Here is a 72,089-nt window from a genome sequence, read left to right as displayed (position 1 = left end):
TCACTAGTGGACATTTTGCTTGAAAAGAACAAGCATGTTTAAGCCTACATTGATGGTGGTGCCCAAGTCTATGTGATCACAGAGTCTTCTATGAGGGATATTGGTATTAAAGATGTTGTCAGATCCAATGTGCAAATGAGGATGGCCAACTATGCCAAAGCGCGGTGTTTAGGAGTGGCACAGGATGTGAAGGTAAAGGTTATGGGAGTTGAATGATTAACACTGGGTTGGTAACCTAACAGGACATAAAAGTGTCCTTTCAGGGTTTTGAAAAAAACCTCCAAAACCATAGTAGATCCACTCATTTTGTAAAATCCTTTCATGAGGTTATTGTTCAAGCCCTACTACACATGGAAAAAATAAGAAACTTGTAAAATTTCTCATCTTTTGGTCACACCAAGCCTCCAAAGTTGATGGACCAGTACATTTTCATCAAAACAATCATTTCTTACGTTTTGTTGCATAAAAATAAGATTAGGGATTTTTGTAGGACTTGAGATAAATTCTCTAGTTAACTCCAATGGGTTGGTGATCGGAACATATGATTGCTTCTCACTCACTATTTTTTGTTGTGCCAAAAGCAATAGGTACAAAAAAGTTGAATTTTTACCATTCTGCAAACCTATCATCAAAGTTTCTATAGCCACACTCAATACAAATAATATATGCATGTTTTCTTAGTTCCCTATTGTCCTTAAGGTTCATAAGGAGCCATGGAGCATGTCAAAATAATAATACAGCTCTTACCAAGGGGAATCTTGGGGACAAAGATGAAGTGCTAAATACAGCAAACATGAAAAAATTGGGTTCAACATTATGAGTTGTAGAATGCCATAGAAACTATTCAATATCTAGCCAAATTTGATCCTTATGACTAGATATAGTACCTACAAAATGCATGTAGGTCTCATAAGAAACTAACAATATTGAAAACGCTATACTTGATATACTAGAATGTTTCGTTTTCTTCTATAATTGAAAAAATCAACCATCGTTGTCTACTATGCAAAATAGGGTATTAGGTGCCCAAAAACTCAAGGAATATTAGCTTTATGTTACAATATGCGACATAGAAAATCAAAACTGCATTTGGATATCATGAAAGCCACCAAAAAAATCATAGAAGAGCTAAAATTGGCTAAGAAACAGGATTTGACAATTCTTGTAATTTGGTCATTGCTTACAACTCTAACATTTATTTCTCCCTAGGAGCATCAGGACATGTTGAGGACTATTGAAGATAGTTCTCTAGCATTATAGACCTCACAAACAGGAATTCTAGAGTGGTATAGTTGCAAAAAGTTGAAAAACAGTCAAAAACAGGACCCGTTTTTTCACGCAGTTTAGGTTGTGAAATGTTGTGCAAGGACAAGGTTAAAGATGGAATTGATATTCCAAAAAAATGTCGAGTTTTTTTCAGCTCATGAGACAACTTTCTAGACAGATAGCACCTCAAAATCCATTTTGAAACTCTTGACATAATTCAAGGAAAATGGTCACTTAACAGGACATAAAAGTGTCCCATTACCTAGTGTTAATTGATTTTTTTTGTCATGAAAGCAAGAGAAAATGCTTATCCAACTATATTGGGGAGGCCATGGTTGTTGGCAATTGGGACCAAGAAAGATTGGGATGAGGAAGACACCAGCACACCACTTGAGAAAATAAAGAGGGAAAGAAGTACAATGCCGCAGTCCGACCTTCAAAAAGCATATGTAGAGGCCCAACAAAGAGTTGAGGAAAGAAGGACCAAGTTGCGGGCTGACAAAAAAGCGATAGCTGCTGCACCACAACAAACAGAAAACGAATATTTGAGAGGGAAAGACATGCAAGAATAGAAGAGGCAGCTCAAATACAGGCTGAAAAACAAAGGATAGCCGTGGAACAAAAGGCTGCAGAAGTGGACGTATCTTCTCAGTCCACTGAAGGAACAAAGGAGAAAGAAGCGGTCAGTTGATGATACGAACCAAGCATAGGAGCTAAAGAAAGCTCAAAGAGAGAGAAATGTGGAAGCACGACGGGTGGCGGATTTGACTCACCAAAGAATCATAAAGATTTTAAAGAAAAGAAAAGCAGACACATCTGCTTCAAAGCCAAGGAAAGATGCATCGAAAAAGAGGCATGTAGAAGAAGCGGAGAAATCACCACCTCCTCCCTCGCCAAAATATCCTCCTCCTCCTCCTCCTCCATCAACCCAAAAACCACCACCTCCTCCTCCTTCATCCTCACAAAAAGAGTCTATGCCTCCTACGGAAGCAATAGGATACCAAGAAGCCTGTCAGGCTATTGTTGATTTTGACTACAGGAAAACCTTACAGGAATTGGAAAGACAATTCCAATGCCAGCACGTGGTGCTCAGAGAAAAAGAAAAGCAGGTATAGGAGGCTCAACAAAAGCAAGCATCTGGGCAAGAGGAGTTAGAGAGCCTATGGGCACAATTGGAGATCACAACAAAGGAAAGAGACATTGAGCGATAGCAGGCTCAGTCTCTGATCAAAGATCTGGTGGACGTCAGGACAGAGTTGACCACCAAGGAAAACAAATGCCAAAAATTGACAGCAAAGGTACAAAAAGCAACGGAGCAGCTTGCTTACGAAAGCGCAAGGTTTCAGAGAGTTAACAGTTCATACCTCACTGTCAAAAGTACTCTGACAACCTTGATGGCAAGCCAGGAACCTGCTGGAGCATTGGTCTCCACAACAGACAATGCCACAGCAGTGAACACCCTAGTGGCACTGAAAGGGGAGTAGATCAAGAAAGACTTCAGAGGTAGTTGCTCTTATCGGGAATGATGGCCCAGACGACAGCCAACGAGCAAAAGGTAAAAGAGCTAGAGCAGCAACTCACACATGCAAGCGCCGAGTTAGAGACTCAGAAACAGAGCAGCAACACATTGCTGAAAGAAAAAGAAGCATTAAGTTCTCAACCGCAAATCAGAACAGTGGAAGCCCAAGTGCAACTGCAACTGCTGTCAGGACAAGAAATGCCTAATTTGCCTGAAACTTCACATGAAGGAGAACAAGGACAGGGATCGACCGAGGCAGGCCTAGATATTAGAGATGAGCTCACTGAAAGCATCAAGGACATGCCAGAGGGACCATCAAATGATTACATGATATACGAAAAGAAGATAAGGGAGTCAGCGGCCCTGGCATTCTTAGAGCCAGAAGAACAGGTAGAGGGGTTTGGTCATGAGTACCTACCTTTTCCCTTGATATGCCACGAAGCAATCCTATGGAAGGAGAAGATGCGGCAGACCCTGCCACGAAACAAAGATCGGGGTTACGGAGGTGTTGCACTGACAGATGAAGAAGCACAGGTACTCGTCAATGACCACCCAAAGTGGAGGCAGAAGTGGTTGGACAAGCGGCCACAAGGATCTAACCAACTACCACAACGCTCCTAAGCACATTCAAATAGATCCTACTTTTTGCCCAGTCCCTAGAAGACGCACATGGAAGGAGTTTGCCACATGGAAAGGCTCAAGGCAGAAAAAGGTGAACTACCTAGTCTTGACAGCACAAAATCCTCCTACAGTAGCCTATGTAGTCAACACCCTGAATTCGACAATCACCTTGCTGCGGGATGTCCCCGACGTGGCCTGTCAGATGCTGGTAAAGATAGCATGGATGATCATCACCTACATCCAGGTGTTCAAAGACACTGAAGGTGACGATCATCCATGGAATCTGTTCTTAGAATCGAGGGATCTGCTAGAATCTCCAAGATTCACTGCCACGACATATTCTGATGGCAATGTACTCAACTCTAATGTACCTACCTTCACATTACTTGCAGACGTTTGAAGAGGCCTTCGTCACAGGTTTCTTCGAAATCGACTCAAGGATCTTCCATCCTATGGCGAAGGACCTCAAGGCACGGTACGTAGCATACCGGCACAAATTAAGTGAAAATCCTTTCAGAGAGCATCAAGAAGCCTTGGAAGCTGTCCTTCGAACACGGAGCTTTTCAGCAACACTTGCTTCCTTGGAGCCCCATCAACGACCAAAGCTTTGAACATGCACGACGGCATGCAAGGATAAGAAAGGGGGGAGTGTTTGGCGGACGAAGCGATGAAGCTGCGGTTTCCAAAGAAGGAGTCACATTTTAGTGGGAAACCCTTGTAAAATTGTTTTGTACGAGAGCATCTCTAAGCCGAGAACTTGTAAAAGAATTTATGATTATTTTTCTGGGAGCAATTGTATTTAGAGAGCCAGTTAAAAGCTTAGGAGCTTTTGGCCGGACAAGCTATTTGTAAAGACCTAAACTATAAAGGTCAAGTTTTGTAAGTTTGAACATTATCTTTTTTATGAGAATCGGAGAAGACAATGTACGTTTGAGAGCTTTTTCTTGCTCCAACTTGTAATTTTTGCTACTGTGGCTACAGTAATCCAAATTCAAATTCGTTTATTGCATTGTGTTCCTCTTACTTTGCTCTTCCATTCAAGTATAATCATTCAAGATTCGGAGTAGGTTTTCGACTACGAGTTTGAGACCTTAAATCGCTGTTTTGAGTGTTTAAAAGCATATTTTATGTTGTTTTGACCCTAGGAGAGGCTTTAGGGACCCTAAAACGACCCTTTAGGATCACCTGTTCATTATTTTTGCTAACTTTGGGACGAACGATCACGATCTTTGTACCTCTCTTGAATGATGTGACAGTGATAGGATATGTTCCTGATAGTCCCCTATAGCTTCCCTTCAAGTTTCGTGCGAATCCGATATGATTTTCATGGTAAACGGGTGTGATGATGACTGTAGAGTTGTGTAGAAGGACATAGGTAGATTTCTTGGCTTTAGTGCATATAATTTGCTAGCAGAGTTAGTAGTTGCGTCTCATCGAGTTTACTTCATTAGGAATGACACCCTAGTGAGTGGGCCATGCCTCATCCTGGTCGCGTCCCTTGTATTGATATTTTATGTTGATGCATGAGAGCTATGCTATGGACATCCATCGCCGCGCGGCAACCCGCAAACAAGGACTAAAAATGGAAAATTGTATATCTTGGTGGCCATAGACTACATGACTAGGTGGGTAGAAGCTCAAAGTGTGGCAAGAGTAAATGAGAGGACAGTTAGCAAGTTTGTGTACACTCACATTTGTTGCAGATTTGTCACAACATTGGAGATTGTTTGTGATAATGGTCCAGGATTTAGGAAGGGCTTGCTCACAGAAGTTTGTGATGAGCTTCACATTCTACATCTACATAGCACACCCTACTATCCTCAGTCAAATGGTTTGGTAGAGAAGGCTCATGGCATCATTGCAGGAATCATCTGAAAGATGGTAAAGAACAAGAAAAATCTATGGGATGACTTCTTGGATGGAGCATTGTGGGCCCATTGAACTACCTACAAGGAAGCAACACAGTTCACTCCCTTTCGCCTAGTCTATGATCAATAAGCTTTGCAACCCATCGAGCTCAACATTCCAACGATGCGACTTCATGGATAGGTGGCACAAGGAGAAGAAGCAGCATGGGAAGATCGCCCCCTCACCCTAGCAGAACTAGAATGGAAACAGGAGGCGGCTTATGAGTGCTATAAAAGAAAGGCTACACAAATAAAGGACAAGCTCGACAAAAAGGTCAAAGACAAAGATGGCAAGGACCATACATTGTCAAGAAGATCTTCAACTCTAGCTACTATCAGCTCATGGATTTGGATGGGAAGGAGCATGCTAAGAAGGTAAATGGCTACCGACTAAAGCCATATTTAAGCCGCCTCCTTCCAAAGGACTTAAAGAACCAACAATGCAAGGAGAAGTCTAGGGAGGTATGCTGCTACTATCGCTCTCTCTCCCATCAAGAAAAATCATGATGTTCACATGTGAAACATCAGAATGAAAAAATAATAAGGGACAAAGGAATGATGGATGAAGCACTACATAACCACCCGCAATTAGCATTCCAATGTGCACCAAATGATGGTACATGAGTATACCATCATCCAGTGGGAGGGCTGAATGATAGCCGTTTTTTGTCTCTCAAAAATTTTGTTTAATGAGCCACTTCACACAATAAAAACACCTTAGCACGATGGCTAAGCTTTCTCTTGCATTGTACATAGGCGTGTGTGTGTTAGGACTCTTTTTCATATTTTCTAAAAAATCTTCATGGAGCTAGTCATCAGGTTAGGTTAAAAGAATAAAAATAAATAAATATAGACATATTATGGTCCTATTTGTGTATGATATATTTGTTATAAAGGACCTAAGCATAGCATTATTTTCTCAATTTATTCAGTAATTGTGTAAATATGTAGACCTAAGTGTGCATTTTTTCTAAATCTCTTTGCATCCTTTCATGGCATGAAATATTTCTATGTTAGTGTGTACATACCCCATAATATTTATTTTTACAAAATAAATACATGCATTTCATCCCGCATCCTTGTGGAAGTCGAAATTTGTTTCTACACTGTCACTCACTTTCACTAGATATTTTCTCGCTTGCATATTTTCCTCTTTCACCCAAATACAAAATAAAATACTCCTATCGCCGATATTCCTTCATGGGTCCTGCACATATTTTTTTCCATACACCGTGTGCTCATAAAGACAAGGGCTAGAAAAAATCCAAGCACTAGGTCTATCATGTGCAAATTTTTTTTATTCTTCAAAATTCATCATCCATGCATGTCGCAAGGGCCATTTGGATTCCTTAGGTCATGGCATGGCTCACCTTTGGATGCATAAGGAGACAACAACCAAAAAGGGTCCCACATAAGCACCTTTGCAATCCCACAATACATAGCTTTTTGGGCGAATTTTGGCACCCTTCTACAATCCAAATCAGCAAAAGTTGTGAACATACAAAATATAGCTCATGAGCTGAATTATTTTACATAAATATTTCAGCAGTTTTGGACAAAAGCACTAATTCTAGTGAATTGTTTGGTGCGACCAAGTCTGCCCATTCTATGCACACAAGGATCCTCTCACACTTCTCTCACATTTTCACACTCCCACCCACATACACACTCATCCCTCTCCATCATCCTTTCAAATGTACAGATGGGTGAAGGCTTGGTTTGGTGGTACAAAAAAGGACCTATTTTACTTCTACCAATGAAAAAGTGGGGACTGGTAAAATTTTTGTATTTTAGGTCAAAAAAAATTGGACCGTGTATTTTTAGATTCTCCTTTTGAAGATCTATCCACTGATATACAGTATGATAGGTAGTTTTTCATGTGACATGTAGAAATTGTAGCCCAAAGATTTGTCAAAGGTGCTGTCAAGGACAGTCCTTTTTGTACCACCAAAGCATGATTTTAGCCAGATTTCCACGCCCCTCTCACCTTCTTCACCATCTCTCCTTCCCCTCTTACCACCATAGCCTTCTACATACACATATGCTCCCAAATTACAATTTCATGTTAATTCCTCTAAAAGGCATGAGTTTTTAGTACTTTATCCTTGCATATCCTCTGCAAATCAGAGGTTTTTCATCAATAATCCTCATCTTCATCGTGGAGATCAACCATGAAGGTGCCGCAAGAAGCAGAAGTAGAAGAAGAAGAAGAAGAACCGGCGGTCATTTTCATAAGGGTGAGTCCATAATTCTTGGAGGTTTCATCAATCTCAACAACTCATCCACCTCATTCACCCTTGGTTCCTCGACAATCAAGTCATCATCACTTTTGTAAATATGCCACTAACATTTTCTAGTGATCACTAACAACTAACCCTTCTTGTAAATTGCACCCTCTACTATCTACTAGAGTAGGAACCTCCAAGTTACTCACCTCTCTCTCCCTTGAGCCCACATCTATGTGGCTTAAGGGATAAGGAAGACCCACTCCCATTTAAAAAATCAAAATATTTCCTAATCTCTTGTTTTGTCAATAAAATTGATTAGAGCTAATCCTAATCAAAGCTTCCAAAAACCTATAAATAGAACCCATCTCTCCTTGTAAAAGGCATATCTACACCATTGCACACAAGATTGAGCATAGCACACGCCAGTTCTATCTTGGTTGTAAGAAGAGAGAAAGCTTTTTATACACCATCACTTTGGTGCATAGAAAAGCTTGAGCTAGTTGAGTGAGTGAGAGTAGAAGATATCTTTCTACCATTGTTGTATCTACCCCAACATCAATGAATTGATAGTTTTGGGTGCAATTTCATGTCCAAACGCTCACGCTCCTCCTCCAATTTGGTTTGGAAAACTCATTCAGCTTCATAAGGTGACTTGTTTCATTAAAGGTTGTTGTTTTGTTGCTTGTCCTTGTGATTCATTGGCTATTGTTTGTTGGCTACCATTGTAAAAGGGTGGATGGTGAGAGGGCTCCCATAACCCTAAGACAATGTGCTAGTGATGCTATAACTAAATCATGTCACTTGAATCCGCAAGCTCTAGGTACCTTCTTGGGCAAATCATAAGGTTGAAGCTAAGTTGTACACCATCTCTCTCTCTCTCTCTCTCTCTCTCTCTCTCTCTCTCTTTTGTTTTAGTGTGTGAGAGTGTTCCATTGGTGTCAGGGTTAGTGTAAAGTCCTTACTTGATGTTGGGTTGCTCTAACGATTCACCGTTTTTTTTTTGTCCTAGTTCGCTTTTAAACTAGGTGGTGCCCCTTGTGTAGTTGGGTTTTGGCTCTGAGTTTTTTATTTTGTTGTACTTGTGGTTGCCCCAGCCCCAACTAAGCAGCACGGGAGCCTTGAGGGGTGTTTAGAGGTCGCCTCTCTTGTTGCCCGCCCCGGACCGCCTCAGTACCAAGAAAAGCCAATTTGGGCTCCAAACATGGATTGCGATCCATGTACCCATAGTGATTGTTTGACCTAAAACTCTCTAGATTAGAAATTCATACACAAGGAAACATGTCCTTAGGCCTATTTGTGAAAAAAATTGAGCAAATTTGGGTCAAAAGGGAGCAAAGCAGGTGACAAACTGAAAACTATAATCCAAACCTAGTGTTGGCTATGTGATCTATCAAACCAAGTCCAAACCCAAAAAGATGTATGATTTAGCTTGTGGACATAGTCAAGAACAAGTTGCCAAGAGATCAAGTCCATTAGGAGAAATATGAACCTTGCATGGGCCTTGTAAGGAATCCTAATTTTTAGGGATTAAGGCTAATGGTGTGTAGGGTCAAGGGGACAAGGGCATTCAAGAAGCTAGTTTTGAGTAGTCTTTTCTAGCCTTTTTTTTAGACACATGTAGGATGTGGACCTAGGAGGTCACCTTCTCTCTCTAGATTTTTGAAAGTGAAGGGAGTAAAGAGGTGTGGCCACATCATCAAAAACGTGGATCACTAAGAGCCAAAATTTGACTTTTTTTTAAAAAAAGTTATTTTTACTTATTTTTGACTTAAAACTCCCCCCCCAACATATATCCATATCAAAAAAGTATTTTTTGATATTTTTTTAAACTTACAAGCACTAACAGTCCAATTTTTCAAAAAAAAACTCCCCAAAAAAAAAAAAAAAACTTTCTTCTCTCTTCCTCCTCCCTCCTTTCTCCCTCCCTGCCCCTTCTCTTCTCCTCCTCCCCTCTCTCCCTCTCCCCCACTGTCCCCTTCTCTCCTCCCATGTTCCTCTCTCTCCCTCCCTGCCCCCTTCTCTCCTCCTTCTCCACTCTCTCTCTCTCTCACCCACTACCCCCTTGTCTTCTCCCATTTTCCTCTCTCTCCCTCCCCCCTCTCTCTTTTCATCCTTTGCTTCCTCATGCAACAGCTACCATGGTGCTCAAGGACATCACAAATCGTATGCATACATATTTGCTTGTTCGCAACATTTGCACCGAAGGCCGCACGTGAGGGTGAGCAGAGGTCATCCCAGGAACGTCGTACCATCGGTGAGATGAATGTTGACGATTCTTCAATATCTTGCCAATACCATCATATATTTGAATAAAACACCCCTTTATGCAAGGTAACAATATACTTCTTACTTTTGATTGTGTTCTTCTTATCATAAACTTTGAAGTCTAAGGTGTTGCCTCTACTTGTTTTGTAGTGCTTGGCACAAAGGTTGCTTTTATGCACAAATAGTGAAAGGTTGCAGGTTAGAGAGGCCAAGTGTCACCACTTTTCCTCTAAAATAGTCTTCTTTGTTACATCTTGCAGGTAGGTGCTTCAAATCCATGCTTATTAGGGGTGGTAGTCTCATCCTAATGTATATTTTTGTATTGTTTATTCCCAGCTAGATAGAAATACTTGCAAATTTGTACACCATATACTTAACAAGTGTCTTCATTGTATAGCTTGCAAATGTTGAATTCATACATGTTTTTGTTACAAGGTGACCTCTTTCTATGCTAGTTGAGTGGCATTGTTTGCAAGAATGGCTCAAGGAACTTGCATAATATGAAGCTTTTATGGTGGCACAAAGCTCTCCTCAGCGGCAATGTGGCTCCCACTACACCAAAAATCATTATGCTGACATGAAGAGATCCCTAGTAGGACAATGCAAAAACTTTTCATCAGCAGCAACACACTCTTTCCTAACATGAGGGCACTCCTACCAAAGATATTTTTATGTTGATAGGTCACCCCAGGAGCATTCCATGTCATGGAATGGATGTAAGAACTATGACCGCACTACTCCTTGGAAAGTGTTCACAGATGTATGTTTATCAAAGTTAATGAGAAGAAATTTGGACTTTTTGTTTGTTGATGTGTAAGAGCACTCTAGGTCTACCATATTTTAGATTGTTTGATAAGTTAAATAAAATTTGTGGTCATTTCAAGTGTAAGTTTGTTTTTGTTTGGTAAGATTGTACATGAGAAGAAATAATAAAGTATAAGAGATCTTGACGGAATAAGCCTCGATTAGATTCCTACCATGCACTTGTGACACCAGACCTCTCCTTGAACCTTTTGATTTCTATCATTGTGGGAAGTCTAAGGGTGGTCTATTTTCAAATTTTTAGCAATAACTTTCTTTTAAAGGAAATTTTGGTTATTTTAAAGTTTGTACACAATCTAGGAGTTCATTCTGATTGTTTTCCTTCAGTTTCAATTTTTATCGAGGGCACTCCTTGGAAGCCACTTTTGAAGGTGTTAGGGTGAGATTTTGAGAAAGTTTTGTATGTAGGAAATGCACTCCTTAACACAATAGAAAACATTGGTTCTCTGAGTATTTTCAGATTCCATGGTTTTAATGCCCGTTCGAGCCCGTAGATTAAGGAAAAAGTAAGAAATGTCTGTTTTACATCATTTTTTAAGAAATTGCCAACTTGCACGTTGATTTTTGGAAAATCCGAGTAGGATATGATTTTTTTGCATTACACGATGGTCAAAGAGCGCGACGAGATGAACAAATTTATGTGAGCCAAGCCCAGACAGATTCGGAGCCAATTGAACACTAGAAGCTCTTCAAAACAGCCTAAAAGTTCAACACTTATTTTTTTTTTAAAAAAAAACTTACTACTTGAATTATGACCATGCATAAAAATAAATCTTGTACTTGTCATTTTAGGGCCCCAGGGACCCTCAACATGAGGGGCCACAAGGGCGCGCAAATCGACCATCCAAAATTTTTGGATGGTCGATTTGCGCACCCTTGTGGCCCCTCATGTTGAGGGTCCCTGGGGCCCTAAAATGACAAGTATAGGCTAAATTTTTTGATGCCTAGCCATGAGATAGAATTGGGCAAATTAATGTGCTCATAGCAAACTCCCCCCCCCCCCCAATGGCAAATAGCTAAACATTGTATCATGCCATGCATTAACAAAAAGCTTGTACTTGTCATTTTAGGGCCCCAGGGACCCTCAACAAGAGGGGCCACAAGGGCGTGCAAATCGGCCATCCAAAATTTTTGGATGGCCGATTTGCACGCCCTTGTGGCCCCTCTTGTTGAGGGTCCCTGGGGCCCTAAAATGACAAGTACAAGATTTTTTTAATGCATGGCCATGAGATAGAACTGGGCAGTTTAATGTGTTCATAGCAACCCCTCCCCCCCCCCCCCCCCCAAATGGCAGATACCTAAACCTTGTATCATGCTTATCAACCATTTTTTACTTCCTTGTGTCCATCCCCTGTTCTTGGAAATATCTTGGTCCCTATATGTGCCTGGATGGGTATTCAACGCGCCGTTGTGGTCCCTCTTGTTGAGGGTCCCTAAGGCTTCAAAATGACAAATAGGGGCTTTGTTTTAATGTATGGCCATGAGATAGAGTTGTAGTGTTTGATGTCCGGAGTATTCACTATGTCAAATTTTCCTATATCATGTGCGTTCACCACAATGGATTGAAAGTAGCCCTTATAGGCCTTACCTACACATGTTTCTGTAACTTTACAAGAATATAAATTCCCTTCTGTTGAACACATGTGCTATGTTACATATACTTTAGTGAACTCCCAAGGTCAAAGGCCTCACAAATTTTGTGCACTCAGAACATTTAGCATTAGAAATCAACCAAACAAGGAGCCAATTTTTACTTCCTTGTGTTCACCTCTTGTTCTTGGGAATGTTTTGGTTAAGCCATAAACCACATTTGACCCCTATTGTTATAGTATCCGACCAAAGTTTTCTTGATTAGCAGTTATACAGGTTCGAGTGATACATATCTTCTATGTTAACAATGCATGTATCTATAATTTATGTTTACACTTTCTCTATCCAAATGAGCTACATAGTAAAAATCAAATCCGCAATTCAACAATTAAGTTCACAAGGTGATAGCTATTGGTATGATCTTTAGCAATGCCAAATAAATAGCTACCAATAGCGAATGAATAGGGATATTTAAGAAGGTTTGATACCAAAAACTTGTCAACACTACTCAAAAAGGTGGAAACTCAAAGGCTTTATAATATATATGATTAAACAAGAATCAATAATAAGTCACCCCTACATATCTACACCTCCGTCTCAAGTTGTCATTTCTCTAAGTCAAGCTTGGCATAGGCATAGTATGGAAACAATAACATTTTGGAAATCAAGAATTTAGCTTTCTCAACTTTTGAAATGTTGCTATTGATATATATTCAATATCCCCAAATGAGGACATCTTGACAAAGGTTATGATCCACTTAATAAGAATAACCATTAGTGATTAAACTGAAATCAAAATATTGCATGAATTTCTTCATGGTGGAATGATTAAGACTTGAAACTTCAAACATCTTACAAGAAAATCAGAATATCCAAAAAACTCAACAATATTTCTCAAATCTGTATGAAACTCCAGTAATCTAAATAAAATACTCTCACTCACTGCGACACCATTTAACAAAAAGAAATATTTATATTGCATTTATAGAGGAATCAAGCCTCATAAAGATAATTACAAATGGAGACAATGTTGTTGCTGTTAGGCTTCTCTTACAAGTATTTGTCTTTCTCATCTAGAGATTCATATACACGAGTATTTGTGTGTGTATGACACTAGGGAAGATAGTAGTACTATAGGGATGGCTTTTCTAAGAGCTCCTAGAGAGTACCTATTGGTTCAAGATTCTACAAAAATCCTACTATTCTTATTAAAATCTTTTAACACGGTAGTGAAAGGTTCCTCACGGAACAAAAATAGGGTGATTTCCATCTCTGCACATGGTTGCTTGCTCATGCCCTCTCAAAACAAGTTGACTCTGTAAGTAAACAACAGATTATGTAAGCACAAAGTTATAAAGTACAAAATGATATCATTCTAATAATCCAATGACAACTATACAAAGAATAAATTATAAGAAAAATCTTTGATGACTCTCCATAGATAACACAACTTACTTACATTGTGAGACTCAATCACATGCTACAAAACTATAGATGGCGCACCAAAGCCATCAACAAAATAGCACCACCCAATGTTATGAGGTGTGAAACCTAAACATTGAAATCCATAAAGAGGTTAATTCCCTCCAGCATGATAAACTTAACGATGGAGATGATCTTAAGCTCTGAATGTAAGCTACAAGGGTAGTTTTCTCACCATTCTATCTTTATGTTGGAGATGAATCCTTGCAATGCCCATGCACTATTCACACCTCTTGTTCTTGTGGTATGCAAGTCATGTGAGTTGATGCCTTTTCCACCTTCGGGAGTAGAGGTTTCCATGTAGTGCGAGTGAATGAAAGTAGAAGGAGGAGAATCTTGTTTCATGCTGTAATGGAGGTGAGAGAAGGGAGAGGAGCTAGCTTGGTGTGGAACTATGTGGTGGGCAAGGGGAAGAGATGGGGGAGAAGCTTGCTTGGTGCTACAATGGAGATGGGAGAAAGCTAGTAGAGAGATAATGTTGGACTATAGGGGGTGCATGTGGTTGTTGCAGCCATGGAGAGCTTGGAAAAGGGTTTGTAGAGAGAGAAAATCACTTTTAGCTATAGAATAGGTTTGAAAAGACTTTGGAGGGTGGAAAATGATGTTTTGAATTTTTTTGAAAAATTTTAATTTTTTGGAATTTTTTAGTGCACGTTTTTTACTTTTGGAGGTCAAAAATACTTTTTTGACCATGAAATAGGTTAGAGGACCTTTTAAGGAGGGAAAACTTGAAATTTGAAATTTTTTGAAAATTTAAAATTTTTAGTGTATTTTTAAATCCAGGCCAAAAAGTGGGGGAAAAAAGGTCAAAGTGGTCCCCCCCCCCTCCCTTTCCCCTAGCCACCTCCCTTACCTTCTCACTAGGTAAGAGGCCATTAAGAGGTGTAAGGCTACCTTGTCCTCCTACTTTTTTGAGGGTATAGAGTGTGTCCACCACCCTCTTCTTATTGGCTGGCCTCTAATTAACCTTAATCCCAAACGGCCCCTAGAGGGTTCATATTTTTCCTAATGCCAAATGTGGTTGATCATGGATCACGATCCATGTACCTCAACCTCAAAATTTGATGAAAATTGGTCTAGAGCCTGCATATGACATTGCCTACATACTTTCAAAATTTGGGGAAATTTGGAAAAACGAAAATGACAAGGGAACATGGATCGCAATCCATGTACCTCAGCAAGTGGGGGTATCTGACTTGATGATCTTATAGAAATACTTGATTACATCGCAAATCGCAAATTTGAGCTAAAAATACCTTTTGTAGACAAAGATACAATCCAAAGTTTCTATGTTCTGGTCTTGAAACTATTTTGAGTGTTGTTTCAAGTGCAGCTCATCAAAATTGCTCTAGCTTTTAAAAGACAACTTTAAATTGAGTTAGGTATAGACAAGAAGAAAGGTTGCGAGCAATAGGGCTGAAATTTTCAAGGTTTTCTAATTCCAGACTTTAAGGGTACCTAGAACTAGTTTTCAAAAACCAAAAGAGTCACAAATTCTTGACTTCTGAGAGACATGATCAGGGAAAAAAATGGATAAGTTGCACTAAGCCAAAGTGGGCTTGTCAACAAGGACTACCTTGAGAGTTTTGAGTGCGCCTTAGCCATGACAAATCATTCACCACCAGGGTTTTTACCTCACTCAGAGACATGAAAAATGCAAGAGACACTACAATCCCTTCAACATTGGCATTGGGAGAATACCTAGAGGAGAGGAATCCTCCGATCAACAAACCAAATGTGAGATTCATTAGAGCCAATGAATCCATGCAAGTTCTTATGGATTACATTTATGACGGCTTATAAAGATTCACAAGTGGGGATCCATATATCTTCTACAAGTTTGTAGAGCCCAATGCTAGAGAGTTGACCACCCATAAGAATCCCTATGCGTTCGCGTATACAGATCACACGGATTGCAAGTTTTGATGGTAGATAAGTATGGCAGAGAGTACAAGCTTATTGATCAATTGACCTAGAATGGTATACATACAAGAGTACTCCGATCTCTACTTACTTTCAGCAAGAAACAATGCCAACGTTAGGAAAGATATGAACCCTGAAGGGGCCTTGTAAGAGCAACCAATCAGATTTCAATCAAGAATAGTACATAAAAGGGGGGCATGGATAGCCCATATCTACGTACCTCACAACTATATAATGTAAAATATCTATGGAAAGAGCTTGGAAATATGATCCAAATACACTATTGTCCAACAAATTTGAACGTAAAATGCTCAAGTTATGACCATTTAGAAAAAAACAAAAACTGGCAGGACCGTGGCCACAAGCCCAATCTCATTAGTATAGAAAGTATATTCCAAAAACATCTTTGATCCTAAAGGACCCTTCTGGGGCTCATATTTTCCCTAGTGAAGTGCAATTTTGAGAGGATTCCATTTGAATATTCTCCAAGGTGAGAGGAGAGAGCGAGAGAGACATCTTTCCTAGAGACCACGAGTTGGTTAGATTAGTGACTGGACCAGAACGATTAAGACCATATCAAGTGGCCCAATGTGTTAAAACAAAGTAAAATGGGTTAGGAGATCCATATGCCATGTCTCACTCTTCAAACAAGTTTTGAGAGCTGAACAGATTGCAGATTTTCATGCTTAGTATGAGGGATTTGGGTTGACATTGGAAAGAACAACCTTGACTTGGTTCCAACCATTGAATAAAGATGATCTTTCCAACATAGCACAACTCTTACAAGAGTTTTTAGAGGAGTTCTCAAAAAGGGGAATCAAACACAACACATTGTCTAAAATCTACACTTTCAAACAGAAAAAGGACAAAATAGTGAATGAAACTCTACTTCGCTTCAAACAATACATAGAGAGGTGTCATGTGAGAGAGTTACCACAAGACGAGAGATTTTCATTTCTCTTCATAGGGGGCTTGAGGAATGAAACTCTCAAAAAGGGCCTACATTTGAAAGGATGCACAACGTTTGAGCAAGTCACTAGAGAAGCCCTACATCTAGTTGACAATTGCAAGGCCTACGAAGAGGTGATGTACGGCATAGAAAGTATGAGTAGTAGCTCCTCTTCTCCAAAGATAAAATCAACAACAAAGAGAGATATTCAAAGTCCTTAGGAGCGAGTCATTAAATAAGTGGCCGAGGGGGTGATTAGAAGAATAAACTAAGGCTACAAACAAAACCTGAATGTACGACAACCTCAATTGAAGAGATGTAATACTTGGGAAGGGGATCACCCCACTCCTTGGTGTAACACTCAACCAAATCCACACAGTGCACTATGACAAAAACCACCTCTTTTGAATGATGGTAGAATAATAGTCAACTACACTCAACCAACACATGTGCCACAATCCATGAAAAACCTGTACTCCATGGATGCAAATACGTTCATGCTCATAGCAAATCAGGAGTATGGTTCAAAGACCATCTTCACCAAGTGCAATAACAACCATTGGCTATATCACCAACTATGAAACAATAAGGTCCATGCTATGAACGTGGAGGTGACCATTGTGCACGAGGTTGTCTAAACAAGGCTCCACAAATAAAATTATTTGTATTCTATGACGATTATGGGAGAGACTATCTACTCCAACATTGTGCTAAGAATCCAGCCTACAAGGGGAAAGCAACAATGAAGATTGTAGGGGTGATGGCTTCTTCAAGTGGATCCAAGGTAGAACCCAAAATTCCTTTAAAGGTGATGACTCAAGATCAAGCTCAAGAAGCTTTCAAAAATGCAATCATTGAGGAGGAACCCACATTTCCACCTCATATAAAAATTAAAAACTTATCGATGAGAACTGGAAGAAAATCATGGAAAGCCAAACAAGATAAAATTAAAGCAAAGAGGATGCAAGAAAAAACTAATTTAGAAACAAAACTGAATCAAACAAAAGTACAGCTTATATGAGAGCAAGAAAGGAATAAAAATGCAAAGTGGCGTAAAGATTCAAAGACTCACTCGGGAGGCTCAATCTTGGTCGACAAAGTCTTTGAGCCTTTAGATGCAATTTTGAAGTCCTATAAAGCTAGTCTAAAACCCAATCAAACCCAAGATAATAGATGGCTGACATATCCTCATCCAGGGTATGGAAATAAGAGGTTGCAAATGTGCAAGGAGCTCATACAAGCAGCCCAAGATCTTATGGAACCACATGTTCTACATGCTCCAAAAATGGAGGTGCTAATCCACAAAAGAATCCAAGAAATAGATAACCAAGGTGTTGTGGTAGGTGTTCTCATGCATCAGCTCAAAATGGTACAAGACTAGGGCTATGACTATATCTACTTGAGACACAAAGGCGTCACTAGAAAAATTAGTGTCAAAGATCATAGTTATAGACATGTATAGCAAACCCCAGGGGAATAATTACACTCCACAACTAAACAAGAAAATAAAGTACCTACTTCGTTGCAAATCAAAGCGCTCTCGGGGGATATGTGTTCGAAACGTGAGCCCAAGCAGGTGCCCAGCCTCTGGCTGTGGGAGGTGTGAAAGAGAGAGAACAAGAACAACTGATGCAACTAACTCTGGCAATCACCGTACCCGTCAATTAATTGATTAATACATTTGAGTACAACTTAATCCTTAGACAAGGCGGGCTGTTAGCATCACCGACACTTAGATCATCTGCTAAGTAGGAGTTTAAGCTCCCATTTTACACGATTAGCTGGGCCGTTATCGACACCGCGGCTTAACAATCATTTAATCAATCTATAGTCAATGATGGTGATGAAAAGTTCTCTTCTGCCAGTTTAACTGCTTCAATTCTCGAGGATTCTGCAAGCTTCAATTTACTTCATTGTCTCGATCATCAAGCTTCTCTTCTTGCTTGTTTGCTTGCCTTATGCTCTTCTTGCTTTGCTTGCTTGCCTTGACAAGCTTCTTCTCAACCTACTTTCTTGATTCAACCTCGACAAGCCCTTCTCCTCTTGGCTTGCTCAAGCTCTCCATTTTTTGTAATCCTCTTGGCTTGCTCAAGCCTCAACCTCGATCTTCCTTTCTCGCCTTGGCTTGCTCAAGCCTCGACAAGCTCACCGCCTTGCTTCCTCGACCAAGCTCGTCCTATGAATCTCCTTCCTCTCCTTTGCCAAGCTTGCCCTTGTTCAAGCTTGAGAGCACAAGAACTTGGAGCTATTGTCCTCCTTTGATCGATTGAGCACGAGGGAGAGAGAAAGAAAAGATCTTTGGTCCTTTCCTTCGTTCAAGCTCGAGAGAGAGAGCTTGCCTCCTTTATCTTGGCGAGCATGAGAGCCAGAGAGAGGGAACGTTGCTCCTTGCTCGGACCCCTCCCCGCCTTCCTCTTCTTCATTTTCTCTCCTATGCTTCCCCTCGAATTCCTTTTCCAAGAGAGAGAGATTTCCCTCCTTTATCTTGCCCTCGTTCCATTGCCCTCGTTATCTCGCTTGCTTTGCTTGTGGACCCTATTATTAGCACCCCTCTACTCCCTTAGCAACGACGGCACCATCATTTGCTAAGGGATGTGTAAACCTCGTTGATGACGTGGCAACAGATTTAGGACCTGCATAATGCGACTCGACCAGTGCCAAAAATATGCACCCTAGGGAACTCTCCTTTTTTCGTTTCTGGCTCGCGCTCAACGGCGCATCAGTGCCGCCTGCGCATCTCTCCAAGCTACCTCCACGCTACCTGCACCTTCCTGATCACGCCATTTTTCCGCTTTTTCCCCTTTTGGCTTCACACTCCACTGATTTAATTGGGTGGCCACCCCTCTTTAGGCAATGTCCGGGCAGCCTTTTAGGATATGGGCCCTTGGAACTTTGGGCGGTCGGTTTTTAAGGTAAATTTTGGGCGGGCTTTTGATGGATTTTGGGTAGGCCTTGAGTACGGGTGGTCATTGGGTTTTAATGGACGGCCACACTTGTGCACCACACATGGCATACATTTTGGCCAAGGCAATGCCAAGCACGATAATATTATCGAGAATTTTAATTCCCGCATCACTTTTTTGATAGTGCCATATGCTTTCAATATGCAAGTATAAGTGATTGCATTCGGAGAGTTTTCCTCTCTTTGCAAATGCTCCAAATAGCCATCTTCCTGGTCCTGCCTTGTTGGGTATATCCCGCGATCAAAACCCGATAGAGAGCCAAAATCTCCCAGATGGAATTTCGGCCGAGCCGACTAGCTAGGCTGGCACGGAACTGGCCCCCGATGAATCTTTAATGGCCAATAACATGGCAACCGTAACTCTGATCACTCATTTGAAAATATCGACGCGCTCCACAAAGTGAGCACTTCAAGCCCATGCATTCAATTCAATTATGTCACCCCAGCTGCAGTTGCCCAATCCGGTACAGATCTGCATTCTGCATTCAACTTAAACTTCAAACTGCCATAACTTCTTCCCAGTAGCTCCGATCAATGAGCCGTAAAGACAAGCCGATAGAGCACTCCAAGTACTGCAGTTCTAAATCATAATATCCCATCTGTGCTCACTTCTGTCATAGTCCTTTTTAGCATCATTAATGCATTAGTTGGCCCTTTAAAGCCGCATCCGGCATACAATAATCATTAAGCTTGACTTGTTAACAAGCCGGGGTCACTTCTCAATAAATGTGTAGGCTTCAAAGAAGCTTAGCTTGCATTTCTTTGCTCTTTTTCTCTTCATGGCAGCGGAGTTGCACACCATCCACCCCCTTTGAACCTGCACAGCCTCCGGTCTCTGCCAACTGCACCTGCTATAGGTACCTTAAGCTCTTTGCCATCATCAGGCTCACATAACTGGTAAACATATGAAAAATAAAATGAAGCTTATACCCTATCATCATTGTTCTAGCTTAACCATTAAGTAGATTCCCATCAAAAATCTTTGAACCGTATTTGTCGTATCTTCAAAGCATTCAATTATGGAAAACCTATTTAGTGAACCCTGCGAGACTCAAGTGCTCCAGTTAACGATGCACACGGCTTGACCATTAAGCTCGCTTTAGGGAACCCTGTCAAGCTCAAGCATGCCTTACTCTCTCTGCACATGGAATGGCCGTCAAGTCCTTTACCTCAAGTTGTGATAGCAGAACCAAATCAAAAGATGTGAATATACTTCAGCAATTATCCAAAGAAGTCCACTAGAAGCCAGCCATGTAATCTTATTGACTGCATAGTTGAAAACTCTTATGACTTAGCATCATCTAGAAACCAAATCCTTGTATCATGCAACCTGCTACATCAGGCATCTAGTATCCTCCGAATCTGCAACTTACACTTTAGTAACCCCCAGGATCAAATGGAATAATAAGAAATTGTCCGCACACTCAAGCAACATAATATCCACATGAGCATACATTTCCTGTATCAATCAACCTCAAGCATTTCTGGTGCAAATATGCTACCCCTGGTTCAAATAGTATGCAATTGCTATGCATACTTAACAGTATCCATCCATATTGAATCTGCTTGTGAATATCCTTAGAATCTCTTGGATCAAAAACCATTGAGATCACATAGCATTGATGGGTTCCACAATATACTAGAGCTTCACCTGAAGCATAGTGCAAAACCCACATCTCATAAACTTTTTGGCAACTTAAGCTCGTTACTAGTAAGAATTAAAGAAATATGACTCCCTTTTACTGGAAGCCAATACATCACTGAAGTAAACATCAATAGGAATAGCATCCAAATCCAGCCACATTTGGCACATTGTCCAAGGAAATGAAAAACCTTGTGCACTTTTTGCAGTATAAAGGATGATTTATCATCATCACCCCCTCTAGCTTCATAGCCATCACAAAAAACCTTGGGAGTCTCTCGACCTGTATCATCAGACGAATTTTCACCTGTTGGGATTTCAGCTTCATCATGAAAAAACAGCTTTATCCTGTAGACCTTCATGCGTAGCATCCTTGGGAAAGTCACCCTTAGAAGTCTCAACATAAATCAAAATTGTAGGATTTATCTCCTCATGAAACCCATGTACAAGCATAGATGTAAAATCTCTATTGATAACCTGTTCACAATCAACATGATATAAAAAATATTCATACTCATCAATATCACCCTATGCTTCCTCGTCTGCATCCATGTTACTTAGCAATACATCATAGCATTGTAAAGGCTCATTTGGAACCCCCTCTGAAGAGGTACATGTATCAAAAAGCCCTTCTATATTGTCATAATTATCTCCTTCAGGTCTAGACAAAAAATCATCGATTATGGCATCTTCTTCCATGATAATAGCATCTATAAACATATGGTTAGTAGTAATTATAGGTTCATTGACATCCTCAAGTTCATCCTATAGTGGGTCCACAATCTTGGTCACTTCATCAGCTACTATGCATATAATAGCTTTGTTTATGCAATCATCTGTAGCAAACATGTTTTCTTGCTTGCCTATAGTGATGATAGTTTTAGAAATATTCTGTAGAGGCTCATCTGCTTGATGAACTCCTTCAGAATAACCCATGTCAAGGTCAACAGCTTGTGAACCACTTGCTGTACAGTCTATGTCTTCACTGAAACCATTATTGGAGCTAGCATCCATGCGAGCAATCTTTGAAAAAAAATCATACAAATTTGTTTCAGCATTAAATTCATCATTTACCTTTTCTTTATTGCTCAAAATATGCTCCTCTAAAACTGAATCTACCACTTCTAGCTCAACATTTTCTTTGGCTTTGCCTCTTGCAAAAATATGCTCCCAGAATTCATCATAGTTGAGAAGTTACAATTGATCCCTTCACCTTTACTGAAGACAACCTGACTTCGTTTATTAATCTCTTTTATTTCCAGATCTATAATCCTTGAACTTTTGTAAATAAATTCCTTTGCAAAATAGTCCCACCGTGTGGGATATGCTTCTACTAGTTCTGGAACCTGCTTTTTAAAATCCGAGTTTACAGCATCTTCAAAAGCTGCAATCATTCGATCTTCTGGAACATTTCGGCTCTTCATCTCAGTTTCGTAACATGCAATAAAACCTTCTGGATCATATTCCTAAAAAACACGATACGGCTCCCATACAGCATCAAGTGTCATCTCTAAAGCATCATGAATCCGCTTTTTTTATGCATGGCTTTCGCTTCCTGCAGACATCCCTAAACTAATTCCATCATTTTTGCCAAATATGAACCGCTATATTTTTATCAAATCCATTAGAATTGAGGTCGTCAATAAACAGATTCAATTGTTATGGAATCTCCATCTTTACCTCCCACCCCGGCTTGTTTTGCGTCGGGTTCACCAAAGATGTCGGGGGATATGCATTTGAAATTTGAGCCCAGGCAGGCGCCAGGCCTCTAGCTGTGGGAGGTGTGAAAGAGAGAGAACAAGAACAACCGATGCAACTGACTCTGGCAATCATTGTACTCGTCAATTAATTGATTAATACATTTAAGTACAACTTAATCCTTAGCCAAGGCAGGCTGTTAGCAGCACCGGCACTTGGATCATCTGCTAACTAGGAGTTTAAGATCCCATTTTACACGATTAACTGGGCCGTTATCAACACCAGGGCTTAACAATTATTTAATCAATCTCTAGTCAATGACGGTGATGAAAACTTCTCTTCTGCCACTTTAACTGCTTCAATTCTCGAGGATTCTGCAAGCTTCAATTTAGTTCACTGCCTGGATCATCAAGCTTCTCTTCTTGCTTGTTTGCTTGCCTTATGATCTTCTTGCTTTGCATGCTTGCCTTGACAAGCTTCTTCTCGACCTACTTGCTTGTTTCAACCTCGACAAGCCCTTCCACTTCCTCCTCATTCCATTCCCCTCGTTATCTTGCTTGCTTCACTTGTTGACCCTATTATTAGGCCCCCCTACTCCATTAGCAACAACGGTGCCCTCGTTGCTAAGGCGCGTGTAAACCTCGTTGATGACGTGGTAGTAGATTTAGGACCTGCACAAAATTTGAACGGACCAGTGTCGAAAATATGCGCCTTGGCGAACTCTCCTTTTTTCGTCTCTGGCTCGTGCTCAACGGAGCATCGGTGCCACCTGCGCATCTCTCCAAGCTACCTCGACACTGTCTGCGCCCTCCCGCTCACACCATTTTTCCGCTTTTTCCCCTTTTGGTTTCACACTCCACTGATTTAATTGGGTGGCCACCCCTCTTTAGGGAATGGCCGGGCGGCCTTTTAGGTTATGGGCCCTTGGGACTTTGGGCGGTTGGTTTTTGAGATAAATTTTGGGCGGGCTTTTCATGGTTTTTGGGCAGGCCTTGAGTATGGGCGGCCATTGGGTTTTAATGGGCGGCCATAGTGATGAAGTAAAGGAGGAATTCCAAAAGACACTCATGCACTTAGCACAATGAGGTATGAGTGGAGAAGCTTCTACATTGAAAACCTTTCTTGGAAATGTGGAAGCTATTGAGACGTCCTTGATGTCACATGTGCTATATTTGTTGCTTGAAGCACCCATCAACTCCATCTCCTACATTGCATGCTTTTGTTTGAAAAATTTCTCATATGCATATAGGGTGTCCCATAATTGACACCTGCATTAGGCACTCTTCCTTTGTTTCTCCCAAGCACTCATGTTGGACGGATACGACGCGATGGACATCAGCACAACGAGAACTCACCTAACATGTAATGTCAGTTAAGGAAGAAGCTCGACCCGCAGGTGCGTGGAAGCAATCATAAGGTGTCAACCTACACTCGACCGACTCCTAACCAATTCCTACAGAGGTCTCTACCAATTGTCTAAGTCACAGCCTTCAAGAGTGCAAAAGAGGAAACTTCCTACAATGCTTTCTAGAGCCGAAAACCCATCAAAAAATCTCGAAACACCATAGAACTTGAAGGAGACCCTACTAATACCAATAGGCCGCTCTCCCTAAGGTCTATGAACCAAAATCACGACCCAAAACACCCGGTGCAGAAACACGTAGGATATCTGGCCAAAATCTCTAGGTCTTCGTTTCCAAAATTTAAAGTGCCTAATGTGTAGTTCTACTCAATGTGAACGCGTGGATATGTTGCAATGCAAAATCAGACAACGTATGCTCACCCAAACAACCGATGAAGCTCGTAGAAGGAGCTCACAAAGCCGGACCGTACGCGTGCAATGTTGGTATCGGTGCGTAGCTCTAGTCGGGGGCAACACGCTGCACTTCTTCGCACTCGATTCTGACCACCGTAGCACACGTAGCGTCAAGAGGAATCTCACACTCTCTCTCCCGTACAGAGTACGCTCACTCACAGACTTCAAACTTGTTTTCTAAAATTACAAAAGGTTTTTTCATTAAGGTCAAAAAGTGGTATATATACCTTACAATCACCGTAGATAGCCATGGAAACTAGTGAGAGATAGAGTTGTGGAAGTACCTAGCAATCTCTTACCATTCCAAGGCCTCTATTACTCTATTGAATTTCCAAACTAGCGTGTCTATTGTGCAACCAAGCTTCAAGTTAGCCCACCGAGTGGTAAGCAACTTGTCATGAACCTCCAACCCTTTCCCATTAGGAAGAGAATAAAGTCTAGGAGGGCCTCTTTATTTGGCAGTTCAAGGAAGTCAAACCTTTAGTATTGAGAAAACAAACAAAGAAAAGCTTTTGAATCCAAACAGGCAAAATGGCAAACTATATAATGTAACATATCTATGGAAAGAGATCAATCTGTAGATTTCAGATCTATAATATCCACTCAAATCAGAGATCCAAAATCAACCATCTACTCAATCTAGTTATCAAAACTGGGATACAATCTGGAAACTTGTGTAAGTCTCAATATTTACAAGGTGAAAAATCGGGTTTTCATCAATGAATGAATAATTACAAAAATAATAGTCCTCCGAGTAGTTAGATGCCGTGGGGTGTGTCCAGCTTCTAACATCCCCCCCCCTCCTTCATGTCGTCCCCGACATGGCCTTGATCTGCTGCTTCATCTTATTGTTTCCCGCATCTTTAGCAGTGCTTCGTACCTTGCATGTAGGTTCAGCATTGTTGGGCCAAAGATATCTGTATTCATGGTGAAGAACACCGTATAAAATGCTTCTTCAAAAGCCTGGAGGTGATAGGATGGTAGAAACATGATTTTTTGGTACAGCGCATGTATCACCTCCTTGGAAGGCTGATCTGACAAATCATAAGCACATCTGTATGTATCCTGAAAGAAGAATATGTTGTCGGTCACTTGGCTTGGATTGAAGGTCTCGAACACTTCTAGGATAGTTCTGCAGATTTTTGGCATTATAATGCATGTAAGGTAAGGTGAGCCAATGAACAACTTTATGGCTCCCGTTAGGGTTTTCACCATGTATTGGACACTTATTCTCTCACCTGCCTTCACGCCCGGCAGCTTTGCATAATTCAGCCAAGTGGGTTGGCTTCTTTGCAAAATTTCTTGTGCCTTCCACGTCCTAAACCTTGGTAGAGGACAGAAGCTGAGGTTGTCCCTGATATGTTTAGGTGCCTCTACCAAGTGGATTAGGTATTGTGGGTACTTGGTAAGCCAAGACTTCCTCCACTTTGGCTAAGAATCTACTATAAGCTTAACTCCTTCTGGCTTCGAGGTGTCTGCATTGTAAAGAGGTACCGTTGGTTCTTCTGTGATCCGCTTGTTGATTGTTGTTGCCTCATATTTCAGCAATGGATATGGGAGAGAGGGTTGAAGCCACTCGCGCCTGAGATTGCTGGCGTCGATCTTCTGAATTGTCATAGATTTGAAGACCCTGTGCTCCCATTCCAAGGCTTCCTTCGTGCTTTCTCTTAGCTCTTCCTCTATTGCCTTACGCAATTTTTCCTCCTCTTCTTATGTTAGATCCTGCGGCTCTTGAGAGGGTCCTACTATGCATTCCTCTTGCATGGGTGTGTCCACAGGGTCTGCCACATTTTCAAGGTCAATGCCCTCATTGGTGGCTGGCCCTGAGCTTTCTTCCTCTGCTTGTTGCTGGCCTTTTAACTCCTCAATTTGCTTGAGGAGTGTTTGTTTTTCCGCTTCAGATTCTCCGCCCATATTCACGAGGAGGTCATTAAGTTCAACGTTTACTCTTTCTGCCTCCTCGAGCTTTTTCTTTATGCTTTCCACTTCTTCTTGTAGGGCATTTTGGTTGTCCTCCATTCTTGTTTGCATTACAATAGAACCTTCAGCCATCAGTAACCTCTGCTTTTTCTCAAGAGTCGGCTCCTTCTGAAGTTCCTGCATTTGCTCTTTATATAGTTGACTCTCGAAAATGATTTGAGTCGAGCTCGTAGCTCTGACTCTTGTAGGTGATGCTCGCAGCCTCTGGATGGTTTGATCTTTGACTTTTAATTGGTCCTTGAGCTCAAGGACTTCATCCAGGCTTGCTTCTTGTTCTATCTCTGCTTTTTCCTTGGCATTTCTCATGGCCTCTACTTCTTTCGATTCTTCGGCCAACTGTAGTGTCAAATTATCCCTTTCTCTTTCGGCATCTCGCAATGACTTGTTGAACTGCAGACACTCTTCTTCAGCTGCTTGTATTCTTTTTGTTGCTGTCTTATTTGCTTCTTCCATTGCTTGGCAGTTTTGTAGAGCCGTTTCCAAGCTGGCATGCAGGTCATCTTCTCTCTCTTTTTGCCTTTGGCTTTGTGCCTGCAGAGAATCCACTTCCTTTTTTATCTGTTCTTTAGTGGATTTTAGAGTCGTCATTTCTTCCTCTGAAGCCATGGATTGTGCTCGCAATCCGGCTAGCTTTTTCATTACCACGTCCCAGTCATTAGAGGGCGGGTGCAGGTCTACAGTGTTTGTAGCAATTTCCTTAAGTTCCACTAGCCGAATGCCTTGCATCTGTTATTTATGCCCTATCCTCGCCAAGTCGAATGCAACTGTGGCGGCTTCTTCCTTTGTATAGCATGCAGCTAGAAGGTCCAAAAATGCATAATAGGCCTCGTCTAATCCTTTTTGCTCAGACTCACTCTTGGCCTCTTCCTTTGGCTCAGGTTCTTGCCTTTGCTCTTGCTTCTCAGCTTGCCTTTCTTCTTGTTTGTCCTTAGCCTCTTTATCTTCTGGTGGAGGGCTACTAGGAGGTGATGGCTGTGGGCTGGGTTTAGGGCTCTCTGGTAAAGCTGTCGGTTTGCCCTTTAAGTCCCTGTCTGCTTTTGTTTTCCTTTCCCTTTCTTGGCTTTCTTGTTCATCTAACAGTGTCTGCCTTATCTGCTCCACTTCCTCCTCGGTGAAAGGTACATGGGGAATGTTTTCTGCTGCAGCATCAAGAATCTCGAAATTCTTGATATAATCTTCAAAGCGGTCCCTTTGTACTCTTCTGGAAGATCCAGACATAGACTCGAGAGATGGCTTCCAGAGTTCATTTAAATCACCTTTGAGGGCTCTTTCTGCTCGGAAACTCTCCATCAGCCTCTCGGGTCTTGCCACTTTTTGTGACCTTGTCTCTTTGGCCGGCACTTGAGCAAACTCTTTTTTTCCTTTATTCTGCTCGAGTTGCTCCTCTTCAACTGGCTCTAGCCGTCTCTTCAACCTCGTAGCCACCCTTGGTTCTCTTTGTGGCTCATCTTCCTTGTATTCTTTTACCCTTAGCCAATCATTCTGAGATGGGGGGTCAGGCCACCTTCCTTTAGCATGTAGTGTTGCATAAACCACCTTGGTTATCAATTCTCCTGGCACTATGTAGGTTGGATTTTTGTTGCCCATCTTTACCAAGCTGTCATGTATGTATGTCGCATAGTTGATTATCTTTGGGGTGCCTTTTGTCATTGCCCAAGTAAACGTTGTGGCAGTTGCACCTGGCAGCATCCTGTACTTCTGTGGCCTCTTCGTGCACATGTGGAAGTACTGGTTGTACAATTGGCTCATGATTGCCACCTTTGGGTTGGAAATGTCTTCAAAGGTGTAATTTGTCTTTTTCTCTTTGTACACCTTGACTTCATCCCTTGTTTTTGTCACACTGTCTCCCTGATTGGAGAGGTCTAGTGCATGGGCTACAACCCGCTCCGTGATTATGATCTCTGTATCTGGTCTGCCTTGTAAATCTGTCACCTTGGCCACTCCATCCTCTTTGATTCTTGTTACAAACTCCCATACTCTTTTGATGTCCACCCCTGCTAGTATTGCGTCGAAGTAGTTATGGAGGTCAATTTTATCCAAGTAGCCATCCATTTTGCTTCGTACAAATTCATTGAGTTCTCTTGGCAGCATTGGTAGCTCTATTACATTGTCTTCATTGTCTTTGAACACTCCCTGGTAGATCTTTAGGTCATTAGACTCTAACAGATCCTCTTGTATCCAGGTGCTGGTGGGCTTTAATGTTCCTTCTGGAATGACAAAAGGTTCCACCTTGTCCAGATAATCTTTGATTGTCATTCTTTTCTTATTTGCCGGTGACTTCGAGGCTGCCATAGATCCTGTTACACTCAGTAGTCCAAAGTTAGCGTTTTTTCCATATTAGCTGCGAAACTCGGTTTTACTTATCCAAATGACTTGAAAATTGAAATTAAAGCTTGAAAGGAACTTGTGAAGTTGTGCATGTGCTCATAGTGCAAATCTGGCCAAAAATTTCCATCTAGACATCCTACGCGTAGGATGTCTTTTTCATCAGAATTGGTTCATACTTGACATGCAGGTAGGGTAAGGCTCATGGAACATGGCTATATGCTTGGATTTGAATTTGGATATCAAAAAGTGAATTTTTGGGCTGCTTAAAGCTTTAGGTCACAATTTGGGTAGAGTGTCCATCATAGGTAGCAATTGATGTCCAAATGGGTTGAAAATTGGTATATGGGCTCAATGCACCATGGTATTGGCTCCCATGATGTCATTCCTTGCACAGAAGGCTAAATTTATGCTGAAGACATCCTACGCGTAGAATGTTTTTTTCATCAAAATTTGATGAAACTTGTTCTGTTGGTTGTCCTTGGCCTATGGAGCATGGCCATGTTCTTGGATTTGAATTTGGACAAGATTTGATGCTTGTAGGCCTCTGTGAGGTGTTTTTGGGCTCAAAAAGTGTATCTTGAAGGTGTTGGGGGTCAAAGGTGATTAGAATGGCTTCAAACTTGACATATGGGCTCTTGATGATGAGGTAATTAGATTTGGAATGATAAAACATCCCTTCCATGCCAAAAAGGTCCATTAGACATCCTACGCGTAGGATGTCTATTTCATCCTTTTTTCTCCCTGACCACACAGATTGTTTGCTGATGTGTATGTGAATGTGTTGTGCAAGTCTCATGAGATTTGGACAAGATTTGGTAGGTCAATGGCCCATTATTGCCTCTATGCCCTAACTTTGCGTTTTTCCATGCATATGAGGTCAAATCTAGTCAAAATGTGATGAAACTTGGAGTATGGCTTGTAAATTTCATTCAGAACATGTGCATGACAAAAAATATTGAGGTTTGTGCCAAAAAGTGCCCTTGAGACATCCTACGCGTAGGATGTCTCTTGGTGATTTTTTCAGTGCTAGTGCTCCCAGTGCTTGCCCTTTGCTCCCCTAAGTCCCTTTTGAGCCTAATTTCAACAAAAAAAGTCAAATGGATAGAGTATAACTCCCTGTGTGGACTTTAGAGCCTCCGTGCCATTTTCTGACTTTTGGAGTGCTTTTTGGCGATGAAATGTCTCGATGTTGGTCTCCATAGCTTCTCGATCCCTTGGGGATCCTTGCCGTATGGTTTTTGTTGACTTTGGCTTCACCGAAGCTCCATTTGGCAATTTGTTGCTCTAGAAGCACATGTTGTGGCGTTTACATACCTTTGATGATTTTTGGTGGTCTACCACCATAGGACTTGGTTGTTGATGGTCTAGGAAAGCCGCTCGTTAAGTTTGGTGGCAAACGGACTTGCAGTTTGGCCACAAGTGCATTTTGACGCTTTGTGTGTCTGATGCCGTTTCTGAGGTTTAGTGCCGCTTCGGGTCACTTTTTGGTCATGCGGATCATATGGAATTGTCGAGCATGTCGAGATGCTCCTACCCATAAATTTTGGTAGCATTTGGTCACCGTTTCGCTGATTTCCCATTTGGTGGCCTCTTGCGGGTTTCTGGGAATTAGGGTTTTTCCCAATGGTTTCCCACTGCCTTTGGCTATCCAACACTAGTCTCCTAGACTAGGGTAAGCTTCCGATGAAGTTTTGTTGCTTTCGGGTTAGCCGTTAGGCCGCCGTTTCTACTTGCACGTCTCTACCGCTCGCTTTGTATGTGACCTCTACGCTAGTTTTCGCGACAGAATGACAAACATGCGCGAAAAGCTCAAGGTGGTGAGCCTACCTCTCATGTCTAGAGCTGGTCGGGTAGACGAGTGCGTCGTAGAAGCTGCTGGAAGGTCGATCCGCTCTAGTTGGCAGAGGCTCTCTCCACAAAGTCAATAGTGAGAATGAGCTAAAAATGGGGTGAAAATTTCTTATAATGGAAGTCCCCGAACCATTTTTCATGAAATTTGACATGTGTTCCTATCTTTCTACAAGATGCAGTTTAGGCTCAAAAATTTCTTGATTTGGACTCCATTTTCTCTGTTTACCAAAAATTTGTCATTTCCGTCAAAACCTGGCTAAAACACGCTTTCCGCTCCAGTCTCATAATTGCACCCCCACTGTACCATAGGTTGTTCTTTAGTCACTGGTCATCCCCATATTTTTTGTTTTTTATTACGACTATTTTTCACCTGTTTTTTGTATTTTTGAAGTTTTTCTGCCGAAAATTAGCAAAATTAAAAGGAAAATAGCAAATCAAACCTAGAGAATCCCCAAAATTCATAATAGATCTCAAACATCACCGCAACACATTATATACACTCACATGCAATTTTTATGGCCGGATTTCTCCGTTTTATTAGTATTTTTCCTGAAAAAATGGCTATTTCTACTTATATACACACACCTAGGGGCTTGATTTGGCGTTTGGCCCCATATACCTGTAGATTCATGCTATATAAGGGCATATGTACTTGGGTTACTCCAAAAAATTTCGCAATCAAGCAACAAACCTTAAAATAGTCAAAAATCATGCCCTTTTTTGTTGTTTCTGTCATTGGTTCCGCATTTGAGAGTGCCTCTAGAATGCCTCCCCCCCCTCCTAGCCGGAGTCCTCCCGAACGACAAGGTTGTCGCCTCAGATTATGTGTCGTGCATAGGTTGAAAAAGTTGTGCTAATGCCTGGCCGTTTAATGTGGCCCTATTTTATGCATACTCGGTCAATGCATGGAAAAACTAATGTTGTGCAAGAGAAGGGTATAAGCAAGATGCTTATTGGCATCCGCCGTCGAGTTTTCCTGCTTTCTTTGCAAGTAACAACTATAACTCTACTACTCTCTGTTTAATTGTCTTTTTGGCAAGAAGCAATTGCTTTGCCGACACTGTTGATGGAATCGTAGCTGTGTCTAAGGATAGAATTGGCGGGGATGTAATGGCTATGGGCTTTATGGCCTTGACTTTCCATTGGTATTTTGTTGCTGCCTTTTTTTGTAGATGTTTGGGCTCTTTCTTGTTGGCCACTGGTTTGTCTTTCATCGGCATCCACATATGTCGGTTCCCATTTTTGAAATGCAGCTGTCTACTTTCCATTGTTGCTTGTATCGTAGGGAGTTCCTGTGGCTTTTTCATTGGTATCCAAATGTGAGTGACATTTGGGTTATGGCTAAGCATTTTCTTTGGGATCCACATTCGTTTTATGCCCTTGGTTTGGGGTTGAACAGTCTGCTTTGTTGGAATCCGTTTGTTACATTGTTGTTTTTCTGCCATTGCATTTCTATCCTTCCGCATCCATACTTGTTTACCTTGTTTTGGTAGCCTAGATTTTTGCATTGTGGCCGGTGACTTCATCTGTCTGTAATTAGCATGGTTTGCTTTTACCCTATTGTTGGTCTCGGGTTTCCTGTTGTTCTTTAATGGCATTTGTGCTTTTGGCTTTGTTTTCAGTGATTGCATGGCTTGCAGTTGATCATGCTTGTATTGCTAAGCAAAATCTATCACCTGTTGTTCATTTTCTTGTTGAATTTTGACCGCCTTTGCTTTCCAATCTATCTGCACATTGTATGCTTTTTGCCAAGGTTGCCCTAGCATCATTGGGTGTTGTGTGCTTTCATCTGTCACCACATAGAATTTGTGTGGATAAATATATTGATGTATCTGTACATGCAATATAGTCCATCCGAGTGTTTTCAACGGGTGTGAGGTGCTACTTTCCAGCACTTGAGAAGTAGGATGAAGTTGACCTGTGACCTTCAGCTGTTGGTATAATCCGTAAGAGATGAAATTTGCTTGAGCACCCGAATCAAGCAAAGCTGTTGATTCAACTTGATTGTTGCCCACTTTGACCGCAATTATTGGCTCCAGTGTTTCCTCCTCCAACTTAGTCAGTCGAATGGCATTGATTCGCAATGGTGCTCCACTTGTTTTTTGTTGTCGCAAAAGCCGTCTTTTTGCAATGCGTTCTTGTGCTTCGGCTTGAGCTTCCTCCCGTACTCTGTCTTTTTCCTTCATTCGTTGTTTTCCTTGATGAATTTTTTGGAGCATCTCCTGGGTGAGTGGTAGATGATACCTCCTCAATCAACATCCACTAATCTAGTTTGGCATTTCTTCACCTGCTAATGTAGCAAGCTTGACAACTCCACTTTGTGATGGATCACTAATCACAAATGGTCCCATCCCTCGCTTTTTAAGTTTCTTGGCATGTTGTTTTAAGGTATAAACAAGTACGTAATCACCTGTTTTGAACTCTTTGGTACGCACATGTTTGTCAAAAAATTCCTTTTGTCTTCTCTTTTTAGCATAGATTGACGCGACAGCCCGTAAGCGGAGTTCATCTAGCTTTTCAAGATCATCAATCCTTGAAGAGAGTTCATGCCCTGTCCATTCCAAGCTTTTTGCTACTCGTAGAGTTGGGATTAAAACCTCTATGGGTAGTATAGCACGTAGCCCAAATACCATGTTGTATGGTGTTGTTCCTATTGATGTTTTGTAAGCTACCTTGTATGCCCATAGTGTTGAGTGTAGCTGCTGATCCCAATCTGTTCGTGATTCTGACACTATTTTAGTGAGAATCGTGCATAGTGTTTAATTTGTGGCCTCAGCTTGCCCATTGGCCTCTGGATGGTATGGTGCGGATTTCCTATGTATGACCATGAGTTCCTCTAGCAGATATTCAATGACTTCATTGAGAAAATGTGTTCCACGGTCACTTGAGGTGTCTGAACACTCATTATCTACATCATCATTTACTTCCAAATGTTCAAAGGAGTTGTACAACTCTTCTTGTTCTGGAGGTTCTACCGTCTCTTCTTCTGGTACAACGCTTACCATGTAATAGGGTAGCACATCATAGCCATCCTTATCGCAAAAAAAAAAATTTGGACTGTCGGTAATGGTACAGACATCCAATGTTGCTAGTATGTGTTCCCATTCTAGAGGTTCCAAGGCATCTTCAGGGAAAGGTTCCGGAATGTACTCCTTGTCCTCAATTGCTCTTTCTAAGACACAATCCTCTCTTCTTAAGCTTCCACAATGTGAAGCTCCACACATCCATAGCTCTTTTGGTTGCCTTAACCATGCTGGTAGTTTCGATCCTGCTACTGTAGCCGAATCAAACTCTTCCACTGGTGTTTGGTTCACATCTTTGTAACTATGGTCTTTCAGGTGTATTTTAGTTGTTGTCTCGCCGTGTCTGAGGTATATGTGGTCATAACCCCAATCTTGGACCATCTTCAATTCTCTCATGAATGGTCGTCCCAAGATTATCTCATAATTGTTCTTTTTGTCGAAATCGACTATTGCAAATGTATGCTCATACTCGATTCCGCACGAAGTGACAATTACTTTTTCTAAGAAACCTAGAGGCTTTTCCATGAACCCATCTGCCAATTGCAATTTCATTCTGGTAGCCCTCAAAGCTGGTTTTCCCCATTTTTTCGAGATTTCCTTAGTGGCGATAGAAACCCCCGCTCCACTGTCAAGAATAGCCTTGGAGACTACTCCTTGGAATTCTACGAGTAGCGTAGTGTTTTTGTCTTCTCTCTCGCAATATTCTCCATCCTTATTCAATGGTACTGGCCTAGTGTTTAGATTAGGCTTGTCCAACTCCCTGATCCCTTCTTGTAGCTTCAAGGTGGGGTCTTTCACTCCAAATTTTGCCAGGCATTTACCTACTGTGGTCCACATGTTTGGCCTTAACCTTAGGAGTTCTGCTAACGTGAATATGCATGCTACCGGGGTGGATAACAACTCATTCAATCCTTGTGAATCCATCACCTTGTTAGAAGAAAGTCTTTGAGATGGGATTGCTCTCACTTCCGACTTAGCTTCGTACTCTCCCAGGTAAGAGGGTAAAGTTCTCAAAGAGTTTGGTTGGCTGTGCCCCGAACTAATAGATCCTTGGTCTCCCCCTTGTGAATGTATCTCAAAGTTCATCTGCGATCTTGCCTCAAATTCTTCAATAGGAGGTAAGATCACATTCTTTTCTTTTCTTGTGCTATTCATGTGGTGATTCATCCTATTAGCCTTGTTGGCCTCACGGATTTGCTTCCACAGATCATCTAGACCGTTACAGTCCTTACCCATTTCTGCCAATAGTTTAGGTTGGAAACCGTCACTTGCCCCGTCGGTGGTATTTGGCACTATGATAGACTCTCCTCTAGACTCATAGTCATTAGTGAGCCTTTCATTTGTTTCCTCATGTTTCTCTAATGTTGGTTGGATAGGGGTTGGAGCTGGTGCTTCATGACAATTTGCAGGTTTACCCAACGGTTCTTCCATCAATGATTGAGCCGTCTCAATCATCTTTTTACACATATCCAACCTCTTTTTTTCTATTTCTGCATATGGATAAGTCATCCACCTTTGCTCCTGGGTTTGGTTCTTTTTAAGTCGAGCTTCATAAGCTTTTAGCAGTGCATCCAACTGCTCGTTTACCTTGTCTGCCAGCACCGATCCTCCTCATCCTGCAGTTTTGGGCTCTGCTATTTCCTTGGGTGCTATGGCTATTGTGGTGTGTGAGTTTAAACTAGCTAGATCCTCTAACCGCTCCAATCTGTTCTTTGTATGTTTCAACTCCTCGGATAGGGCTGTTTGGTGTTGTTCCTTCCTGGCCTTCCTATGCGCCTTTCTAGATTTCCAAGTGCTTCTCTGATTTTTCGTTTCTGAACTTTGGGCATCGATTTTTGGTTCTTCAATTATGGGTTCGCTTGTCCTTCTTTATGCTTGGGCCCGTGTTACCGCCTGAACAGGTATGATTGTTTCATTTTCCGATCCTCCACTGGAAGGTACTGTTTCTAACATGTTCAAGGTGGTTTTTGCTCCTTTTCTCGGGTTTTTAGGGCAATCAAGAATCAAATGAGTAATTCCACATTCTGGGAAATACGCATTGACTCTAATGATTTCATCATGAGGACAGTCTCTCAGCCAATGGTCTCCACCACACTTGTAGCAGGGTCCTTTAGGTTTTTGAGGTGCTCCTTGAGCTCCTCTTTGCTGGTAAGCATGCCTCTGTCCACCCATGCCTCCATTGGCTATGAACATCATTGTTCGTTCATCTAAGCTATATCTTCCTTCTCCTGTGGCATGTGCAGCAGTTGGTGGTCCTTGATTCCCTATCATGCTCCATGGTTCTGGTGTCGAGGGTTCTTCCGGTGGATAATAGACAGGGTTTTCCGCATATCCATTGGGATCTTCATAATACGCATGCATAGGCACCAAAGCCTTTTCTTCTAACTCAGTCACTGTTGGTGTGTATCTGATACCGATTGATCGTAATCCTGGTAGGGGTGGTTGTTTCCCCAACACCAGTTGTGGTCTTTCTATACCTACAGGTCCTGGTAAATTTCCTGCTTGATATCTGGGCATCGGTGGAACTTGAGGGGGAGCTACTGGAGCTTGGGGAGCATAAGGTCACTCCCTCACATATCCCTTGTTATAATAACATTCCTCGGTCCCATGGTTTGTCCATTTTTGTTCAATAGCACACCACTTGGGCTGTTTAGCCTGGGGTTTGGCGTACAAATTGATCTTTTTTAGCACTTCATCTATGAGCTGCTCCTGGTTTACCACTATTTCTCCTTTCGGTGCTGTCTTAGAAGACCTGCTTCCACTTTGCTGTGAAGATGAATCATCATCAAGATCCTTGAAATCCCCTTCTTTGTAGACCGCACAATTGTCCACAAGGTACAGAGCCTCCTTGGTCAACTCATTCAACGTCGTGCTCCTCTTCATATGTAAGTCTTTCTGGAGATCTGCATTCTTTAGTCCTTGGATGAATATCAGCATAAGTCTAGACTGAGTTGACAGTTCTTCAACAGGACAAAAATTAACATATCTTTTTAGTCTTAGGGCTGCCTTTCGTACAGATTCTCCATCTTTCTGTTTGAATTTGTGTATCTGTGAGACGGTATTATGAGCTATTCCCCTTTGAGAGAATTCCTCAATAAACTCGTCAAACACTTCCTCCATCGACTCAAAGTCTCTACGCTCTACAGAGTCAAACCAAGTTGCAGCATCATCCTCTAGGGTTAGTCCAAACCCTGCAAATTGGGTAGGAAAATCTAACACCTCTTCGGCTCTAATTACATGCACAAAGGCTGCTACATGATCTCTTGGGTCTCTGTTTCCCGTGTATTTCTTGTTTACCCACTTTTGCACTTGAGAAGGTCTAATTCTACGATGGTCTACAAACCTCATCATTGGATCACCCCGTCCAAGTCGATACACCTCCTCAGGCCTTCTTTAATAGGCTGGTTCCTCTCCCAATGGTGCTCCTAAGCCATAATTTCTCACGGTTCTCGCTGGAGGTGGTTCTTCTCTTCGAACTCGTTCCATGGGTGGTCCTCCAAGCTTTGATGGCATTTGTGTTTTTGTCTTGCTCTCTGCCTGATACCTTGAATAGTGTGGTGGTACTTGCAAATCCTTGAGCCCTCGTGCGGCTTGATAACCATCTCGGTTTCGGTCTGGCTCCATTGTTGCACTCTGTCGAAGCCATGCCTGCAATGATGGCTGGTTTGCTGGTTGGTCTTGGTTGGTTGAATGCTTGCGGTCAGGTGGAATGTGAGGTAGTGTCATACTCATCTGAAAAAGGATTCTTTGACTTACTTGGGGTGTGGGCGGCTCTTGGCATTTCCTCAGGGGCATATGCTGATGCTCCTGGACCTGTTGCTCTCTCTACTTCCTCTGGGAGAATACGTTGGTATTCTCGCCCGTATCTATCAACAAAAACTATGCCCTTCCCCGTAGCAGTTTCATAAGAGAATAAGTAAAGAACCTTGTCTTTGCTTAGTTCGTTTACGTATGGTTCTTTGCTACGAAAGTAAGAGACAATACCCTCACTCTCATGCTTGTAGATTCCCACGTTCTCGTCATAAGTTGGAACCCTGGTTGCTTTCTTATCATACATAAAAATAGCTCGGGGCCGATCAATATTTGGTGGCGGTTCTTGAGTTTCTGAAACCATTTTCCCCATATCTGCTGTAATCTTAAGGGTTACTAATTATTAAATAGTGGTTCCCCTTTTTGTCTCCGAATCTATCTCCATCATCATAGAATCGGATTATTTCCAATCTTTGAGCTGGCCTCTCTTCGATACAAATTCACTTGTGGCCTCGATAGTCTGAATAGACTAGGGCTCCTCTTGAGTTTGTTCCCTCTAAGAAGATCACCGTGAACTTGAAATCACTCAAAGGATTTTGGGAGGTGCTTCCTCCTCGCTTTGGTCCATCATAGGTGAAACCTCCTAGCTATTGACTACCCATCATGAAGAAATATTTGTCTGACGAAGTGTCAGTATCACCACCTTCCTCAATAAGCGGTGCTAGCGGATCTAGCCTTGCCTGAGCTACACTCTCTTCGGTGGACACTAAGCTACCTTGGTCACCTGCCACCTTCTGGTCTCCAACAATGTATCTTCCTGATCTTAAATTCATCAAGCTTATTAATGCAATTTATCACAAATTCAACCACTCCCCTGGCAATGGGTCAGTATCTGCACAACTTCTTGCTTTTTTGCTGAATATACCTGTACACAAGTGTTTTAAGTTTGGCAATTGAATCAAAGCATTTATCTGCTAGAGGTTATCTTAGTAATGATTGGTATTGATGGGGGCTTTTCACAAACCAAGCTCCCATACCCCTCTTCTCTCGTCCCCACCCCATGAAAACCCCCTCTTAGGGAAGGAGTGATAAAAGGCATTGGAAAAAGTAAGAAAAAAATAAAGTATAATTATGTAAATATATAAGAAAGGTAAAATAGGCCACCTCATGCCTGCGGGGTAGCCCATCCCCACCTTGCCTCCTTTTTTCTTCACTGTTGCCCCGCCGTGTGCCCCTTTTCCTCTCCTCCACTCAAAAGGTCAACCCCCTCTCTCTTCCCCTTGTCCTTTCTCCTTTCTCTCTCCCCTCAAGCTACACCACCTCTCACCAATAATGCATTATAACTCACCAATAATGCACCCTAACTCACATGCAACTTACCCTATCTTCCAAAATAGTATACCCCACCCCCTCTTTCTCTCTCCTATCATATCCCATGACCCAAATACCCCCCCTCTCTCTCTAAAGGGCGCCATGTCTCTTGTCTTGTAGCTAAATAACCTCCCCCACACTCACACACACTCAGTTTCACTAAAAAAGGTGCCCACAGACCCATCCCCACCCGGTGGTTACCTCATTTTTCTTGTGTTCACACACATCTGCACACAGATTCACCTCTGAACACACTCCCATCTTCTAATACTTTATTCTCCGTGTCACCTCTCACTTTTTTTCATCCGCCCATCTCTCTCTCTTAGTCTCTCTCTCATGAGACTGTTGTTCTGGCACATATACACACAGCCACACAAGTGGGGCCCACAGTCACATGGCCTATGTAGATAATGATTTCTTCATTTCTAAATTCTAGAATTTCTCCCCCCTCCTCCCCTATATAAAGAGGGGTCACCATCACACTAAACACACACACAACATCACCAAAGAACACACTATGCACTGTGTGTGCCTAGTGCACACACACACACCCACACCATCACCATCACCGCAATCACCATGCTTGTCTTGAGCATGACCTCTACACCCTTGGCTATGGAAGATGAAGGGCAACTAAATGAAGGATGATGGTCATAACCCTCGTGCGAGTCTTCGCCATCAACTCCCACCTATCCGCCATGTGCTCTACCACTCTCTCCCTTCTCATTCCCCTACCCTATGCTCCCCATTTCATCGCCTTATTCTCTAAATAAAGCTTGAGGTTTTGTGAGTATGTTTTCTTGCAATGTTTTGCCCATGTGAGGTGTGCGGAATCGCCACCTAGTCTTGTGTTTGGAGTGAGCTTGTGTATGTGTGAAGGGTGTGCGGATTCGCCATCCTTTTGTGGTGCCTAAGTACTAATCCGCTATACCTCCTCCCTCACTCTCTCTCTCTCTCTCTCTCTCTCTCTCTCTCTCTCACTCACTTGCTCTCATTCCATTTCCTCTTCATCATTACTCCCAAGCATCCATCTCTCTTGGATGAAAACTTTGTTATGGTGGTGTGTTGTTTGCGTCCTAGCCGCTGAAGCTAGGTGGTGCCCCTGTTTGCTTTACCATGACAGGCTCGAGTCGCGCCATTTGGTCCCCGGTGTTTTAGAGGCCATCGGGGTTCGGGGTTCGCTTTGCTCTCGTCATTTGGTGCCCCCACTGAGGATCTTTTCATGAAACCCTTCAGTTTACAAGACTGAAACCCCTAAACTATTGTGAATGGATGAATGGCTAGCAGGATTTGCTAATTGGACGACAAAAGAAGAAGAGCTCCAAGCACAACTAGACGAACTCTGCATCTCCATCGAAGCTTGAGTGCCAGGCGTAACAGTAATCGATTTGCAGTGGGAGAGTCAACCAACACGCCAAACCCAGTGGATATACATAGGCCAAGTGCCAAGAAGAAGAAGGAGAAGGTCGAAACCATGTCCGCAACCTACAACCAACCCACAACAACAAAATGGAAGGAGCTCTACACAATAGAGAATCAACACTATTCTACTTTGAGAATCGGGTAACTCAAGTCACCAAGGTAATTATCACAGTCAGTTTTCAAGTCGCACCTGATGCTGCAACACAGATAACGGAATCATTGGCTCACATTGTCACTAGAGAAACTAGGGATCTACTGAGTTTGTTTCAGGAAAGAACACCACCCTCTCCCACAAGCTTGGACAGTGACTAAGCACCTCTAAGCTTCACATGAATCAGTACAACCTACCTCAAGACAGATCACACATACCAACACATGTACGCTCAATCAAGGTAATACTGGATTTGAAGGCTCACTACCAGCACGTCATTGACACCATGCTGGGTGGGGAGCGATTTTTTGAGGTTCTGGCATCAGATCAACCATTTGTCCTACCTTTGGTACAAGGCAATGTACCGTTTGAAGTTTTAATCTATGTCCTAGTATAAGAGGGTATACACGCCTCCTTGTAAAGAAGAAAAAAACTTTTGCAAGTTAAGCAATGTGTCTTTCTAGCTCTCTCTCAGTAATCATGGCAAGTGTAGCATTTCCAACATTTAAAGGAAAGAAGGGGGAGGATTTGGTAACAGACTTCCTAGATGACTTTGAAGTAGCATGTGTAGTGAGCAACAAAGATACGGATGAATCCCGGGTTAGAATCTTTAAGAATCTCATGAAGCTAGAAGCTAGATCATGGTACAATGCACTTCCACAAGCAACCAAGGATGACTGGGAACCCTTAAAAACCGCTTTTAAGAGGCGCTTTGGGGGAGGTACCACTTCAGAAAAGTTGTGGGACAAGTTGAGAGACTTGAAGCAGGAGGGTCTTTTAGAATATGCCACCTATGAGTCCAAATTTGTGGATTTGTGGGAACTATGGGTTGAGTCACTAGCAAGGGGGGAAGGTGCACCCGATTTCCTAAAAAAAGATCGGTTCACACATGGCTTATGGCCGCTTCTCAAGGAGAAGGTGAAAGGTAGATTCCCGGCTATGTACGAGTTAGCCGTTGAGATTGCTCACCTTAAGGACAAGAAGCTGCAAATGAAAGCCAAAGAACCCGAGTCAACAGAAACAGCAACATCACGTTGACCAGCAACTACGACAACCACCATTCCACCACCACCACCGGCTCTTGGGGTAAGAGATGACCAACAAGATATGTTGGCCCATATTACTGACCAACTGCAGAATTTGTATGTCCACTTAATACAACAAGGGAGGAGTCAAGAAAGAGATCAAGACCCTGGAAGAGCACGACGACAAAACAGGGAGTATCATTGCTACAACTGCGGAGAAGACGGTCACGGTATGTACTACTCTCCCAAACCACGACAAAACTATAATAGAGGAGGTAGGAGGAACCAATTGTCACCCCCTAGAGAAAGAACACCCCCACCCCGAGCACCAACCCCACCAACACAAATTCTACATCCACCCCAGACACCACTACAAGCATCCATTCCACCTCTTCCACCAGCCCCACCACCTGATCGCCCTGTAAACATCATAAGGCTAGAAGAGAAAGAAAAAGCCATAGTAGTGGATCCACCCAGAGCAAAGGAGAGGGACAAGGGTAAGGAGAAGGTAACCTTTTTAGAACCACTTGAGGCCATGACTGTGAAAAGAGCTAGGAGGGAGAAGGCTACACAATCAGATGATGAGAGAAGCATGAGAGGAGAAACTAGCAAGAGGCCATCCAGGCCATGACGGAAATTGGGCATCACCAACTTCCAGCTTGGGGAAAGTTCAAAGCCCTATGATCTAACATTGGATGTGGCAAATCAAGGACCAAAGATTACATGGCCACAGCTGCTACATCTTGTACCTAAAGTAAGGCGACAATGGTCTAAAATGGTAAGTACAAGACGCTCCAAAACAAAGGTAGCCGGAGCAATTTCGGGATGCAACATGGATGACATCCTTCCAATTGTCGACGTAAACATAAAAGGAAAGAGGGTTGGAAACACCTACATTGATGGAGGTGCACAAATCTATGTAATGAGCGAAGCTATGATGCTTCGATTAGGGCTCGAGGTTGACAGGCCTTCTCCATGCAAGGCAAAGATGGCAAACAACGCAAAAGTAAAGTGTGTGGATGTGGTAAGTGCCATAAAAATAAAAGCTTTCAACACTGAGGTAGAGGTAGATGTTTTTGTAATGCCTACTAAGGGGGAGGGCTATCCACTAATCTTGGGAAGGCCATGGTTGATGGCCATGAAGGCAAAACAGGACTGGGGTACTGGCCTTCTACGCATGACCGGTAAGAAAGGGGAGACAATCTACTACGACATGAGGATTGGCAAGCAGAAGCAAATGAATCTGGAAACATCGGCAGATGAAACCACTAGCGAATCTTCCAGTTCTGAGGAGGAGACCACATCCACCAACGAAAGTGATAGTTCCATTGATGTGATGGGTATCATTATGAAGGATCCACAAAGGGTAAGCACAACTGGTGATCCATCACCAAAAGGGCAACCCAATGAAGAGGAGAGTAAATCACCTGTCCTAGGAGGAAGTAGGTTGAAGGGTATGTTGTCTACGGAATTAACACTTGAGGAGAAAGATAGTTTTTTGCAAATGTTGATGGGATTTTCTAACCTGTTCATTGACAACTATGAAAGAATCACAGGCATTACAGTGGTGGAACATCATATTAAGCTGAAGGAAGGGGTAAAACCAGTTGTGCAAAAGCTACGACGACTGGGGGTCATACAAGAAAAGGCACTCTTGGCCGAGGTAAGGAAACTGCTGGAGGCGGGATTCATCTATCCTGTAGAAAACTCAGAATGGGTCTCACCCGTAGTGGTGAAGCCTAAAAAGAATGGTAAGTGGAGGGTCTATGTTGACTACAAACCACTAAATGCAGCTACAAAGAGAGACCACTTTCCTCTCCCTTTCTTGGATGAAATTCTGAATGAAGTAGCGGGTTTTGAATGCTATACCGTCTGTGATGGTTATTCTGGATACTTTCAAATACGCATAGCCTTGGAAGATCAGCTAAAAACCACTTTTATCACGCCATGGGGTTGTTTTGCATACAGGGTTATGCCATTTGGTCTCACAAATGCACCTGCCACATTCCAAAGATATGTCACATATGTTTTTCAACCGTTCTTTGGAACATCCATAAGAGTGTTCATTGATGATTTTTGTATATATAGCTCCCGTATTTCACATTTAGAAAAGGTAACTGAAGGTTTGGCCAGGTTGCAGAGCCTAGGTGGGCAATTAAATGTGGATAAATGCCACATTGGGGAGAGTAAAGTCATTCTACTAGGCCATGAAATTTCAGCAAAAGGTATCAACGCCGACCCAAGTAAGGTGTCCGCACTCATAGCCCTACCTTCACTAACGACTGCACGTCAACTGGTCTCTTTTCTACAGAAGGTGAGGTACTTAAGTAGATTCATACATCTACTATCACAACTTGTTCTACCACTGCAACAACTCAATCAAAGATCAACTTTCACTTGGGACGAGGAAAGCGAACATCACTACAACAAGGTAAAGGAGGTCTTAGCCACTCTGCCAACTATCTCACCACCTAAGTGGGATGAAAAATTCTATGTCACCTCAAGTGTTGGTGATGACTCATTGGGGGCTGTGCTACTCCAAAAGGATACGACGACATCTTTCATGAGGCCAATCTACTTCTCTAGTCGAATGATGACAGCAGGAGAGAAAGGTTTCACCCATGTGGAACACTTAGTCCTAGCTCTTAGATTTGCAACTACAAAGTTTAGGTCATATTTGCTGCCTAAGCAATTTGTGATTCTAACCACGGATGAAATATTTCCCTATGTTGTACAACACATGGATGTGTCTGCTAGAATTACTAAATGGCTAGTTCGTCTGCAAGAGTTTGACTACACGGTACAGGTAGAAAGCACGACAAGGGCAAGTTTGGGGGGACTCATGACCTACCAAGTCTTTGAAGGGAAGGAGAATCAATCTAAGGAAGGAGAAGTCCGATTACCTCCAGTACCACCGATGGTAGAAGGAGCATACTCTCTCTACTTTGATGGGGCCTACAAGCGAGCGTCCGACAAAGCAGCTGCAGGCATAGTGGTCTTTGATGACAAAGGGACAAAGGTATTTTCGTTGGGCCAATTGTTAGATTCACATTCTAACAATGAAGCTGAGTATGCAGCACTAACCAAGGGTCTACAATGGTGCGTCTCACAAGTGAAAGACTACAGGAAGTGGTGGTTGGAGCAATAAAACTAAAGCTCCCTCTATTTCAAGGAAGTGATGCCTTGCCTGACATCATGCATTTTTTGGAAACAGGGGAAAGCCCATCAGATTTAACAAAGGGACAGAAGCAATGGCTGACGCGGAAGGCCACAAGGTATCGACTCATCAATGACGGTTTGTACTGTAAGGGTAAGGACCAAATACTCAGGAAGGTCCCTCTCTCTCAAGAAATCACGGGAGTAATTGCTAGTTGTCGCGATGGGGTTTGTGGTGGTCACTTTGCCCTAGACATAACAAGTAGGAAAATCTTGCAGGCAGGCTTCATATGGCCTAGCCTCAACCGTGAGGTACACCACTGGTGCAAAACGTGTAAGTTGTGTCAAAAGGCCGGCACTAGGTCACTTATGCCTGAACCACAGACACCTATTCTCTCATATGGCCCATTACCTAGGGTTAACTCAGGAAAATTCTACATTATCATGGGGGTCGACTACATGACTAGATGGGCAGAGGCTACAGCCACCACTAGAATCACAGCGGTAGAGGTAGCTAAATTTATCTACGAGCACATATGTTGTAGGTTTAGCACACCTTTAGAGATCATCTCTGATAGAGGGCCAGGTTTCAGATCAGACTTGGTAGGAGAATTAATGCAGAAACTGGGCATTACAAGGAGGCACTCTTCACCATATTACCCTCAATGTAATGGCCTAGTTGAAAAGGTAAATGGAATGGTTTCTAAAATTATTACCAAGCAGGTAAACAATCATCCTGGGACTGGGATAAGTATCTATTACCAGCTTTATGGGCCTACAGAACTTCATTTCGTACATCCTTGGGATTCACACCATATCATCTAGTATTTGGTAAGGAAGCAATCTTGCCCATTGAAGTGCAACTACAAATTCTAAGAGTAATGGCAAGCCAGCTTCAACATCCCAACATGCATTTGAGAGATCACATCATCAACTTGGAAAGATTGCAGCTGGACAGAGAAAAAGAAATAAATTATTATGCAGCACAAGCAGAGCATAGACGGCTTAGCTTTAACGAGCATCTCCGGAAAAAAGAATTGAAGAAAGGAATGTTGGTGCTCCGCTACCACAATCGCTTCGACACGCGCAAGGATAAAAAACTCCTACTCCGATGGGAAGGTCCTTTCATCATCAGGAAAAAGTATGCCAATGGAAGCTACCAGCTTATGGAGGCTGATGGAAAACTTCATAAAACTAGGGTAAATGATTGGCGACTTAAACCTTATTTTCTTCGATTTGAGCAGGCTCCACCAATTGACATTCCAGATGAGGACACACCATCAGCCGCCACCTCCGACGATAATGATCAAACAGATGAGCTAGAGACATGAATACCTCTAGCCAAAAGGGGAGGGCTAATGATGGGGGCTTTTCACAAACCAAGCTCCCATACCCCTCTTCTCTCGTCCCCACCCCATGAAAACCCCCTCTTAGGGAAGGAGTGATAAAAGGCATTGGAAAAAGTAAGAAAAAAATAAAGTATAATTATGTAAATATATAAGAAAGGTAAAATAGGCCACCTCATGCCTGCGGGGTAGCCCATCCCCACCTTGCCTCCTTTTTTCTTCACTGTTGCCCCGCCCTGTGCCCCTTTTCCTCTCCTCCACTCAAAAGGTCAACCCCCTCTCTCTTCCCCTTGTCCTTTCTCCTTTCTCTCTCCCCTCAAGCTACACCACCTCTCACCAATAATGCATTATAACTCACCAATAATGCACCCTAACTCACATGCAACTTACCCTATCTTCCAAAATAGTATACCCACCCCCTCTTTCTCTCTCCTATCATATCCCATGACCCAAATACCCCCCCTCTCTCTCTAAAGGGCGCCATGTCTCTTGTCTTGTAGCTAAATAACCTCCCCCACACTCACACACACTCAGTTTCACTAAAAAAGGTGCCCACAGACCCATCCCCACCCGGTGGTTACCTCATTTTTCTTGTGTTCACACACATCTGCACACAGATTCACCTCTGAACACACTCCCCTGTTGTAATACTTTATTCTCCATGTCACCTCTTACTTTTTTTCATCCGCCCATCTCTCTCTCTTAGTCTCTCTCTCATAAGACTGCTGTTCTGGCACATATACACACAGCCACACAAGTGGGGCCCACAGTCACATGGCCTATGTAGATAATGATTTCTTCATTTCTAAATTCTAGAATTTCTCCCCCCTCCTCCCCTATATAAAGAGGGGTCACCATCACACTAAACACACACACAACATCACCAAAGAACACACTATGCACTGTGTGTGCCTAGTGCACACACACACACCCACACCATCACCATCACCGCAATCACCATGCTTGTCTTGAGCATGACCTCTACACCCTTGGCTATGGAAGATGAAGGGCAACTAAATGAAGGATGATGGTCATAACCCTCGTGCGAGTCTTCGCCATCAACTCCCACCTATCCGCCATGTGCTCTACCACTCTCTCCCTTCTCATTCCCCTACCCTATGCTCCCCATTTCATCGCCTTATTCTCTAAATAAAGCTTGAGGTTTTGTGAGTATGTTTTCTTGCAATGTTTTGCCCATGTGAGGTGTGCGGAATCGCCACCTAGTCTTGTGTTTGGAGTGAGCTTGTGTATGTGTGAAGGGTGTGCGGATTCACCATCCTTTTGTGGTGCCTAAGTACTAATCCGCTATACCCCCTCCCTCACTCTCTCTCTCTCTCTCTCTCTCTCTCTCTCTCTCTCTCTCTCTCACTTGCTCTCATTCCCTTTCCTCTTCATCATTACTCCCAAGCATCCATCTCTCTTGGATGAAAACTTTGTTATGGTGGTGTGTTGTTTGTGTCCTAGCCGCTGAAGCTAGGTGGTGCCCCTGTTTGCTTTACCATGACAGGCTCGAGGCGCGCCATTTGGTCCCCGGTGTTTTAGAGGCCATCGGGGTTCGGGATTCGCTTTGCTCTTGTCAGTATAACTGGAGAGTTAATCTCAACCACTACTGTATTTTATACAATGCTGATGTTCTGGATTAGGTTTGCTAATCTAGAACAATACTTCCCTCAGTTATTGGTCAATTTACGAGAAAAAGTCTGAATTCAGTCTTTGCTTCGTCAAATGAGCAAACAATGTCCAAATTCACTTCTGAAAGAAGTTCTGGAACCCTTAAGCCAAATGGAATCTCACTGTCTATGCCAGGTCAAATTTTCTTTACATTATGCCCCAATAGACATCCTACGCGTAGGATGTCTCCTGCTGTGTTTTGCCTGGATTTTTGCACTATTGTTTCCCCTTGTTGTGTTGAGCTTACAGCTGATTTTACTTTTTGATTTGGACACATATTAGCTAGTCAATGAGTCAGAAATCTGTTCCGACGGCCTGTTGATGGTATTGATTAGTCTAATCAACTCGAAATTGGACCAAGACTGACTAGGAGGCTTGCCTTAGGCTATATAACACCTTACTATGCTCAAAGTTAAAGTCTGGCTTCATTTTCTTGCATTAGACATCTTAGGCGTAGGATGTCTTTTTCTTCAGAATGGCTTTAAACTCAAAGCCCAGGCTCCCCTTGAGTTGTTGATCACTTTGGTATACTCAGAATTCAGGTTGGAGTCCCAAATCACTCAGAAGACATCCTACGCGTAGGATGTCTTTTTGGCCTGTTTGACCCCAGATTTGTCCCACAGCTTTCCCTTTGAAGGGGATCGGGGAGCACCATAGACGGAGAGTGAGAGAGAGAGAGAAGAAGACACACACACGATGTGGGTGGGGAGACTCAAAGAGTGAGCAACCCCCTATACACGTATGCTATGTATAAGGTATACAAGTCAGTGGGCGCCCAGACTCTGGGCGGTCGGGCAAGGCACAGACGCCTATATCCCAACAACCTCCCACTTAAAGGCGACTGTGCCTTTAAGCAAGAGAAACTAGTCTAAAGACTACAAAAGGCGAGATAAAACCTCTCTCAACCGATGCCCACTGGCTTGCTGTGATCGTGTGCATCCGGTTGTCCTGCTCCCGTGTAAGTCCATACACCACCAGACGTACCGCACACGTACTGCAAGTATCTACGCAATACCTACATATCTCCCTCGTGCACTATGCCATCATCAGTCAACAAACAACTGACAACCCCAACTGCAAATGCTCCCACTACAGCTGCGATATCCGGTCTCAAGATCAGCATCTCATACATGAGACCACCAAATGCCGATGCAATGCTAGCAGGCCCTGCTAGCTCTACGGAGCATGCATCAACATATATATCCCTGGCAATAGGCATCTCTGACTCACAAGGCGTGTCAGCCACATGCATCTCCTGACTGTCCGCAAAAGATGCATCAACCTGTCGTGCAACCTCAGAGCACACCAGTTGCTCTAGGTGTCTGCTGGAAGACATATCCTGCACAACTATATCCCCATGCTCACTGTCGAGCATAGAAAGGAATGGCTGCATAATACTTGACATCTCAGCCTCCTCTGCAATCATCCACTGTAAACATGACCACTCAATCTGCTGTGACTCGCTAGAGCTCTCATGCTCTAACTCCGTATGCATAGACTCTTGCACAAACTCCTCCTGTCGTGACTCACTAGAGCAAGACCGCTCTACCTGTCTATCCTGCATAGAAGTATCTCGCACAACTGACTCTCTGCTTTGCTTAGTCACTAGCAAAGCATGCATGTCTGACTCTGTCACCTCTCTGTGTGACTGCTCAAGTCGTGCCCCAACTGTGTGCACAACGAGCTCACTACTCTGCACTCCATGCAAAGCACCCTGCAACCCATGAGCAAAAGAGACTCGCCTGCTCTCTCGCTCTCTACCTGGCTGCATGATCACAGAGATAACACCGTCTCTCCCGTGATCCACATGCAATGGGTAACCTGTACCACTCCTGGCACCTCTCGCAATCACTAGCGAACCCAAATGCATCACAAAATCTCGCTGTCATAGCAAAATCTGACATCCACTATCCCGTAACTGTCTGACTGAGATCAAATCCCGTCTCAGATCTGGCACATAACGCACATGACGCAGGGTAAATCTCATACCACTGGGCAAGGACAAACATACGTCTCCTGTACCGTCAATGGCATACACAGCACCATCAGCCATGTGCACACAACCAAGTCTCCCACTAGAAAACGTGCTAAACCACTCACGATGCGAGGTGACATGGAAAGTAGCATCTGAATCTAGTAACCAATGTGAAGACAATGTGCAATCCGATATGCAATCCGTAGACATAAGATCGTCTGAAGACAAGCTAGATGTAAATGTGACATCGCCGTCACAATCATACTCAGTAACCACTGTACTGATCTCACTAGCATCTTTGATGCCCAAATCTGCATCACGCATCTGTCGCCTCCGTTGTCTCAAACGCCTGCAACATCGACGCTTAATGTGCCCTCTATGTCCACAATGCCAACATGTCAAGTCTCTATGCCGTCGAGACTTGCGTGTGGGATCAATCTCTCCCATGGACATAGAAGTGGGACTAGACTTCCCTGTAGACATGGATGTCGCGTACATAGCATGTAAACTCTGCCATAAAGCATGAGTTGTAGTCTCCCTCGAGACCTGCCAGTCAACAGACTCAACCAGATGCAAACGAATCGTAGACATGGCTAACTCATCAAGATCCTGCCAATCATCATCACGCATAGAATTGGGCTTCGCCGATAAACCATGCAAGGGTTTATCCTGCCCCAAATCCGCCAATGCAACAAGCATATGCTCCTTCCAAGCAACGAAATCTACACCATCAAACTGTGTCATACCATAACGCTGGAAGTCAAATGAAAAATCAGCCATAATGCTCGCAAAAGAGCAACCAACAATGAGTAGAAAATGTCAACCAAATCAGCCCTAAACTAGCTCGAATCGCATCAACAAAAGTCTGCAAATATGGCTGTAAGATATGGCTGCAAATCAGCCCCAAAACAGCCCCAAAATTCAGCTCTTAAACAACTGCATAAACAAGTCACAAATGTGTCCCAAATCAGCCTACAATTGAGCCATACATGGACACCTACAAAGAGGAAACAATGGCTGATAAATTCAGCACCCAAATAAGACCTCAAACCTGTCTGTTAACTTGTAAACCTATAGCTGAAACCTGCTGAAAAACCTCAAGCCATTAGTGCTCGAATCCGGCTACCTAGCTCGTAGCCACACAAGCATACATCACAATACTCACTCCTGTGAGTGTGCCAAGATAACTGTACGCCTGTCAAACCCGTGAGCTAATCACCAAGCCCACACTGTGCGGTATCGATGCATACACACGCACAAATCTCCCACCTGCATAGAACACCGCACGCAGATGCTGAGTGCAACCCGCAATCTCTACCTAGATCGCATAAATGATACGTATAAAACTCCTGGGAAAATTTTTCCAGAGTTTCTTCAGTAAAACAACCACAAAACCAGTAACCAAACTGACTGCACGCTCAAAACCATGAGCAACCAAAGCACATCAAACCGCACTCCAAATGCATGTACCAATCTCCACACTTTGCATACATCATTGCAAACACCTGCAAATCTAGTACACAAATATCTGCTCTACCTGTGACTGCCAAAAAACATGCTCGAGGCATACATTGCCGAGCTCAAAATGCAATCACATTAGTCTCCCTGAGCACCAAACCACATAAGGCATACATCGTATCCTCCCACCTGTGAGGAAACTTGCAGCAAATATCACTCTCACATCTGAGAGCAAACCATGTGTGGAATCCTCGACACACAATAAACAACTGCTATTGCAGAAAATTCAGCGTTCAGAATTTTAAAATTCTGATATGACGAGCGTGTCCGGAGCGTGCCAAAAACCCTGACCTAAACTCCTGGATCATGTAGATCTGACTCTGTATGACGGAGCTATGCAAAAAACTGCGTTTTAGAGCCCGAAAATGGCAGAAACGAGCTGCATACAGTCTTGAACCTGCTCCTGCTCCACTCTGCGTGATGAAATGTCCTCTCAATGCAAGCTCCAACACAAGAGCTCTGCCACAACAGCATCCAAGCACTCGAATGTCAAGCTCTCCTCCGCCGAGCACTTCTCTAACGAGCTCCACTGAGCTCAAAAGCTCCTCTCACCAAGGAAGCCGCAACCGCCTCCTCGACCAAGCTTGACCACACCAAGCTCCTAAGCTCTAAAGACAATGCTCCTCAAGATAAAATCGCTCTCCGTGAAACTCCGCGATCGAACTCCACCGTCGAGAGCGAGCGAGCTATCGCCTTGAAGCTCTCAAAGCCGTCGTGCTCTCCGCGGTCACCATAGCTCTGATACCAATTGAAGGGGATCGGGGAGCACCACAGACGGAGAGAGAGAGAGAGAGAGAGAGAGAGAGAGAGAGAGAGAGAGAGAGAGAGAGAGAGAGAGAGAGAGAGAAGGAGACACACACACAATGTGGGTAGGGAGACTCAAAGAGTGAGCAGCCCCCTATACACTTATGCTATGTATAAGGTATACAAGTCAGTGGGCGCCCAGACTCTAGGCAGTCGGGCAAGGCACAAACGCCTATACCCCAACACCCTTGACGTCAGTAACCCAGTGGTATGCTTAGATTTTGATTTGGATGTCAAAAGTCCCAAATTTCAGCTGTTTTTTTCTTTTTCAGTCAAAAGTGCTAAAGTCCGCTTTGAACCCAATTTTCTTACCCAAATGAGGTGAAACCCCTTTCAGTCACTCGATATATCATGCAAGACATGCTCATACAGCCATGGTTTTGGTCTCAAAATAATGTTTTGGCACTATTTGGGTAGGATGTCTGGCAATTTCAGTCTATCAACCCTTATCCTGTCAAGATATGGCCAAATTTTCCCTTTCCAGTTGAAATTAGGGTAAACCCTACGTCCTGAACACACTGGTCAACTCAAAATCCAAAAATTCCTCCCAGATTGGCCTGTAGACATCCTACGCGTAGGATGTCTCCTGGCTTAAAATTAAAGTTTTTTATGACAGGAATGCTCCTGATGCTCTGTAGATCTATCAGAAATACTCACAATAACTTTTGGACTTCAATTAGGCTTTCAAACACACTTTTGCGTCTTTTTGCGTCTTTTACAAACTTGTAATGATTCTACCAAGCAAGTGTACATGCATGAGATGCTCTAGATCCTGAATCATGATGTCCTACTTACTCTACACCTACCTATCATGTGAAATGGTGATAATGGTGTTTTTGGTTGCTTTTTGGCCTCTCCAGACTCTCAAGCTCTCCTCTCACCGCTTCTACCACTCCGACTCTTACTCTAGAACTCGACTACTACCTAAAACTACCTAAGTCTACCTCCTCTCTTAAGTCGAAGGATCTAAGCTAGACACACGCTTCCTAGGCTCCGTCTAAGACCTAGAGAGTCCTCCATCCTCTAATCCTATCTAAATGTAAAGCAAGACTCTTGGCAAGCCAAAAATCCCAATCCTCAAGGATTAGTCTCGGTCACCTACCTAAAGTTTTTGTCCCCGACAGCGGCGCCAATGTTGGACAGATACGCCGCGATGGACGTCAGCACAGCGAGAACTCACCTAACATGTAATGTTAGCTAAGGACAAAGCTCGACCTGCAGGCGCATGGAAGCAAGCATAAGGTGTCAACCTACACCCGACCGACTCCTAACCAATTCCTACAGAGGTCTCTACCAATTGTCTAAGTCACAGCCTTGAAGAGTGAAAAAGAGGAAACTTCCTACAATGCTTTCTAGAGCCGAACACCCATCAAACAATCTCGAAACACCATAGAACTTGAAGGAGACCCTACTAATACCAATAGGCCGCTCTCCCTAAGGTCTATGAACCAAAATCACGACCCAAAACACCAGTGCTTGTTAGCCCGCATGATCGCAAGTGGATAACAAACTGGTGTAACGGTTCAAGCCTTCATGACGATTGCAATTAGAGAAGCACATGCCTCATAGTATCTTCGCCAGTTGTTGTACGATTGGCCCTCTTGTAGTTGTCAATGTCCTTTTGCAACAAGCTCATGTGTGTATTGTTAGCCAACATAAGTGTCTGCTTTAGTTGGTACATTATGAGCAGGTATGGCTTGTACAGGGTGTAAACGAGGAACAGAGTCGATACACAGATCTTTACATATATACTAAAGTTGATTTTACCATCATACTGGCCTTTCCCAAAATGGAACAGGAATGGAAACACTGTTGTCTCTATTGTGATGTCATTTGCAGAGCTTGATGGGGCACGCATGCCGTTCGGCTTGAAAGCAACTGTTCTCTCACACAACTATTGACGGCCACGGAGCTGCAGAAGCAAATTCGTAAGTATCTCTAGCGGTGAATGCTCTTCTCCTGGCTGGTTCAACGATTTTTTCGATGATACCAAACATCAAACTTGTGTCAAGCTGCACCATCAGTGCAAACAGTGCATTGTCTTGTTGTTGTTGAATGATCTTTCTCACACTATTGTGCACGTATGTCGCACGTGTCAATGCAAGGAACTTTTCGATACACCGTGTGCAAGCCACAAATGGCTCCAAGCAGACAACAAGCCTAAACTAGTAAGCTCAAAGAAGGCGATGGTGTGTCACTCACCACTCTACGTTTGCTTCATGGAGGATTCCTCGCCGCGAAGAAGGAGCCACCGCTTTGCCGCCGTCGTTCCATCGTCGCAATGCTCGATCGCACTCTCTCTCTCTCTCTCTCTCTCTCTCTCTCTCTCTCTCTCTCTCTCTCTCTCTCTCTCTCTCTCTCTCTCTCTCACGCATACACACACACACACAAGGAGATGAAGAAGAAGAAGATGGAGATGGAGCAAGAGCACTCTTCTATTGCACAAATGAGAGAATGAGTGAATTTCAGGTTTAGTTGACTTTTATATGAGATCGCCCCATTCACACTTGGGCGCCCATGCTTAGCCAACTAATCCCTTGAATGTTCCAGTTAGAGTGCGCCTCTCATCGGCAATCACTCTTACCCTTTTCCTATTGGACCGACAAGCCCAGTACGTGACTCTACCAAATAAATAATACAATGTCCGCCGTAGGTCATAACGTCCGTCGTAGGTGATAGGGTGTCCGTGAGCCGTGAGGGTTAACATGCCCCCCTTCCTGATGTAGATTCCGTCCTCGGAAGCTATTGAGTTGAAGCTTGTTTGTTGAGGTGGAAGAGAATTTGAGATGAATGTCCTTAGCCTTCTTCAGTCACTGCAAAATCAAACAACATTGGCACAGTAATTGCATTCTCATAAGCGATTAAAAAGCATATGCAGTTTTAGGCAGAATTTTAAACAATTTGTCAGTAATAAACATTAAATTGCAATATAATCAAATGCATAAACAGATGTAAAGGTAAAAAATTAAACAAGTATGGGGTCGCTAATTTAACGGTCGAAAGGCACTAGAGATTGACTATTAATACCATGGTTGAGCTTCTTAATTTTCTCTGGTCAATTAAGTTGTTTAATCGTGAGAGCCAAGTATTTCATGTTCGAGGGCTGACTAGAGGCTATACCTAGAAGACCTTGTAGTTAAGCTATGATAAAAGGAATTTCTCATGAAGTCATCGCCTGACTGATTACCTTTTCTTTGACCCCCCAAAGTCTTTTCACAGTGATTCAATTTTGATGTGTGTGCTTATTTTGTATGCCTTAGGTTTTTTGCTTTTCAAGGAAAAGCGCCCACACTGGGAACCTCTAGGGCTCTAGTACCATAGGCGATACATGTGAGTGAAGTACCCAATCAAGCTGAGATTTCTCTTCCAGCTTAAGATTTTACATTGTGGCACTTTGATTTTTTGTTTTTTCAATTTCAACATTTTAATTTTGTAACTTTGGGGGGTCATATAACACTGATACACCTCCCAAGGCTCATCACACAAGTAAACTCCCTTTATAATACTTAAGCTAAAGGTCAATAGGGTCAAGCCCACTAGAAAGCCCTAGTACATTTCACAGAATGCTGCCTAAATCGGATTAAGAACCTAAGTAACCATTGATTATTAGGAAGGCATTCCCCATGGTATTAAGAGAAGATTTCTAACACCTAACTTGGTCAAACTAGCTTAGTCGGACTGCTTGATTTTAAATCTAGACAAGTGATTTTGACAAAAAATTCATTGAATTTAATGTTTGGTCTAAGCAAATGCGCTGAATATTATGCTACCAATCACAATCAAAGCAGACAAAAATGGATGCAAAAAGATAAGGGGCAATGCTAATGGATAAGAAACACATGTTTGTGTCGATGGTCGCGCTTGATTTGAAGAGTGAATGAGAGAAAGATCCCATGAAGGTCCAAATCCTAACAACAACAACAATTGTTCATGTACACATTATGAAACACAAACAATACCTCTAGGAGGCACATCAGTGGGAAAAGAGAACTTTGGTAATCACTCAACTCTAAAACAGAAACACTCCTATCGTACTAATTCTACCAACCCTCCATCTTTCGAGTGATGAGGATCAAAGGTGTTTATGACATAGGTTTCTGTTTCAGTGTATCGGATGTGAATGTGTCGGTCTGGTCAATGTTTTGACTTTTATTGTGCATACTCGTTTGCTAATTGCTCTTGCTCTTTATTATTTTTGTTTTTTGTGAGTGTAAGGATTTATATGTACATTCCCTAAGATTGGAGATTAAGAGGTCAAGGAGAAAGGTTGAGAGGGAAGCAAGTGAATGATGGACGTCAACAAACACTCCCCCCTTCCTTGGGTAGATCATACCATTTGAAATGATGTCATCACCCTTTGAAACTAGTTGTTCCAAGTTATTATAGGTGAAGGCTTTAACCAATAGTTTTTGACCGCTCTATGCGTTTCATCTAGTTGCAAGGGTGGTAAGGTACTCTCCCAAGATCGAACTTGAAGTGGTTCATTAGGTGATTCTTGAACACTGGGAGGTGTGGATTTCTTTATAGATTTATGGAGGTCCACTATTGTAGGTGGAGACTGTGAAGAAGCTTTTACCTCTATGGATGCATTACATGAGGAGCTAGAAGCTTCATGGGACTCCCCCCTTCCTGAGCTAGGTGGAATAAATGGTTCTTTCTTCGGTACCCAAAATAGCTCTGGAGCGGGTGTGTAGCATTCCGTGATTTTTTCCTTTCCGCGATTGTCGATTCATTTTGGAGCTATGGGATTGAGCTCACATGGGTCAGGTGACAGGTAAGAACACAATCTACGTTTTGGCACCCAGATTTGATCATTTCCTTGATAGTAGCCTTGGGCTTCCAATAGTCATTTAGGAATCCAACGCAACATTATCTTACTTTTCTTGGAGCAAGTGGGACGTTTCTTACAAGGCTTATGTTTTTTAGCACTAGATATGGTCGCTAAAGAAGCTTTAGGGACCCACTTGTATGTTTTCTTCGTTATATTAGGATGAGTCTTCTCAGAAGCTATATGCATTGCTTGTAGCATATTTAAGGGTACGGGCATTTCATCCCCCTCAGGTGTTACCCAGGTCATCCCCCTATTTCCCCAAGTGTCTATAGTTGCTGCTAGGTGGACCCAATCCACATTGTCCGACTCAATCATCCCAGGTAGTACATCCATATAAGGAGAATCTTCCCCAACATCAATGTCTGCTTTACACGTGTAACAATACAGCAATGTGGCCGAGTGAACTGTGGTGTTAGATCTATGATCAATTATAAACCTGTTTCCTAGAGGATGTGCTCGACCCATCACAAGATCCACTCGAATGACAGAATCTTGGAACTGCAGGTAGACATGGTTTTTGGACCAGTCATGCACCATTTTTGCTTCCCTCATGAAAGGACGTCCTAAGATCATCTCCGATATCATAGTGTGTTTGGAGAAATCCATAACAATAAAGGTAATCCTTATTTTATGTCCAAAGACCTTGATCTTGAGATCTTCTAGCATCCCAATAGGTTTACCAATAGACCCATTGGCCATCTTCACTACTATGGTTGTGGTCGCAAGGTGAGGTCTTCCCATATTTTCCCATCAATTTTTAGTCACAATGCTAACCCCAGCGCCACCATCAAGGATTCCCTTCAAAGTTAATCCCTTAGTAGTGATTGGTATAGTCGCATTGGATTCATCACCCTCAAAGTATTGTCCCAACCTGTTAACAGGTATTTCTATAACAAGGTTCTCATCTAGGTTGGGTTGTGGATCTATGTATTCCTCCTCTATTGGCATCTCCCCAGCTCCATCCATCTGTGCAAATTGTGGTAGCCCAAACTTCAGTTCTCCATTGAGGAAGGCTCGAAGAGCTGAGACTAGCTCAGGGTCTTTATATAGTTTGGACATGATGGTGGTTTTAACTTATGAAGACATGAAATCCATCAATTTGGCAATGTTTAACAACACCTTTTGGCCTTGAGTCCCTTGACGTGGGGAAGATGGGATCTCCATTTCTTCGATAAGATCAAGTAGTCCCTCTGTAAACATTCTTTCCATCAAGAAGTGAGTACGCCCACTTTCCCATGACTTTAAGTCACTTTCTTCTTGGATGACACTAGGTATGTCCAAGGGTCTATGGACTTGGTGAGGTTGTTGTTACGTAGGGAACACGGTGTCTATAATCTGGATATTCCTAGGTGCTGGTTCTAGATCCCTTTGGGTATCGTCTACCAAACTCCTTAAATGCTTGACTCGCTCAATCTCCTCTGTGGGGTTTGGGTAAGTTCCTATCTTCTTTTTGGATCCTGGCCATTGTGGTCTCATGAAGATCTTCCTTGTTGGTTTCTATGTTAGTGGTCGTTTTGGTCTCCATGTTTCACCTGAATCAGAATCTTCTTCAGCGTCGTTCATATATACGGGGTCATCACCAGTCCCTATGTTGGTCTTTGAACTGGGGTCTGACTTCGCTACTTTTTGCGATCTCTTTCTTCATGTTTTCTTCTTTTTTTGAGATTTGGCAATTGATGTCGTGTCTCTTTCCTCAAGAATATAATTTTGTTTTTGGAGCATCGATCGTGTGAGTACGTTTACTGGTACCGCGGGTGTACTTGGTGATGGCTCCTCGATAACTTCAATCAAGTTTAATGGCTTGATCTTCGGTGCATTTGGATTATTTGGACATTGGGCAATCAAATGATTTATGCTACATCGATTACACGTGAGTATGGGCATTGTAGACGTGCTCACTTGATTGGTTTGTATTAGTGTGGCATTCTTTTGTAGCCTAATAGGACACTCGGCTACACGATGTGAACCTCCACACTCATAGCATTGAAGAGGTGGTCTCTTAGCAGTGTAATTGATATTTTGGCCTCTTGCCGCAAGAGCAGCTACTTGATATACAGGTTTGACTTATCCCCAATAGTCCTCCATGTAGTATTGTGGACTTTCTTCAAGCACATCCATCCCATAGGCAATATTAGGATCTATATCTTCCTCACAGCCCTCCAGACAAGAAATAGATGACTCACAACCCACTTGATTCACAGAAGTGATTCTCGGATGTGGTGGTTGCGGTCCTAGCATTGGAGGTGGTAAGGGTGTTGTTTGAACAACATTTTGGGCCCTAGGGACCATGTGTTGTGTTGTTTGTTCAAGAGGTGGGGCCGGCATCGATGCAGGCACTCGAGGTGTGTCTGTCCATGCTAAGGTTGGTCTATTGGCTATCGCGCGCTTAAATACTATGCAATCCTTAGCTTGATGACCATACCTCCCACATGCATTTCAGTTCCCATTGAATTTTACTCTAAAAGTAGGGCATTCACTGGTACTATGCGGTCCATAGCATACTGAGCACCATTGCTGCTCCCTTCTTGGATACATATGATTTTTTTGCGGAGCACGATTGTCTCTAAGAATCTCTTGAATAGCCTTGGTGAGATCTACTAAAGTCATCTCAGATATCTTTGGCTCCTTAGCAATAGGCTTTAGGGTCTTGGCTGATGCCCCAATGCTTGTGAGCTAATAGATTTAGTCTCCTTGAATCATTAAATTATCCTCCAATTGGATCGCATTGGTGGTGATTGCTTCCCAAGTGGTGATACCTCTAATGACTAGGCCATTGTAGATATCCTCATGTCGTAATCCCCTAATGAATCTATCAAGCAATTGGTTATTGTTGAAGCGTTCATTTGGATTACAACAAGAATTCAAATGCTTCAAGCGACTTATAAAGTTTCTCACCGACTCTCCTTTCTCTCGTTGGGCTTTCTGGAGTTGAGAGGCTACACCCCAAAGCACTCCCTCTCGTATGTATTCTTTTAAGAACAGTCTCCTAAGAGTAGGGTAAATCATTTTTTGTTCCACCCTTAGGGTTCTATACCAATCCCCATCCTTTCCACTTAAGGTTAGGCTTAAAGCATTGCTCTTATGTAGGTCATTGTGTTCTCCTAGAGAATCGCATATTTGTTCGAACACTTCGATATGATTTCTCACATCCCCGTCTACACTAAATTTTGTGTGAGCTTGGCTATTTGTACTACCTTACTTCTAGGATCCCTATCAGGCGTATTACGCATATTCTCAGCAATAGATCAACCAATAGCTTGAGCAAATGTTTCCAAGTCACCTAAGTGAGTAGGCACTGTGGGTAGAGGTGCTCCAGAGACTACAGGTGGAGTAGGTATTGGCATTGGGCTTGGCGCATAGGAAGCCCTTGGGTTCCACGTTGGGTACGATGTTGTGCCATGTGGTGATCCGTAGTTCATATGGGTGGCCATAGGCATAGCAGACATCAGATGTGACATGCTAATGCTAGCCGGTACAGTCCCATGGAAATAAGAACTTGTATATTGTGGTTGTGGAGCATAGGTAGTTGAAACAATGGGAGGGGTAGGGACTACATGAGTGTGATGACCCATAGGTGCATACGATTGGTACACACTTGTAGGTACTGTTGCAAGCATTGAGCTACCATGTAGTGGTGCTTTACTAACAAATGAGGTCCATGGCATGTTTCTCGGCATGCCCATCATTGGGGAGACATGGTAGCCGTGGTGTCATCAAGGGAAAGATGAGCTAGACTTGGAAAGGTGAAGCTATCACTTGTGGGCTCAGATTGCACTGAGAACCCTGGAGAAACAACATATGGGGGATCCATCGGACTTATCGAGGGAGTCTCCATTTGCGATAAGGTCGGTTGTTTAGCCTTTCTTGTATCCAAGAATCTCATGAGACCCGTTGAAGGCATGTTGATCCCCTTGTTTTGTCTCTCTAACTCAATGACCCTATGGATGACCTCACAAACTCTTTGTTGTCGATCCTCCACACTAGTAGTACCCATTGTGGATTGTAGGACATCTAACCAACCCACATGATAGGTGTGACCTATGTATAGGTTGGTCAAAGTCTCTGTTTGTAATTCGTACTCCCAGTTCTCATTTAAGAACACTCCATCTAGGATTGAGGTGCTAGGGGTGTCCTTTGAGCTAGATGCAATGTTGCTTTCTAGGGGTTGGCCCTTAGCGGTTGCTAAATTAGGAGCACTTGATTTGTGTTAGAAATGTCAAACACAAATCGGAGCCTTTCAACCTTAGCGTGTTCAGAACGGGCCCACGGACAAGAGAACAGCTCGAAAAACTCAATAATATTTTCTAAGAACCCTTTGTTGGCAATAAGGTATAGGAACCAGCTTAACACAGTACGATTTTGAGATTTCAAGCCTCTAGCAGCTCTACAGCAATGAAAATTTAAATAAATCATATTTTTGCAGTATGCATTGTTGGCAATAGTGTGTAGGGACTAGTTAAAGCAATCACTTTTGCATTCACTATTGCGCATTCACCTAGACAAGATGTCTTTCACATTCAACAGTACACTCATTCTTGCACATTCATAAAAATCTCTTGAACATTCAGCAAAACCCTCAGTTTTGTGCATTCATGCATTCATGTGCACCATAATAACAGCCCATCCAGGAAGTGAAACCATACCAAGGCTATACAGAATAGTTATAGGGCCATTCATATCGGCTCCTTTGGTTTCTTCAGTCAAATGTGCTGCCACATCATAGCCAAACAAAGAGTATTGGGAGATGAAAAGCAACATTATCACGCCATATGCTTTATCATGCACGCTTGCATTGTTGGGAAACTCTAAAAATTTGAGAAACTCTAAAAATGTGAGAAACACAACACGAATGATGCTGACTGCTTTTTTGGAGCTACAAATGGAATATAAAACACGAATAGCATGCCTCCAATAACCTGCATAAGTTCATTATTTATCAAAATGCATAGCTTTATGAGGTGATCTTGAAAGTGGAAGCAACAAAAAAAAAAAAAGAAAGGATTATGCTCTTGAAGGCGAAGATATTGAAATAGAACTAGTAAACACTAGGGTAAAGGGGCCAACTTAAGGCCACCTAAGAGGAAACACACACTTCGGAAAGCATGCTAAACAAAATCGAGTGTTTAGACGTTCAAAATGAAGATCGAGATCGTTTCTATCAGCATCAAAAATCTAGAAACAAGTTGCATTTATATAGGTGAAAAAAGTTCGCACAATATTTTTTATGTATAGAAAAAATGGATGTAAATAGAAAAAAAATTGGCCCCGACAGTCCTCCTAAAGGGGGGTGGTTTTTTATTGGCCCCTTTACCCTAGCAATACTTTCTTTCTTTTTTTGGGGGGGGGGGGCGGCGCGCACGCGGGGGGGGGGGGGTGGGGGGGGGGGGGGGGGGGTGGGGGGGGGGAGATGTTATATTTTGACAATAAAACGAATGCTCACTTTGAGAAGAAAGTCACAACAAAATATTCCATTAAATACAATTTACTTCAAAAAAGTTAACTACTTGACACCTTTTAATCATCTCTTGAAATATGCATGCAAAAGACATACCTGCCACCATACGAAAACGATCCCTATTTTAGCAACTAATTCCAAGGTAAAAGTGTTCAGAAATCCCTAGATAACAGCCATGCAGGTATACATGCATAAGCAAACCCATGGGGGTGCAAAATATCCACCACCTTTGTGTGTGTCTGTGCCAAGGAATATGATGTTTTGAAGAACTTTCCATCCAACATAGGGCTGTCAAGGACAACACCAACATGTTAGAGAAAATGTAGACACACTCTCTTCCCTTTGCACAAGTAGTACAAATGAAGCACTTGAGCACCTATGCCCGCAATCGTACTTGGCAGCTCAAGCCATGCGCCAACACCATGATGCAAATGGCCCCCACCTTGGCCCAGCAAGGTGGGCATTCCGAAAGTGCAATGACCCCGTAGTCTACCCTTCCGTGCCATTTCACACAAGGGCAATGGCAACCTTCACAACATCAGCAAAGGAATTGTAGATCCAAAGAAAAATCAAAACACCACCATCAGCTTAGCAAGCCTCACCTAACATTTTAATATACATAACCCCTCACAGTTCAACTTATCTCTCTCTCTCTCTCTCTCTCTCTCTCTCTCTCTCTCTCTCTCTCTAGCCAGGGGGTAAATAGGGGGTGTGGAGCTATTTCTCAATACCTTGTTGTCGGCAAGCGAGTGCACAGAGAGAGGGCTAAAGCATACCTAACAACCACGGTGACCTCTGCTCTTCTTGCTTGGAGATGAAGCCCAACAGTGCACCTTCTTTGGAGGTCCTCTCGCCATGGTTGCTTCAGAGTTTAGACTGCGCAGGATGTATGCCTGCCCATCGGCTTTGCTTTTCCACCTTGCCGCCTTGGGGACACTCACCCCCCGCCGAGACAAAGGCATCATAAGGTCACTTCCCACATGAAAGCAAACTAAAAACGTAGAGAGAGAGAGGGAGGAAAAAAAAAATTGTTCAATTGTTAGAACTTACATTACAAAAGTTAGTGAAAGGTAGTAGTTACACATTGTCGTCACCTGATTGGCATTCATTAGAGCGTATTTCGGAAACACTACAAGAACCTTCGTCCATATCATCACAAAATACATGTTGTACCTGTTGGGGTGTTTAGACATTCCACAAGTCCATGTTGCATCTCTTTAAGATAATGCAAAAGCGGGCCTTTTACATTCCAAATGCCCTCTCCATGGGCATTTTGGGTATTCCCAATTGAAGGCAAGTGTGGCAAGATGCTTTTAGAGCTAGCATGCCATATCCACCAAGCAAATGTCCATGGCTCTCTTGCACAATAGTTTGAGAGAGAGAGAGAGAGAGAGAGAGAGAGAAGCCCTCGTGCTGGGAAAACAACCCAAGTTTAGTACCATTTTCATTCAACTGAATTTAACTCAATATATCTTATTGTCTACAAGGAATTGGTTTACTTTTATTCAACTCAAATTTCTCAAATTTTAAAACGAATGGTGATGATTTTTTATCTCTATTTTGCAAGTACTTGCATGTTTTGATTATGCTTTGTGAACGGAGACTTGCGCCTTGCACATCGCATGTGAAGGTTCAACTTCTGAAGCCGTAGTTGGAGGCTTGGAGCACAAGGGAGAGCTCAGAGGAGCGCAGGGGAGAGTCGAGTACTATCGAGAGTCAAGTCTGGAGACTCTTACTCTAGAGATTGAGTCTTGAGTTTGCTACAGAACCCAGGTCCTTGAATCTTTCGGTGCTCACTTAAGTTTGAGGCTTCAAGTTTCAACCTTTCGTTAAATTTCAGTGGCAGAGAAGCCTGCAATACATACATAAACTTGAAGGATATCGTTAAGGGCACCCTTCACGTGCACGAAGGGAGATTTTCAAAATTGACCTTCACTTGAAAGGAATTATTTTAAAAAACTATCTCTGAAGGGTACCGAAGCCTTCAAATATGACCCTTGAGATTCTCTCTCTCTCTCTCTCTCTCTCTCTCTCTCTCTCTCTCTCTCTCTCTCTCTCTCTCTCTCTCTCTCTGTGTGTGTGGAAACAACCATTGTATTTAAGGTGGCTAAGGTAGTTGTATGTAGCGCCCCCCCCCCCCCCCCCCCCCCCCCCCCCCCCCCCCCCCCCCCCTCTTATGTATACGATATGAGCATGAAATAATGAGGGGCTACCCCTATTGTATACGCTTATGTACAAAATCCAAAAACCTCCCTCTTATACACAAATCAAGGTGCACCGTACGGAAAAACACAGTGAAATACCCAGGTTGGCAAATTGGCCTCTCCGGACTTCGCTTCATTGAATGTATCTTTGATCAGTTGCCACCCTGAAGTGAACTGTGAGTCGCGGACAACTATGTCAGCAATAAGATGTTGGTCCACTCCATCATCATCCACAAACCCCATGTCTGCCTCACAAAAATTTGCAATTGCAGCTAGGCAGTAGTCCTCCCGTATATTGATCTCATGCATGATATCTGTGAACAGAACATAGTGGGTGTCGCCCACCATAGCAAAGCTGGGAGAAAAATTCAGAGGCAAAGTCACTTCCTTACTTGGATTTTCTTGCTTGCACCCTATTACTGTACCCGCAAGAGAAACAAGATTTAAGTCCGCATCAAATGTTTTCTTTAGTACCTCTACCCGCTCCTCTTTTGGGTCGAACTGCACCTCCACATCCTCTACCTCTTCCTCTGGCGCCAATGGAAAACTACCGAAAGTTGTTGACTGGGAAGTCTCTGACTCACCATCCGTCTGCAAGTATAAGTAACAGACAAACCCATGGTAGAATTCCACTAAGCAACACTTTCTAAAGTGCTTCATACACCTGTCTTGTACAAGCAGTGCATTGGAGGGACACTTTTCTAGACAGCGATTCAGTCTCCTTGAAGCACTCTTGTCAAGGTCAAGGTCGGTTGGGTGCACATATCTCATGCCATCAACAGTCATGGAATTGTCATAAGTGACCGCCTCATACTGTTGCAAATGGGTTTGTAGGTACTCAAATGAGCAATCTATAATCCTCTATATAGAAAACTCTCCATTATACATTCCTTATAGTTCTGGTGCACGGTGATGAGCACGGGCGTTGTATAAGAACATGAATAGTTTTTCTTCACATGTATCCTCGCTCAAGTCTGTCTCTAGGACTATGATCCCCATGACTAAAAGAAAAAGCAAGCCAAAACTATTTGGTGTCATAACCAAGTGAATATTGAGCTTCGAGTACCCCTCAAGGTCTCTTTTCGCTTGGTTCTGTCCCGTGCGCTAATTTCATAAGAGGTGACGTCAATTGAGTCAGAACCAAGTGAGTAGGGACCCCAAGTATCTGCAAAGGCCCCTATTTGCTTGGTTCTATCCCGTGTGCTAATGTCATAAAAGGTTACGTCACTTGAGTCAGAACCAAGCGAATAGGGTCCCCAAGAATCTCCGAAGGCCTCTATTCCCTTGGTTCTGTCCCGTGCGCTAATGTCATAAAAGGTGACGGCTCTTGAGTCGGAACCAAGCGAATAGGGGCCAAGAATCTCTGAAGACCCCTATTCGTAAGGTTTTGTCCCGTGCGCTAATGTCATAAAAGGTGACGTCACTTGAGTCAGAACCAAGCGAATAGGGACCCAAGAATCTCTGAGGGCCCTATTCACTTGGTTCTGTCCTGTGACCCAAGCATTCAGAGCAGGTGGATAAGAAAAGAGCATTTAATGCTATCAGTGATAGATTTATAGGCCTACTCACTCACCATGCCAAACTCAGGCACGGTCACATAAGGAGTAATTATTCCAACCATGCGGTTTGAGACTTTTAATTTTACCCTACGTAGTGGCTTCGGTGCGCACACAATTAACAGCACACAAGAAGGGGAGAGAGGCAGGGAGAAAGAACCTGTCTCTGCAATATCCAATGGCGTTGAGCTGGATGGTGATGTCGCAGGCCGCCGATAGCAAGAACCAAAAGGTGGCGATGGCGAGGCGGCAGCAAAGGACTCGACCAAGTGGAGGTCACTCAACGAAGGATCACGAGAGGTGGCCAAGGGGAAGAGCGCAAAAAATGCAAAGGCAATGGCAATCTGTTTGTTCTACTTGGACATGCAGATGGTGACTGCAAGGGCGATCGACGTTTGACTCTCAACGCAGGATCACGACAGGTGGCCAAGGGGAAGAGCGCAGAAAATGCAAAGGCAATGGCGATCTATTTGTTCTACTTGGAGATGGAGACGGCGACTGCAAGGGCGATCGACGTGTGACTCTAAACGCAGGATCACGAGAGTTGGCCAAGGGGAAGAGCGCAAAAAAGGCAAAGGTAGCGGCGATCTGTTTGTTCCACTTGGAGATGGAGATGGCGACTGCAAGGGCGATTGGCTTTTATCTGACCCTAAACAATCACTCAAAAAGGCACGTGGGCTGCGCTCACAAGGACAACCAGTAATAAATGGTCTCAGATTCCCATGCAGTACGATTTACCAACCACAATCTCGCGTATAAGTGAAGCTGTCACCCTCCCCGAGGTAAGCATTCTAAGTTTAGAGATAGTACCCCGCCAAACATCTCAACTATTGTGCCTCTTTTCGCGTCCTCTACTACGCATAATTCTAATTAACTCTACCCCCATCGATGCTACGCGGTAAGCAAACCATCCCAACTCCATCACCTCTTACTCTTATGCATCCTTCTCTTACTCCTGTTCTGCAGTGCTTTAGTGATGCAGAACTCTACACACAGTGAAGAGGTATGCTACTTACTACCCTTCTATGCACTTGTATTTTGTGTAGTCAGTACCAGGCGAATAAAGGAAGGTAAACCCTGTTTGCTGCACCTGTTCTCTTGGTACTGACCATCATCTTTACCATAGGATGTTTTCTTTTACACTTTTCCTTGGTCAGTACCAAGCGAATAAGGGAAGGCCACTTAGTTCGATGCCCCTGTTCGCTTGGTACTGACCAAAAGAAAAGTTAAGTGATGTCTACTAGTACAGAGGTCAATACTAAGCAAATAAGGGGAAGGTAAACCCTGTTTGTTGCGGGTTCAGGGTTTTCTTACCAAATACTCGTTTTGAATTTATAAGGAGAAACAAAATTACAGCATAACACCGGGTTTTGAGTTAGAAAACACTAGGGACAGGCGCAAAGGCCAAGTTTCAGACTTTACAAAGAGTGGCCTACTAATTTTTGGGGGTTTAGGGTTCGAAATAACCATGTAGTCTTTTTCCTTCATAGTCAGACTCTTTCTGAAGCCTGTTGGGAAAGTTAATGGCTTCCTCATATTTACTGGCTAGCTCAAGCACTTCATCCTTCATCTCTTGTAGCCAATTATAGATAGCCTCTATAGAGCCATTCTCGGCGAGCAATCCTTGCAGGTCTTCAGGCCTTCTTGCTTCCAGAGAGTCTTTAAGGATTGAGATCCTGTGCCTAATGATCAGCATTTGTTCCAGCTTCAGGCTAGCATCCTGCACAGAGCATTTAGCAAATAAGATCTTCAAACTAGGATCTTGGAAATTGGAGCAGAAAGCAAAGAATTACTAGCAGCTTACCTCTAGAATTGACTCCCGTGTTGACAGCAGCCACTCCCTGGCTGTGTCGGTCGAGAACATTAAGGGTAACATCAGGGGGAGGGCCAAGGGGGTACCTCCTGAGGAGACCCCGGATGCGGTGTTGTTGGTGCTGCGGAGTATACCTTGGAAAGGCATCACCACTATCCTAAGCTTCTTGTAGTTGTTCTGCGAAACCCCGAGGGAGGTTCTGAAAAAATTGCTCGTTAAATAGACTAGCTGGACATGCCTAAAAAGCAGAGCCTGGGTTCTGGCTTATGAGTGGTCTGTGAGGGGTTGTACCACCATGCGGTTTCATGAGAGGTAGACGTGGGAGAGAGAAGCAATGGTACCACCCCCCCTAGATTAGGGGAGGTGATTGGAGGGAGTGACATGAGAATTAGGACCGCATGGACTTAAACGTCTCCTTTACATTGGTATTTTTTTGCAGGGGATGAAAATCTCTTCGCTTGCTATTACACTTTTTTGAGATTACTACCAAGCCAATAAGGTATTTTTTTGCAGGGGATGCAAACCTGTTCGCTTGGTATTGACCTCGGAAAATATAAGTGATGTCTGCTATTACTATTTTATGAGGTCACTACCAAGCGAATAAAGGAAGGCAAACTCTTTCCGATGCACCTATTCCCTTGGTATTGACCTCAGGAAATATAAGTGATGTCTGCTATTACTATTTTCTGAGGTCACTACCGAGCGAATAAGGGAATTCAAACTCTTTTTGATGCACCTGTTCGCTTAGTACTGACCTCGGAAAATATAAGCGATGTCTGCTATTACTATTTTTAGAGATCACTACCAAGCGAATAAGGGAAGGCAAACTCTTTCCGATGCACCTATTCGCTTGGTACTGACCTCAGAAAATATAAGTGATGTCTGCTATTACTATTTTTTGAGTCATTACAGAGCGAATAAGGGAAGGAAAACTCTTTTCGATGCACTTGTTCACTTGGTACTGACCTCATAAAATATAAATGATGTCTGCTATTACTATTTCCTGAGTCATTATAGAGCAAATAAGGGAAGGCAAACTCTTTCCGATGCACCTGTTCTCTTGGTACTGACCTAAAAAAATATAAGTGATGTCTGCTATTACTATTTCCTGAGGTCATTACCGAGCGAATAAGGGAAGGCAAACTCTTTCCGATACAGCTGTTTGCTTGGTACTGACCTTAGAAAATATAAGTGATGTCTGCTATTACTAATTACAGAGGTCATTACCAAGCGAATAAGGGAAGGAAAACTCTTTCCGATGCAGTTGTTCGCTTGGTACTGACCTCAGAAAATATAAGTGATGTCTGCTATTACTATTTACTGAGGTCATTACCGAGCAAATAAGGGAAGGCAAACTCTTTCCGATGCACCTGTTCGCTTGGTACTGACCTCAAAAAATATAAGTGATGTCTACTATTACTATTTCTTGAGGTCACTACCGAGCGAAGAAGGGAAGGCAAACTCTTTCCGATGCACCTGTTTTCTTGGTACTGACCTTTTCTAAAATTTGAAGTCCCTTCGCTGACAAATGAATTGTCTTTTGGTGTTATGCTTTTTGTAGAGATGCCTCGTGTAAAGGCCACGGCTAGGAGGGCAACAAGTGAATCTTTGACTGCTCAAGCAAGAAGACGCTGATATGAGGCGCACAGAGGTGTACTGCAAGAGCTGCGCAGGATAGAATGACACGTTCAACCTGCTATTCCACGTCTCCCTTTTGAGCGACTAGTGCGGGAGATTTGCAAGCAGTGGAGAGTCGGCATGTGATGGACCAGTAGTGCACTACTCTGCCTTTAAGAAATTGCAGAAGACTACCTCGTGGAATTCTTCAGCGGGGACGACGAACGGATATATCATGGCCTCCCATGCACACCGCGTTACTATCATGCCGCGGGATTTTGATACTCTTTGGAGGCTGCGTTCCCGCTACGATGGGTTACTTCAGCCAGTGCCTACTCGTGATAGTAGAACCATGGATATTCTACTCGTGATAGTAGAACCATGGATATTCTCAACATCCCCCCCCTCCATCCTCGTGCACGATAGACAGAGCTATTTAGGGCTGAAACAAGCAGCAGAAGGTCCGTTTAGGGCTGAAACAAACAGCAGAAGGTCCCGATCACGAGTGGAGAGAAATGACACAGATGGGCAAGCTGAGATAGCTGTAGAGGGGCATGAGCAAGCGAGAGTGGAGCCTGAGGCATTCATGGAAGAAACAGAAACAGTTAACGAGGAGAAAGCTAGACACCAAAATGAGCAAGTCATGGAGGATCCGTAGCCAATAAGGGATGATGAGGGGCAAGAGCAGGCTAGGGTGGACCCTGAGGCATCTATGGAGGAACCAATTTTGAAGGAAAATGATCCGGAGCGTGTGCCTATTAGGGAGGACCCTACGGATGTTAGGGAGGAGCCTGAGGCAGCTAGGGAGCCAGCTCAATAAAGGCAAGGGCAAGGCTCTGCATCACAAGGGCCATCCAACGTATCAGATGAGTGAATTATTTTAGAGAAAATCAACAAAGATAATGAAGAGGAGTTGAGATTTTTGTTCAGCTCAGCGCCTCTGCATGCATAGATACTGCTGCCTGGAAGGTCAGAGGAGGCGTGCATTTTCAACCTCGATCATCAAGGCTTCCTGTGCATGCATAGTTTCACCAACTCCAACGCAACAAATGAAGTCATCAATGTTTCTTTGTGGTAATTATCATGCTCTTTAAAAGTCACGTTTGGTTCATTAAATGGGTCTCTACCGAGACATGGGTCAATACCAAGCTAGATAGTGGCTTATGGAATTGGATAGTGGTACTACTCGCTCGGTATTGACCCATGTCTTTGCGGCGGCAGTCGTCAAGTTTTTCTTTATAATGGCTCACTACCATTAAGACATGGGTCAATACCAAGCGAGTCAGTGGCGGATGGAATTCGATAGCTGCCCCACTTACTCGGTATTGACTCATGGGTTTGTGGCAGTGACAGCCCGCTGAAATACCTCAAGTCTAATCTCTACCATTTATTCATGTTAGCTGTCTCGCTTCTGCCCCCTGAGGTTCAAGACAAAGTATACGTAATAGATCCGCTGATATCACCTTATCTGTAGAACAACTCAGTTCCCTTTTTGAGTCGGATGAACTGGTTTAGGAGAGTCAACTTTGATCTAGTGCGCTATCTGGTCACTGCATACAATCAATGGTGAGTTTTTTCTTGCCTTGTAAAAAACATGTTGCATTTAGAATCTCTCCTCATCTTTTATGGTGTCTTTGTAGTGATCATTGGAGTCTGATGTTATTTGACATGGAAGCTAAGATTGTTTACTATGCAAACTCCGGGCAAAGCAGGGCGTTCCATGGTCATGTAAAAACGTAAGGCCCATTTGGGTACATTTGGAAAGCAGCGTCTCTTTGTAATGTGTTGCTGACTCAAGTGGTTATGTATGTAGTGCCGCAAAAAAACTTATATGCTGTGTAGAGCATGTTTTGTTAGAACATGATCTAGAAAATACCGTCCGGCACGAACAAGTAACCATGCCCACGCAGACTGATGACTATAGCTGTGGCTGGAGAACCTGTTTGAATGCCCTATTGCTCCTCAGTCAAATTATGGATGTACCGAACGTAATTAATCGTGTTGTTTCATTGTTTGTTGCTGCAATGTTTGTATGAATCAACAAATGTCTATATCACGCTTCTACAGGAACTTCGATTACATAACTACACTCCCAACGATGTGCGACATTTTTCTGTAATGGCCATCCAACATATTATAATCTCGGTAAACAAACGCACAAGAGAGGAAGCGGCGATATTTGAGGAGTTCGAAGAGGCTTGCATTAACAAAATGACGCAACGCCACAATCAGACTCAAGAAGAAGTTCGAAATATGCAAGGAGCAATAAATCAATATTATGCAGACGTCGCAGAAGTAGAGGAATGGGCTACACGTCGACGGCAAGAGCAAGAACAAAGGGAAGCTTCACAAGAGCAAGAAGCATGGGAAGCCATGGAAGAGGCCCATGATTTTGAGCAATGCGAAAGGATGCCCGAGACCAGCGTCCCCAGAGGCAGAAGTAGCAACAACTGGAGCAGAGGGCAGGGGAGCAACCGGAGAAGAGGGCAAGGGACGAGGGGCACAAACCGGGGGAGAGGACAAGGGACGAGTGGCGCAAACCGGGGGAGAGG

General features: G+C 43.0%; 1 pseudogene; it reads right to left on the bottom strand.

Annotated features, from left to right (window-relative positions):
- Positions 1 to 21,503: 21,503 nt before the first annotated feature.
- LOC147460054 (amino-acid permease BAT1 homolog) lies at positions 21,504 to 63,204 on the bottom strand (annotated as a pseudogene).
- Positions 63,205 to 72,089: the final 8,885 nt, after the last annotated feature.

Source organism: Adiantum capillus-veneris, chromosome 4 (assembly GCF_014529385.1).
Source record: "Adiantum capillus-veneris isolate H3 chromosome 4, ASM1452938v2, whole genome shotgun sequence".
NCBI lineage: Eukaryota > Viridiplantae > Streptophyta > Polypodiopsida > Polypodiales > Pteridaceae > Adiantum > Adiantum capillus-veneris.
This window is presented reverse-complemented; position numbering and strand designations above follow the sequence as displayed.